This window comes from Anastrepha obliqua, chromosome 5 (genome assembly GCF_027943255.1).
Source record: "Anastrepha obliqua isolate idAnaObli1 chromosome 5, idAnaObli1_1.0, whole genome shotgun sequence".
NCBI classification, from domain to species: domain Eukaryota; kingdom Metazoa; phylum Arthropoda; class Insecta; order Diptera; family Tephritidae; genus Anastrepha; species Anastrepha obliqua.
Genome location: NC_072896.1, coordinates 5,039,629 through 5,110,807, shown reverse-complemented (window position 1 = coordinate 5,110,807; position 71,179 = coordinate 5,039,629). Strand labels below are relative to the sequence as shown.

General features: G+C 36.8%; 7 protein-coding genes across 8 annotated transcripts; 3 read left to right on the top strand and 4 right to left on the bottom strand.

The window, feature by feature from the left end:
• Window positions 1-1,645: 1,645 nt before the first annotated feature.
• Window positions 1,646-3,696, bottom strand: LOC129249124 (uncharacterized). The gene has a single exon (XM_054888776.1). It carries the CDS (start codon window positions 3,540-3,542, stop codon window positions 1,902-1,904), a length of 1,641 nt encoding a protein of 546 aa, XP_054744751.1. The 5' UTR covers window positions 3,543-3,696; the 3' UTR covers window positions 1,646-1,901.
• Window positions 3,697-16,296: 12,600 nt separating this feature from the next.
• LOC129247703 (ethanolaminephosphotransferase 1) lies at window positions 16,297-24,755 on the bottom strand. Its single transcript, XM_054886955.1, has 6 exons — window positions 24,710-24,755; window positions 23,800-24,460; window positions 23,659-23,727; window positions 22,406-23,016; window positions 22,159-22,339; window positions 16,297-16,633 (listed from the first exon to the last, which is right to left on the bottom strand). Exons 2-6 carry the CDS (start codon window positions 23,869-23,871, stop codon window positions 16,328-16,330), a joined length of 1,239 nt encoding a protein of 412 aa, XP_054742930.1. The 5' UTR covers window positions 23,872-24,460; window positions 24,710-24,755; the 3' UTR covers window positions 16,297-16,327.
• A 3,647-nt stretch (window positions 24,756-28,402) lies between these two features.
• On the bottom strand, window positions 28,403-63,932 carry LOC129247962 (centrosomal protein of 104 kDa). 2 transcript variants are annotated; one of them, XM_054887346.1, is made up of 8 exons: window positions 63,763-63,932; window positions 38,522-38,689; window positions 37,276-38,452; window positions 34,345-34,483; window positions 32,986-34,253; window positions 29,376-29,521; window positions 29,187-29,288; window positions 28,403-29,112 (listed from the first exon to the last, which is right to left on the bottom strand). In XM_054887346.1, exons 1-8 carry the CDS (start codon window positions 63,800-63,802, stop codon window positions 28,973-28,975), a joined length of 3,180 nt encoding a protein of 1,059 aa, XP_054743321.1. In that variant the 5' UTR covers window positions 63,803-63,932; the 3' UTR covers window positions 28,403-28,972. The 2 variants fall into 2 exon arrangements, with proteins under 2 accessions (XP_054743321.1, XP_054743322.1); XM_054887347.1 differs by having other exon boundaries at window positions 34,345-34,459.
• On the top strand, window positions 42,543-50,168 carry LOC129247963 (uncharacterized). The gene is made up of 3 exons (XM_054887348.1): window positions 42,543-42,909; window positions 49,493-49,685; window positions 49,787-50,168. The coding sequence occupies exons 1-3, from the start codon at window positions 42,700-42,702 to the stop codon at window positions 50,101-50,103; spliced, it is 720 nt and encodes a 239-aa protein (XP_054743323.1). The 5' UTR covers window positions 42,543-42,699; the 3' UTR covers window positions 50,104-50,168.
• A 1,056-nt stretch (window positions 63,933-64,988) lies between the features above and the next one.
• LOC129247460 (dolichol-phosphate mannosyltransferase subunit 1) lies at window positions 64,989-66,013 on the top strand. Its single transcript, XM_054886592.1, has 3 exons — window positions 64,989-65,172; window positions 65,248-65,458; window positions 65,519-66,013. Exons 1-3 carry the CDS (start codon window positions 65,069-65,071, stop codon window positions 65,927-65,929), a joined length of 726 nt encoding a protein of 241 aa, XP_054742567.1. The 5' UTR covers window positions 64,989-65,068; the 3' UTR covers window positions 65,930-66,013.
• A 1,262-nt stretch (window positions 66,014-67,275) lies between these two features.
• LOC129249053 (DET1- and DDB1-associated protein 1) lies at window positions 67,276-68,629 on the top strand. The gene has a single exon (XM_054888677.1). It carries the CDS (start codon window positions 67,836-67,838, stop codon window positions 68,148-68,150), a length of 315 nt encoding a protein of 104 aa, XP_054744652.1. The 5' UTR covers window positions 67,276-67,835; the 3' UTR covers window positions 68,151-68,629.
• Window positions 68,630-68,925: 296 nt separating this feature from the next.
• Window positions 68,926-69,791, bottom strand: LOC129247647 (NADH dehydrogenase [ubiquinone] 1 beta subcomplex subunit 9). Its single transcript, XM_054886862.1, has 3 exons — window positions 69,569-69,791; window positions 69,326-69,468; window positions 68,926-69,257 (listed from the first exon to the last, which is right to left on the bottom strand). The coding sequence occupies exons 1-3, from the start codon at window positions 69,661-69,663 to the stop codon at window positions 69,061-69,063; spliced, it is 435 nt and encodes a 144-aa protein (XP_054742837.1). The 5' UTR covers window positions 69,664-69,791; the 3' UTR covers window positions 68,926-69,060.
• Between the last annotated feature and the right edge of the window lie 1,388 nt (window positions 69,792-71,179).

Sequence of the window (71,179 nt, the reverse complement as noted above, 5' to 3'; positions counted from 1 at the left end):
TTCTTATTTCACGCCTTTAATTGAGGGAAATCTCTTACCGCCAAATCATTTTCTTATGTCTAAAAGCAGGTAATATGCACAAGATGTCAAACATAAAGTATACTAAAGCTGAAGGAACAATTCATTCGCGTTTTCGCTACACTGCTGACACCCAGTCTGCGGAAAGATTCTTCATACCCATATACACATTTTTCATGATCTCTGTTTTTGAGATCTTTACATATCAGTTCCTTCGTGCGCCTTCATTCTATGATCCTTTATTGTGCGAGCAGTTTCTTCAGCAGTTTGTCAGTGAGAGAGTACGACCTCAACGGGGCTCGACACGATCCAAATTCCTGCTGGGCTAATCAAATACCTTTCACAAATCATAGCTCAATGGGGGAAGGACTCCCAGAGATCTGTGGTGGTCCAACTTCTGTTGTATGTAATCAGTGTTTACACAGAAGAGATTTGCCTGAAGGTATCTGTGAAACAAATTCTCTCTGCGTCTTTTGTTCGATTCCATCGGGTGATTTTCTTTTACACCTTGAGAACTTAAAATGATAATATAATACAAAACAGGAATATTGTTGGGATGAATTTTTTATCTTAATCTGGCAGATAATTTCAATGAATTTATTTTTTCCGTCATATGTTCGTCGCGGCTACATAGTCGAGTCCATAAGCCCACTTTTTTACAACTTTTTCCAATAAATCTAAGCCCAATCACAAACTTTTATCGAAATTGCAAACATCTGCATGCACTTTTATAACCTATTGAATTTTGGTAAAATAAAGTACAAGTTTGAAGAGGCTCGCAAACCGCGTTGACTTTTGACAATTTTTTTTGCTGACATGGCTAGCATGGCTGGGTCATGTCGTTCGAATGGATACAAACGCTCCGGCTCTGAAAGTATTTGATGCGGTACCAGCTGGTGGTAGCAGAGGAAGAGGAAGGCCTCCACTGCGTTGGAAAGATCAGGTGGAGAAAGACTTGGCTTCACTTGGTGTGTCCAATTGGCGCCGGTTAGCACGATAAAGAAACGACGCGCTTTGTTAAACTCGGCCAACTATATTAAAATCCAGAATATGTAGTTAAATTTTCAAGTTATTAGTTGGCAACGCAATGTTGGTAGTAGACCGATGGAGCCATGAAGCAATAATCGAGTTCCAAAAAACGTAAAATTAGGTAATTAAGCTTTACGCAATAAAGCAAAGTGGTTACTTGCTATGCTTAAAAGCCTTAGCCAGTCAGTCATTAGAGCCACATCCAAGCCATCCGACAAGACAGCCTTTAGATGAAAGCACGAGTTTACTCGAGTGAGAGTGGAAGACTTGGAAATTAACGAAAAATGTTGGATCAATTCGAGTAGTTTTCTTTTTCTGAGAAATTCAAGTCCTTCTGAATCAACACCATGTCTAACCGAGTCTACGAAATTTTTTTCTGAGAGCTTCAAGGAAACTACTATGAATGTGTTACTTATAAAAGGGACCTACGTTTTTTGAGTGAATGACACTCTGTCTAGCTTTAGTTGACCCAATCATATACTGAAATCTACCGCATAAATCTTATTCCCTCTCCGCTTCCGATGTCTTCTACTATAACTAAATTGGAGTCCAGCCATCCAACCTCCATCGTCTGATTGCTTAATTGCTCGTTTGGAAATGTGTTTAATCATTCATCCATTTTATTTAACACTTTTCACTAATGACATACAAAAATAAAAAAATTGTTTAAATCATTTGTATTTTATATTCGAAATGCAGTATCTTTTAGGCCTAAGTTAATGTTTGGAAAATTGTCTTCCAACTTCGATTCTTAAAAACTAAATATTTTATAATTCGATTTCGCTCAAATTCACTAATTGTATTACTTTATTAAAGTGTTAATAGTATGCATTGCATCAGTACAGTCTTGCCACTTAGTAGCCCTCAACTTGGCGACATCTACCGTAGCTATCACGTCGTTGGCCGGGCATGCACAGTGAATCGTTTGCTTCCTTGACGATAGTATCAAAGAAGTGCTCCCATTCAATGTCATCCTTCAGTTCGCGTGGCGGCACATACAACTCACCGATCCGTGCATTATCATCGCCATCGTCCACCAACTGCGAACGTTCTATAGCATCATGGGGTGCTTCGAAACCTTTAGCATTCGACTCGGGATTGAAATAGATGCGTGGCGTATCAATCGGCGGATATAGGTACGTAGCACCTAATGAGTGCTCGGCACGGTAAACAGGCTGTAAATCGGCGTTGGTGTGATGTATGCTATTCGGCGAACTGACGCGATTCGAGTCAAGATAATTATCACCACGTATGGCTCGCGAAAGGCGATAATAGCCGGCCCCACTGTCAGTGGGTATAGCCGTTGCAGTGGTTGTAGTGGTAGAAATCGTAGCCACATCGCCTGTTGGTGCATTAGCACCGGCCGAAAGACCTGGTGCCAACAATTGATTGTAGCTATCGAGGTAGTTACCGGAAATGTGCGCCGGTGCGGCGTTCAGCTCCGGCGGTGGCAGCGCTTGTATGACAGTGGGCTCAGCTTCTAAATGATATGGTTTGATGAGATGCTGATAGGCGAGCGGATATGGCGGTGGCAGCACATCCACCGGACGATCGGGATCGTCGTTTGCGCCAATGTCAAAACGTGATGCTGTGCGGCCCTCAATGAAGTCCGTTAGGCGATTTGAAGATGCGCCCAATGTGGCAATAGACGCCGGTGAGGAATGCGAGCCAATGAAAGCGTCAAAGGGCGTTTGCGCATAGGAAGGTGCTGTCAGATAACCACGCGATGCATCCAAACTGTTTGCTGCAGGCCGACGCGCCACATAATGCAAGCTTCCTGGCAACGAGTCTGATGACTTTAATGGATGGCGATATTTGTTTGGGACAGCGGGGTTTGTGAAATGTTTACGTTTCGATTTGGAACGCAACGAATTGCGTCTCATTGCCGACTTCGCAAGCAAATCGAGAAAGTTGAGACCCTCTGATGGCGAGGGTGGTATGAAGACAATCATGAAATTCTCCAAATCGGCGCGTATATTATACTGACCCTCCTGTCGCTGATCGTAGGTAACGACACGACGCTGTGTTGTGTCCACATCACTATCTGGTGGCAAAAGCGCAGTTGGTGGTGATGATATGGGTAACTCAGTGAGCATTTCGCTTGCAGTTTCTTCCTCCTTTAAAGGTTTGGCATGCGGTGTTGTAGCACTAGAAACAGCTACAGCTGCAGCAGCGGGCACAGGGTTCGTTGGTAGCGCGGATTGTGTAGTGGTGCCGCCATTACTTTCGCCTGCAGCTGCACCTTCAGTTACTCCAGCCAATTCAATTGCCGTTGTTGAAGCTGTGGTTGTCGTAGTTTTTGTTGCTGGAGTTTCTTTTATGGAAACAAAGTTATCGCCAGCAGCCGATGACTCTTCACTACCCAAGCGCGATGCAGCAATAGCACTTGTTACGCTAGCAGGCAACGCATAGCCTGCCGATGTTGGCAAATTGCCAAACCTGTGGCCCGCTGCCGCACTAACAACGGCCACGAAAACCAAAAGCGCGAAACGCATCTCTTATATTTTTGTTTTTGTGCACGCAATACTTTTGAGCTTAAGACGCGTTAGTTAGTTCTTCGATTTATTATTAAAATTCAAAGCGTATACGAGCAGAAGCACCAATTTTGAACGTACCTAACTCTCACGCGTTCCAAACGCAACTGTTCTGTGTTGCGTGCGAGCGGTCAGTTAACACTTCGCGGCCGTACGTCTCAATGCTTCGGGCAGTGGGAAATGCGCTCCAACAGTTGTTCAGAGAATTTTTGTGTAGTTCATTCTATTTTTTATTAGTTTGTTTTTATTTGTATTTAACTGCGCAAACGCAACTTGTCTTGGCTCAGCAATGGACGGCCCGTCTCAGCTCATCTTCTTTCTGTTGTTAATTTAGCTTTCTTCTCTGTTGTCACCGGCAAGGTGGTATGGCAACTTTTCTTCTTGCAATCACTTTTTGCTTACAGTATCAATGTTTTTATTTACTTATTCAATTACGTATATTTGTATGTATGTGTGTATGTATGTATGTTGCCGTGGTCATTCTACACACAACGTGACTTGATTTTTCGTTTGGTTGGAATTTGTTCCATTTAATCAAAACTCTACGTATTTAAAAAGCTTTGTATTCTCCGGTTACATTTTTTAAATTTGGGTCATTTCTTTTCAAGTGGGAGCTTTCAATTCCAACCACCAGTAGACTATTAATATATGCATTCGTAAAAGGTCTAGGCAAAAGGTAAAGGTGAGGAAGAGATTAACAAAGCATTAACTACTGCTCAATAATTTTTCTTTATTAGAGGCATTAAACCTTCCGATTAATTTTGGATGTAACCTCGGCCACCGTAGCCGAATAGATTGATGCGTGACTAACATTCGAAAGTGCTTAATTTCGAAACCCCGTATACGAAATACCAATTGGATAAAAAATTTTCTTTCTAATAGCGATCACTCCTCGGCAGACAATAGCAAATAACCGAGTATATTCCTGCCATGAAAGAGCTCCTCATAGAAAACCATCGACCGTTCGGAGGCGGCCTCTATTTGCGGAAAACGTTAAGACGGGCAGCACCACGCTGGCGCTGTGCTACCCCTTACTGTAAACCTGTCAACTTATTTTTTAAGTGAAACTGAATATTTTCTGAAAGTCTACCAGTCTTCGGTCTACCAACTTCGGGAAGGTCAACTGGCATAACCAAAAGAACTGATTACGCAATTACCGGAAGACCGATTATTGCACGCCTTCTTGGGCGCATCACGAGTATTTGCTGTAACCGTTATTTTTTTCTTCAGTCTGCTTATGTGATTCGCCCGTGGTAGATGTGCTACACTGTGGTCTTGGAAAATATCTGTAAAAAAGTGGCGGGCTTGGATTTTTAGGCTGTTTATTTTTCTGACTGTCACACAGTTTATTCTAGAACTACATTTTTGATATCTGCTTGTGATCCTCTACGAAGGAGTTAGTTGAGTACCTCATGTTAACTAATTCTGTTATGAGATGACGAACTTATATGGTGCGACCCTGTAATTTTGTGAAGCAACAAGGAAATGAGATATGACGTCTCTTTGAAGCCGTCTTAACCACTTCTACGAATATTGGTGCAGAACAGCTAGGTTGGCCGCAGTGGAGAGTAAGATTTGTAATGCATGTTACTGGTCAGTAGCCATATTACTATACGCTTGTGGAAGTTACAAAAAACGGGAATCCGTTGACTGGAAAACAGTGAGGCATGCAGACCTAGAGGATATCCCGACCTCAAAAAAATGTTTACCCTACCTTTTTAAATTGCTTACAGTGTTTCCCTGCTGAGTCTATTCAATTACATTGTTTCCAGAATACTACATCGGATAGCTAAGAAGACATAAGAGGGTCTGCATGCAAAAATAAAAACTTATACCTAAATTGTTCTAGTTTCTTGCTCTCTTCCGAATAATAGGATTTGTTCACATCTGAAAAATAGCGATTCGTTTCTGCAATTACCTCATCGTTTGAATAAAATCTTTTTCCCGCCAGCCATTTTTTTAAATTTTTGAACAAATAGTACTCTCAGGGGTGATGTGAAATGAGTTGGAACCCTATTTCCATTAATTTTGTGACAACAACTGCTGAGGCGTGATCTGGTGCGTTGTCGTACTGGCAAAGAAAAATCACTCGACTTCCTCGAATCAAACGAATGCCAAACACAAAGAAATAGACTGATCTGGCTGAAACTTGGGATGTGTTCTTCCAAGAGTGTATGTTCTTCCAGTAGTGCCATCTCGCGGACTTTGCACGAACTTTTCAAATGTTCGTCGTACTAGTTTTTAAAATAGTTTGGAGAATAGTTTCGATACAATTTGAATTTTTGTTTGTTTAATAATCTGACGTAGGAAACACTTGGTGAAAAATTGGAAATTTAAAACTTTATAAATACCGATTTCTGCAGCCAAAGTAATCAAATATGCCAAAAAATTGGGTCATGAACCCGTCATTAACCAGTTCAGTTGGGTTGGTTGGTTGCTTGAAGCGGTGGTTCATTCAGAATCCAACTAGCGCTTCCGCACCAATTTGTTGCCAAATCCTCGCTACCAACTTCTTTGGCGGTTATTTAGAGTATGACTATATCCAATCTTTGCGGTTTAAGAACCTTATTAGGTTGCTGACGTCTAATCCAGACAGTTGTTCGAGACTCTCGAAAATGGTTTGCCCAGGGTTGACGTTCTCTCCTTCCATGAGGCAGGGCAGGGACAGAGAAAATGGAAAATCATTCCCTGTTTCTCTGGTTGTTTACAACTGTGACAGTGTGTATGCTGAGGAATGCCATTTTGGCTGCTTGTTTCACGATAGACCAAAAGCCAGTTACAACTGCTGTGAGTCTCCAGGCGTCCCGTTGTTTCATGCTTATCAATGCTGACGTTTGTTTGAGGTTGTAGGTGGGCCATAACGTTTTGGTGATCTCGCATGTCGTTTGGTCTCTCCATCTACAATCCGCAATTTGAGGAAATTGCATTCTTGATAGCACCCAGTGGGTTAAGTACCGATTCTGCAGAAATGTTATTCATGGCAGATCCCCCTCTTGTTAGTTCATCTATTTTTTCGTTACCTTCATTATTCCGTTGTCCCGGGACCCAGATGTCTATGATAATATATATCAGCTCCAACACGGGAACCCACTTTGAACAATCTGTGTAGATCGTAGTGTCGAAATCGTTTAGTAAAAGCCCCTTACTCCATACCTCCTGCGATGGAAAGAAAGGGGCAAGTTCCTATTGAACGTCACCGTGATGTGATCAGTCCTGTCCAAGATGAATTGAGTTTGTCGCAATAATATGATAGACTGGCATGACCATACGTTATTTCCCTCCAGCGACCCACTTCATTTAACCCAAATGCACTCATGGTTGCCATCTTCTTGATATGCAGATCTATCGGAAAATATGTGTCAGTGCATAAAGATCCTGCCTAGGACATGGTTTGATTGCACCGACCGTTATTGCACAGGCTGATCTTTGTATTCTGCCAAATAATTTTATGTTGGAATCTCTCTTTAGAGCTTTCCGCCAAACTACCAATCCATACCATAAAATTAGTCGTATAACCGCCTTTTACAGCCATAAAGTATACTTAGGTTGAAGACTCCATCTTTTTCTAGGCATATAAAGCAATGTCTAATTTCCTTACTCGTTCTTCAATGTCTAATTTTTAGCTAGGTTTGGAGTCCTGGATTATCCCTAAGTACTTTGCACTGAGTGAAAATGAAAGAGTTTGACCATAAATATTTAGTAGGGTAAAGTTTGGTACCCGTTATCTGGTGGTAAAAAGCATAAGTTCTGCTTTACACAGGTTTTAACTGAGGCCACAGTTTGTAGCGCAAGAGTTGATCCCACCTAGCGCTGTTCGAATGATCGCACTGATCGTATTAGGACACAGTCATGATGCCATTAACACCATATCATTAGCGTATGCCAACACTTTTACCACATCTCTATTGAATTTTATTAAGATTTTGCGAATCACACATAACCAAAGAAGTGAGGATAATACTCCTCTCTGTTGGGTAGGGTCGTGTGCCGAAATTTATTTTCATTATAAAATTTAGCATCACATCATCTCTAGAAGAAGGTTAAAGTGATTCTACCAAATTTTAATGTGATTAATATTATTACGAAAAAAATCAAAACCAAAAAAAAAAAAAAAACAAATTCGCGTTGATGTGTTAACGCACACCCAAAAAAATCTTTTTCACTTCCATTCATTTATTGCGGCGTTGACCCATTTTAATGACTTTGTCGTTGAGTTGATTTGATTTGTTTGAAGTTGAAGGTTGCTGTGTTTGTTCATTGCATATTTTCGTTTGTTTAAAATATACAGGTAGTATAGGGTGGGCCATGTAAATTTTGCTTTTTGAATCAGCTATAAAAAAAAAACTAATCAATATTTTTTCAAACTTTTTTTTTATTTTAAAGATTGAACATTGTCATTTATGAATGAAAAATAATATCGTTCAAATGACTGCCACGACTGGCTTTACAGGAGGCCATTCGATTAACCCAATTTTTAAGCACATTTCCGATTGTTTGGGCTCCAATTTCATGAATGGCAACTTCGATTTCGTGTTTCAAAGCATCAATCGTCTCTGGATGGTTCGCATATCATTTGTCGTTAATGGCTCCCCACAAAAAATAGTCCAACGGGCTTAAATCACAGCTCCGAGGCGCCCAATTGATGTCGGAATTCAAAAACGGTAGCCAAAAGTTCGAGTGTACCTTTGGCAGTGTGACAAGTTCTACCGTCCTGTTGAAACCAAATGTCGTCCATGTCATCCTCTTCAATTTTTGGAAACAACTCGTTGAGCATGTCACGGTAACGCCCGCCATTTACTGTAACCGCGGCTCTTCGCTCATTTTCGAAAAAAAAGGGCCCGATGATGCCGCCAGACCAAAAACCGCACCAAACAGTGACTGGTTGTGGATTCATTTGCTTCCCTACAGTAACGTGTGGATTTTCTGAGCCCCAAATCCGACAATTTTGCTTATTAACGTAGCCACTGATGTGAAAATCAGAAAAGAAGAAGAAGACTCACGACTTTGGAAATAGGTTTTCAATATTTCCCAATTTTGTTCAAGCGTATAGCGTCCCATTTCGTAAATGTCAAATCTTTAAGTAAATTATGAACACATTTGACATGTCATTTGTGTTACCATTCTCAAAAAAATAGGTGGCTCAAAAAGCAAACGCTATATGGCCCACCCTGTACTACTACTGATACAAATCACGCTCATAAATTTCTTTATTTTTTTAATTAATTAATAAAGTTATATTCTATATACAACAACACATATATGCAGGTATCTGCAGTTCATTGCCCCAAGCTCGTCATAGCAATTGGAGAGTTTGATAAGTAAATATTGGCTTTATTGGAAAAAACCGAAACGCTGTAAGGAAAGTTAAATACTAGAGACCGTTATTCTTATTTGCATTATTTTATCACACGTGTAAATATTTAAGTATGTACTACGTCAACAAAAACAAATCCATAATTGCTGACGCTTTTTGTGCACGCTCATTAGCCTCATTTATTTATTTTATTTTGAAAATCGTTTTTGCAATGCTCTTGCACTTGACTCCACAAAATTCTACAACGCAGAATAATAGTACTGATATCGAGGGAAAATATTTCAAATCTGCGCGTCATTCTGTCTGTTAAACTCATTTGGGACGTGATGTGCATGAGAAACGTGATTTAGACGCTGCCGAGTTTGCTGTTTAAGTCTTTTGTTTTTTGTGCACACCTGCAAAACTTACTGCACAGTTACGAACATAAAAGTTCGGATAACAAAAAAAGTTACTCTTTTCTACGTTATTTTTTTAAATACGAAAGCTCGGGTAGTTTTTTTACTTAATCATTTAAAAATTTTATTAAAAAAAAGATTTTCTGAAAAAAATCTTCGACAAATTTTTAGCTGGGGATGAGTCCCCGACTGGTAAAACTCGCTGAAGATGACAACGTCAATTAAGAAATCGGCGAGAGTCTAAAAGTCTGCATGTAATCAGTGGTGTGCTTCGAAGCACTCCTACTCTAGCGCTGAATCTGGTATCCGTAGATGTCGTACGCAAAACTGACACTGCACGTACCGGAATCAGATTGACAAGCCCGGGCTATAAGATTGACTTATGCAACACGCTATGCAGTATCGTAATTAACATGGGTACTGTTCAAAGCACCACACCCTCGCTAGTTCTAAGCAAAGAGTTCTCCATTCATATCCCTCAAAGAAAGAGTGGTCGAAGTGCAACATTTGGAGACAGGCCCTGCTGGTCTTGCTCACGACTGACATGGAGCCATACGGCAGTTGGCAGATATGTATTTTGCGCGTAGCTGTCCATCAAGCTTCCAAGCGGAGGTAGCCGCAATCAGAAAAGCAGTAGATTGATTGCTCGCTTGCTCAACAACTTTCAGTAAAATAAACATTTACTTCAGCAGCCAAGCAGCAATTAAGGCCCTGAGCTTGTTAATGGTGCACAAGTAGGCGAAAAATGTCTTATTTCCCTTTCAACCCCACACGAGTACTTTGAAATTAAAGTCATATGGGTGCTTGGTCACAGTAACTTTGCACGGAACTGCTGGTTTTCTCTCGAAATTAAAGGAATGGGGCTTCCTTGACTACCTGCAATCTGCTCCAGGAACAATGTGTCTCGGATAAACTGAGCTCTCGAGATCCTTCTGGTAACGTGCGCATTGGAGACACTCGAGCGAACTTTTAAGGCTAGCAAAGCTGTGTGTGGGTGGGTGTTAGTGGGTGTGTGTTCCAGCCATACGGCAGTTGGCAGATATGTATTTTGCGCGTAGCTGTCCATCAAGCTTCCAAGCGGAGGTAGCCGCAATCAGAAAAGCAGTAGATTGATTGCTCGCTTGCTCAACAACTTTCAGTAAAATAAACATTTACTTCAGCAGCCAAGCAGCAATTAAGGCCCTGAGCTTGTTAATGGTGCACAAGTAGGCGAAAAATGTCTTATTTCCCTTTCAACCCCACACGAGTACTTTGAAATTAAAGTCATATGGGTGCTTGGTCACAGTAACTTTGCACGGAACTGCTGGTTTTCTCTCGAAATTAAAGGAATGGGGCTTCCTTGACTACCTGCAATCTGCTCCAGGAACAATGTGTCTCGGATAAACTGAGCTCTCGAGATCCTTCTGGTAACGTGCGCATTGGAGACACTCGAGCGAACTTTTAAGGCTAGCAAAGCTGTGTGTGGGTGGGTGTTAGTGGGTGTGTGTTCCAGACATTGTTCGTTGGACATGCATACGGTGAAGTTTTTCATTATTCATATTACTAGAAATCCCTTTTTCAGCAGCTGACTTGATCTCTTATAGCTAAGATTTACGCCTCTTGGCTCTCATGTTGTTGTTGTAGCACCATAACATTCCCCATATTTACATACGGGGAATGCTGCTGGAGTGACAGTCCTTGGCCGGATTTAAATCCGGGTCGTTTCGATAACGTAGAACGGACTGTCATGGAAACGGCTCACATGTTTAGCCTCGCTTGCAAATATAGCAAGTTTAGATATTATCCACCTGGTAAATTTTGTCCGTAGTACGATTAACACAACCGTTTGCTATTTTTTAAATTTAATTCCGAGCTCCTATCACTAGCGGTCATTTTCAAAAATTTGGCATAGTTTCACTTTCACTACGTTGAAGCAAACCCCATTCCACATATCATTTAGAAAAATCCGCAACGCGCAAGACCCTAGCTCTTAAGCAAGACAAGCTCTTAAGTGTAAGCTTACACTTGTCCGCATTTTTATGAACGCAACTGTATGCATAAATTTGTGGATGACGGAGAAGGAGCTTCTTTAAAAAATAGCTGCTGCATTGCTGTTGCAGCTGGTAGATCTGAACAAATTGGGGGAAAGGTAATTGAACTACGATATCGTACATCTCAAATTATAATTTTGTATAATAATTAGAGAATGGTAATGAAATTTCTTGTTTTCTTTCTACGTAATTTTTTTTCTCATATATATTAATTGAATTGCAATGTCCCATACATAGATATTTTTAATTACAATTACATGAACTTTCACTCAAAAAGTAGTTACTTTAATGTTTTCAAAAAGGCTATTAAATATGAGTTCGTTCGAACTTTATAGCTGCCTATTTGATGTCTAGTAGCACTTGGGCGGTTGCTGAAAAAACACATCTAGATCCGAGAAATTTACATTTACAAACGAAGAAAAGAGCTGGCCATCATCATCTTTTGGCACCACAGCTCTTTGTGCGCATTGGCCTGCTGCACGTGGACCTCCATACATCTCAATCGCTTGCAACTTTTTTCCAATTCCTTATCCCAAGTTTATGGATGTCCTCCTCTAGTTTGTCAGCCCATCTTGTTCTCGGTATTCCTCTTGGCCTAGTGTTGAACGCTCTAGCTTCTCCAATTTTCTGCTGCGCCCTTGTACCATCCATTCTTCTTATATGACCCAGCCATCTTAGTCGGTCGGAATCGGAAATGCGTATTTGTAGAAAAAAAATATTTTTTTTAGTTTATACAGGGTGGGCCAAATAAGACCTACTAATGACTAAAGACCTAGCAGTATGCGCAGCTCCTCATCTTGTTGAAACCACAAATTAGGATACTGCTCTGCCACTGGCCGCAAAGAGTTTTCAATCAATGTTCTGTAAAAAGCTCCTGAAATCGATTCCGCCGCTTCATCCTCATTTTCGAAGAAATATGGACCGATAACTCTAGTGGCCATAACACCGCACCAAACAGTAAATTTAGATGGGTGCAACTGATGTTGGTGTGTTGCCCTTGGATTTTCAGAGCTCCACAATCTACAGTTTTGCTGGTTGACATAACCATTTAAATGGAAATGCGCTTCATCCGACATCAAAACATTATTTAAAAAATAAATTTGTGTGGCTAATTGTGTCAGAATAGAAAAACTCGATAATTTTAACGCGTTGTGTTGTACTGCAGGGTTCCATAATAAATTTCCAACAATTCAATTATAACCTACAAAAAGAGAAAAATAAATATGTCAAAAATTAGAAAAGTTATTTGTGCCTAACATTAGTAGGTCTTATTTGGCCCACCCAATATTTCGATTTTTGTTCCCTACGAAATGCGGCAATGTGGGCAAACCTAAATTGTGAGGGACTTTAGATCTGAAACCATAAGATTTTGCACACTTAATCAACTTGGATTAGGAAAAAACGATTTTTATTTTTACTTAACAATAGTTTCAGATCTGAAAAACAATATTCATTTCGTCCTATAGTGTAGCCTGGGGCAGTGCTCCAACCTTAAGCCCATTAACCTTTTCCATTGCATTAACGGCATTGGTTGGCGGTAGATACCTGCTCGTTGGATGTCCCAAAATGGTATCAAAACGGCGCTTTAGTGCTACTTCGGGAGTGCCAGGCAGGTATTTCAACTATTTTACCAACCTATGGCACATGGCAGTCTCAAGGTGCAAGGTGTGTACTGGAGGGTTAATCGAGCAAGAACGTTTACCACAATAGTATTCCACACAGAATTGTGTGAATTTTTTAGGACACCTTTAAGGGGTTATACGCAGTTATGAAGCAAATAAAAGACGGGTTGTCAAGGATTTATCCTGAAGAAACTTCAGAATATTTTAATTTGAAAATGTTTGGCGGTTATAAAAGCATCCTTCAAGAACGTAACAAAATTTTTTATTTATGAAAATGTTGATTATAGAGCGCGCTGCAGGCGATTTCTGGAACCTCCTTTAAAAAAAGACGATTTACGGTGTACATTGTAACTCAGGATTGGATTATCTGAAATCAAAAAACCAAACAAATTTTGTTATATTAATATATTAGATTATCTAGTAATTAATCGTTCGGCTAATCAAAATAGTGAATTTTCACAAAATGGCAGCTTTTAAAAGAAATGATTTCGATTTTTACGTTCAAATTTGGCCGTAAATTGATTATAAAATGGAAAATAAGTATCAGATTTACAAAAGGAACGATTAATTACTAGAAAATGTATCTTTAAAGATTGAGTTAAAACGGTTGACCGATCAAACAAGCCGTTTTCGAGATATCGTGTACACCGACTTGAAAAATGCCGTTTTGAAAAAAACACGTTTAAAGTTTCAATACCTACCTTAAAACGTGCCGAGGCATCTCTACATATTTAGGTATAACTCCGAAAGTATTGCTTAGATCTACTTCAAATTTCGTGCGTATACTTTTGAATATATGTACATTACAAAAATGCAATAAAAAATCGATTTTTTTGAAAGTCATAACTGCGTATAACCCCTTAAGTATTGTTTACAAAAATTAACCAACTACTCGAATTTGTTTTCATGAAGTATATTTTTTAATCTCTTGAATTTGTGTAAATGTACATATTTATGTAATCCTGTGTCTATTATCATGTACATATGTATATGTGTATATTGTATAGTACTCAATAACATTTTTTCTATTTTACGCCTTTAAACTAAATGTCATTTAATTGCGGCTTTTGTTTTTGTTTTATGTTGTTTGCCGTTTCTGCTGCTTTAGTTCACTATTGCACGTTTTTGTATATTAAATGAGTTTGCACTGTATTTTACAACGTTTGAATCATAAACAAATGTGTTTTTACACAATTATTTGTTAGATCCCTCAATAAAAATTCTTTTTTTGGAAGGCGGACTTTTTTCAAACAAAATCGTGGCTGTAATTATTTTTTGATTTTGAGGTTATAAAATATGAATTTTTTCATGCGATTGCATTTTACAACACTTCATAAAAGGGAGTGACTACTATTTTTATGAAAGTATGAAAATTAATGAAGAGCTTATTTGTGACTATTTTTTTTTTATTAAATTAGTCAACTAAAACTGAATTTTTTTAAATTATTTATTCAACTAAAACTAAATTTTTTAAAATTATTTATTAAATTAGTCAACTAAAACCGAGATTTTTTTCAATTATTTATTAAATTAGCTCAACTAAAACCGAATACGCACTAAATAAGTTTTAATTAATTTTAATCTGCGCCTTTGTGCTTTCCTCAGCTTACGGCATACCACTCGTATTCTTATTAGCGATCAAAAATCATCTTAGACGCCTTGTGTAGGCTTTGAGTTGTGTACTCGTGTATATACATTTGTTATAAGCCGTATTCTACTAACAAAGCTCTTTATTTATGTAAAATCCATTTCTTAAAAACTTCAAATGATATGATTAACTAATACTCAATATAATTTTAGCTAATGGCTTAATTCACTTTAAGTTTTTCAACTTGTTTCAGTCTAAAACACTTGATATTTTGCTTTTATTCGTTTATTTTATTTTATTTTATTTTTGTTTCCTTTAAGAAGACGTGTGTGTGTATGTATGCTAATACACAATATTCGGAAGCTAATTAATTTTAACTAAATTAAAGCGTACTTTATAGAGCGTGAATTCAACATTTGCACGATCACAAAATTACAAATACACGTTTCATTTATACATTTAATTTATACTTTCAGCTAATTACTTTAAATTCACACCATATACAAATAAACACAAAATTAAGAGGTTCAAGCGGTTTTAGGTAAATCGTTACATAACTTCATTTAAATAAATTAATTGGAAATAAAAGTAATACATACAATAAATACTATGAACTTAATGATAACTTAAATGTGATGTATGTAAAATAATGCGTGAGTTTATGGCAAGTGAAGTGTAGTGATGAGCGCGTAGAGAAAATGAAGTGAATTGTTCGAAGCAATGGTAAAATGTTTCAGTAAGAGTAAAATTAAAATGCATGAAATTATTTTGCACATTAGTGTACACTATACTTCTAGTTAAAAAAGAAGTGAGCCTTTCTTAGATATACCCACACGTATCTATATATATGTATACGTGCATGTATCGAAATGTTGCTGAACACTTGATCAACACAAAATTGTCTTTAAAATGTTTCTAAATTATTATCTTTTTTTTACAAAATTGCACGCACATCAGTGACGGTTAGCATTTTTATAATTAATCTATGAATTTGGAAATAATTAGACTGCATTTAGATTGAAAAATATATACCATTTCAGCACCTAGTTTGCTTTGATTTGAAATACAAGCATTTGAAAAAAAAGAATACACTAAAGCACATAAAAATTAGATAACTGTTGACAAGCTTATTATTTAATTTGTTTATTACTTGAAAAATAATTTTTAATTTAAATTATTGTAATTAAAAAACAAACATAGAATTTAAAAAATAATAATTTACCAAATTGAGCTGCCAAGAGTTTTAGTACTTAGACAACATTTTGTTTTTTTTTCAAACCGGGTTACAGCCAATTCACCCGCATAAGGAATTTGTTTTAATTTAAAAGTAATGATTTAAATGCCTACTTTTACTAAATATGAGTTTTAGTAATTTGAATTGATTTCAGTTGATTTTCTTTAGAGAGCGTGAATTCATTAGAGTATTTCAGAAATATACACTTAAATGGCAATGCAGCGGTTTGTAAATGCACAAAAATTAAGAGAGACATTGGAATAAAGAGAGAGAGCTCAAATCACATACCAGCTACTAAGCACTAAATTGTCTATCCAATTACATGTTAATGTCATTCACAAGGAGCTCGTTACATGTCATTTCATCGAAATACCGACAAATACAATTAAACCAACGCATAATTACGGTAAACTTGACTTCAAAATAAAAATCAGAAAACGATGGCCAGCCTCCTTTGTTTTGTTTGTTGGCGCCTAATTGTAAAAACATATAGAAAATCACCATGCATTTCATTTGAATAAGCACATTTGTCTTTTTGTTTTTTTTTTGGTTGTGTTCTTTTCTTAGTCGGTCTTCTCCATATCACGCAAACGCACATCTTCACTATCTGTCGCATTGGCATTGCGTACCGCTCGTTCGCGCATATTCACACTAAAGCAGATACGATTGAAGTGCTCGCACATTTCATTTACCACGTTTGTGCCGTAATGCCAATGTGTTAGTGTTGTAACGATGAACAGCATATAGAGCATTGGGCGTTCGAGCAGCGGTATCCATAAGCCGATTCCAACGAAGATCAGAAAAATGGGAGTCATATAATGAAAGCATTCACAGCGTGTATTGGACATTTGCGCCACGATCAGACGACACTGTTGGGGAGAAAGAAAGAAAGGTTTTGTTCTTCAGTTAATAGCTTACAGATGGGTCTAATTTTAAATATGTGCGCTGTTAAAGGTATAATTTGAAGTTACCTAATTAAAGTAATTCTTATCATCTCAGCTTTAAAAGACCCACACAAACCCACAATCTAATCGCAGTCACACCCGCACTAAGGTGCGTTGTCTGCCTTCGTTATCTCTACTCAATGCGCAGTACAATGCCGACAACCTCGTTAATCGTATGACTAACCCAATAAATGAATAGTACTGTTCGAGTCTATGAATGTGATAGTCGTGGTTTTTTACATAATAGAGCGTTCCGCTTCTTTTAATGGCATATTAGGTCAGGTAAAAAGTTTTCAACGCATCTTCACTTTATTTTGTAACGATGCGATAAAGTAATCCAATACCTCCAATTGTCGTCAATACTTCTAAAAATTGATTTATTTAAAGGCTTAGGCATACGAGTAATAGAAGTAAACTAAAAAAATTTAACAATTTTGGGATTTATTCAATGCTGAAAATTTTGATACATATTAATTGAAATATCTTCGGACGCTTTAAAATTTTTGATTTAATTTTTTAGGATAAAATATTACATATTTAAAAAAATGTTTAGGACAAAATATATTTAAAAAAAAATTTAGGATAAAATTATTAAAAAAAATGTTTTGGATAAAATATATTAAAAAAATGCTTAGCTTAAAAATAAATTTTTAGCACAAAATATATTTAAAAAAATGTTTAGGATAAAATTTATTTAAAAAAAATTTTTAAGATAAAATAAATTAAAAAATCAAATTTTACAATAAAATATATTAAAAAGAGATTGTCAAGATAAAATATATTGTATTTAAAAAAATGTGTAGGACAACATATATTCAAAAAATGTTTAAGATAAAATATATTAAAAAACATGCTTAGTTTAAAAATAAATTTTTAGGACAAAATATATTTAAAAAAAATGTTTAGGATAAAATTTATTTAAAAAACATTTTTAAGATAAATAAATTTAAAAAACGAATTTTACAATAAAATATATTAAAAAGAGATTGTCAAGATAAAATATATTGTATTTAAAAAAATGTGTAGGACAACATATATTCAAAAAAATGTTTAAGATAAAATATATTAAAAAACATGCTTAGTTTAAAAATAAATTTTTAGGACAAAATATATTTAAAAAAAATGTTTAGGATAAAATTTATTTAAAAAACATTTTTAAGATAAATAAATTTAAAAAACGAATTTTACAATAAAATATATTAAAAAGAGATTGTCAAGATAAAATATATTGTATTTAAAAAAATGTGTAGGACAACATATATTCAAAAAAATGTTTAAGATAAAATATATTAAAAAACATGCTTAGTTTAAAAATAAATTTTTAGGACAAAATATATTTAAAAAAATGTTTAGGATAAAATTTATTTAAAAAACATTTTTAAGATAAATAAATTTAAAAAACGAATTTTACAATAAAATATATTAAAAAGAGATTGTCAAGATAAAATATATTGTATTTAAAAAAATGTGTAGGACAACATATTATATATTCAAAAAAATGTTTAAGATAAAATATATGTATTTAAAAAAATGTTTAGGATAAAATATGTTTAGGATAAAATACATTAAAAAAAGCCTAGTTTAAAAATAAATTTTTAGGATACAATATATTTAAAAAAAAACAAATGTTTAGGATAAAATACATTAAAACAAGCCTAGTATAAAAATAAATTTTTCGGATACAATATATTAAAAAAAACAAATGTTTAGGATAAATAAATATTTATGATACAATATTCTTTAAAAAAAATCAATGTAGGAAAAAATATATTTAAAAAAAATATTTAGGACAAAATATATTTTAAAAAAATGTTTAGGATAAAATACATTAAAACAAAGCCTAGTTTAAAAATAAATTTTTAGGACACAATATATTTAAAAAAAACAAATGTTTAGGATAAAATACATTAAAAAAAAGCCTAGTTTAAAAATAAATTTTTCAGATACAATATATTAAAAAAAAACAAATGTTTAGGATAAAATATATTATATAAAAAAAAGCTTAGTTTAAAAATAAATATTTAGGATACAATATTCTTTAAAAAAAAACAATGTAGGAAAAAATATATTTAAAAAAAATATTTAGGACAAAATATATTTTAAAAAAATGTTTAGGATAAAACACATTAAAACAAAGCCTAGTTTAAAAATAAATTTTTAGGATACACTATATTTAAAAAACAAATGTTTAGGATAAAAAAATGCTTAGTTTAAAAATAAATATTTACGATACAATATGCTTAAAAAAAAAATTGGATAAAATAAATTTAAAAAAATAATTAGGACAAAATTTAAAAAAAAAATGTTTAGGATAAAATATACAATATTAAAAAAAATATAAATTAAAAAAATATACTTTTTTTCAAATTTTTTGGGAAAACAATTTTTTGTTGTTATTTTTGAAAAACACTCTCCCTCAGATTTTTTTTATTTTTTATTAATATAATAGCTTAGACTATGCTCAGTCATTCCTGCAAGTGTCATATTTGGTTTCAGATTTAGTATCTATAATTAGCATGAACACATTTAAATGGGAATTTCAGAGATATATTAGCACTAAAGACATAGTTTTAATTCATAATTCATAATAAAAACCTTTGTATCATGAAAATTGTAACCTATTGTGACTAGCACTAATAAATATAAGATTAGGATGAATCACTAAATAAATAAAATTAAATAAATAACAGTTCGAGTTACATGCAAATACGAAGAGCTAACCAGGGAAAAATCTGTGCTAAATACTGCTCTAGCGAAGCGCTGGCATACTTGCTCCTGTATTACGTCCGTTTGCAAATCAATGGAAGCGTGGCTACGTGCATTAGTAAGCAGGTACATTGTATTGCTCACTAGTTCGCTGTCGTATTTGCATATAGCTCGAAAATGTGTATGAGAATTTTACTATAAAATTTTCAGAGATTATTAAGCATATTCTCAGCTAATAATGAAAAAAAAATTTGAAAAAAAAAATTTTGTTTTTCAAAATAAAAAAGTTATATTATAAAAATGTAAAAAAAGTCCAAAGATATTTATCCATAAAAAAAACTACTAAAAATTTCCAACTTTGAATAAATCATAATTTTTGTATATGTGCTAACTACTTCACTTTTTACTTCTTATTATACTCAAGCCTACAAATAATCCAATTTTTAGAAGAATTGACAACAATGCCAAAAATTCTTGGATCCCTGGAATCGTTGTTGGAATTGGCCAATGTAGATAAACAACTTTTTCTAATCTTCACTTCCTGGACGATGCATTCGGCGGCAGACCTAGAAGGTGCCTCATCTTCCACGTCCATATTACAAAAACAAAATTGTTGAGACCACCGCTTTGCTGCTGCATGGGTTACTGTATTGGGTACATTATCGCCCGATTCAATACGCAACAAGTCGTTAGATATCACTAAAATATCACTCACTAAAAATATCTAGCAAAAGAGCCACAAAACTTTTTACTAATATGTATGTATATATGTACAATGAAAATAGTAACTAATCTTCACAGGCATTCGCAGACGCTCTAATGTAAATACAAGTGGTAAAGTCAATCATTATTGATGGGGCTCAGACCCGTGATAGTGATAACATATCAGCCACTTAGTCTATGAAATTAGAACTAAATTTTGTAGGCAAAGTAAATTGTATTTATACACATGTGTGCATATGTATGTAGGTATAATGACTACCTACATTGTGTCATAAGGTATTTTTGCCACAAAACTATTTCGGAGTTTATCGGATATTCTATATATACTCACACCAGAGTAATCGAAATAAAGGCCGAATATTTGGTCCTACTGTTCCGCACACCTGCTCATTTTGTTGGCCAAAGCGTGGTTAATCCATGTGATTTGGCCACGTACACATATAAAATGTGGATGAAAGCGAAACAAAAATAAAAATAAAAAATAGCCCTTGAATGAATGTGAATGAAGTCGAGTGTAGAATTGTGATTGTTATCGTTGGTCTGATAAAATAATGGCACAATATAATGCACATAACATCCGATAGTGGCAAAATGTTATACAGTGCACTCACGATAACACGTACTCTGCATTATGTGAATACTTTAATTTCACTTTGTCTGCTGCATAACGAAAACAGTAAGCTTCGAAAGCTCTGTAACGTGAAAATCTATAAATACTTGGAAAATTAATTTTTAAAATTTGTATAGTTCATCATTAGCATACAAATTATTATAAATAGATACATTCATTTACGTATGTGTGCACGCCAAAAAAAAAAAAATCAACAGCTTTCAATTTAAGTTCCTCTAATTGCAAAAGTTACAAATCAATTTAGAAGGCTTCCGCCATTTATTTTTGATGTAGCCATTGATGAAATCTGTTTACGGTGGCCGCCATAGCCGAACGTGACTACCATTCGGGAGTGCGTGGGTTCGAAACTCCGTGCATGCAACACCAAGTGACTGAAAAAGTCTTTTCTAATAGCGTTCGCTCCTCGGCAGGTAGTGGCAAACCTCCGAGTGTATTTCTGTTATGAAAGAGCTCCTCATAAAAAACATTTGCCATTCGGAGTCGGCAACATAAAGCCGCACGCCACAAATAGAAGGAGGAGCCCGGCCAAACACCTAACAGAAGTGTACGCGCCAATTATTTATTTTTATTTTTTAAGTCTGTTCATTATTTTATTGATATATTATGCGGGAAAATAATGCACAGTTTACTGTCCGAATTGTTAAAAAAAAATTTCAATGCAACGTCCATTCGGTTGCATACGTCAAATTAATGTTAAGTCACTTTAAACAGCTGCGAATTTTTTCCAGCCAAAAACGCCAAATAACCGGTATACTAATCAAAGTCGAAGATTTCGTCCTTGCCAGAGGTTGTTGTGCAGCCTTCTAGGCATTGCATGGCGCTTTGAACCATCTGTGATTGACCTGACACAATCTTTTTGGCGTTTTAAACATTTTTGTTTTAAGATGAACTGAATTTGTACAACGTGACTATTATTTGCGCGCATGTGTGGCCTTTCCCTTTAAAATCAGATCCTAATCATTGAAGGGAGTATTCTAACACAAAAAAATATTTGAGAAATTTATATAAAGATTTTGTTTTACGATTTATAATAAATAAGCGTTTGTTCATGCGGATATTTTTCTACCAATCGTAATCCTGTGCCGTTACCATATCAAAATTTATAAAAGCCTGAAATGAAGAACATACTTTTCCCCATTATATTTCAACAATCGTAAGCTAAAGCGTACCGGCTTTGTTTTAATTAGTTCTTGTTATCGCGAGAATGCTGTGTATAAAAATTACTAAGGCCTACCATCAAAATATTCATTTCATGACGCAAAGACAATCAGTGGATTTGCCAGTGAGTAATTATCACACACGCACAGTAAAGTGGTGAACTAAGACTACCACCTGAGAGCAGCCACTTGTTGATATTTCCGCTACAAGCACATCGATTCGCAATACTTACACTAACGTTCGAAAAAATTGTGCCACTCAGCATGAACATTATGCGTGGGTCCTTTTCCATTATGTCGTTTGGCGAGATAATTGGCCACAACAGCATTATGATAATGAACGACAAGAGAGGCCATATTGGTCGGATCGCTTCCTTGAAACCACGCATTTTGCCAGTGCGCTGCACATATGAGCTGTAAATGGTTAAATTGCTTGAATTATAGTTTCACTATCAGAGTATAGCAAAATTAAAAACTCACTTGTATACATTTATGGCCACCATCGGTGTATTGGCCATCGCGCTAAAATGCAAAACGAATTCCATCATATGTCCCAAAGTGATGCCCAATGGTAGCGCGCGTTGCCAAAAATCAAAACCGAACCACCACGTCAACAGATACATAGCAGTGGATCCCCACATGCTCAAATCATAGCCCCATGGTAGATACAGTACGCCCGTATTATACTTTTCCCAGTGAGAAATGTAGAAATTCAAAAACACCATCCAACATACATAGTACATGCGTATGGGTGCCACTGAGTAAACAGGACTGCGTCCGAAAATGCTATACAGACATGTAGGTATCAGCACAGCTGTATAAGAGTCCAGCCCGTGATCGAAGAGTTCACCCAGCGGGCCGGACAAGCCAATACGACGCGCCTGTTTCCCATCAATACCATCCAATGTGTAGGCTAAGAATATATTTATTGCACAGCATAGCCACACCCATGAGGGTATGGGTTTGGTGTTTGGTAGACCAGAGCTTGCGAAGAAATTCCAATCATAATAGGATAGGAGCAGGAAATTCAACACCGTACAAAGGAAGCCAAGAAAAGTCATAACATTTGGGGCAAGCCAGCGTGGAAAGAACTGTGGTTGATTGAGTGCAGACACGAAATAGAAAGAATACGATAAATTATACAAATGTGTTACATACTAACATAATAATGTACTAATTATAATAACAATAGAGAAGTCAATGTCAATAATCAACATGTGGAGCATAATGTTGTTAAATATTGAATGTGCATATGTAAGTATGTGTGTGCCTACACCCCGACATGCATGTGTAAAATAAGTATATATGGATGTGTAAAAAACAAGATAACAGTGCAAAAAATCCAAAAAGAAACTCTATTGTTTCTTTCAACACAGCCGTACTCGCTAAGCATAAACCATCCTCAGAAAATTAAAAAAAATCTATTCAAATTAAAATATTTTCCCTCCACTTGTAACAGCGCAGCAGTGCACAATATGTGTATGTATTATTTTAATATTTGCCAGTCACATGACACTGCCATGTCTACACGGCTATTGTCCACCAACAGGCTTGTTTACAATTATTGATTTTCCTAATAGAAGCATATCAACCTAAGCCTTTTATATATTATATTTTTGCCACACTTATAATTTTGTAATTGCGAATTTTTGTGCAGAGGTGGTCAAGTGCACCCAATGAGTCAGAAAAGTCGTGAATAAAGTTAGTTTCCTTACATGGAGTATTTTATTTACCTTGACAATCCAATTCCAGAATGGGTGCATAACATAAACGCTGAGGGGAGAGGTATCTCGTGCGCTGTACTGTAAACATTTAATTAATATATAGGTTTACAAAAACAAAACTTATTCATTTGTATGCAGAACATTGCTCACCTTGTAATTATCAAAGCCATTGAGCTGCTCCTTCGTTAGGTATTTATAATGCAACAATTGTTGGAACGTCATTTTTCGTTGGGCCTATAGGTGATTGATGTATGTATGAATGTGTGTATGTATGTTAATAGCGTTGAGGTTGGAGTTTATCTGACTAAGTGATGTTTAAAATGTGTAAGCGGGTATAAAAACGAATTGTTGATTATAATTTTAATATGGAAGCGTTTAGAAATTTCTCACAGGTTTGCTTATGTCCCGCCCAAGTCCCAAAACTAAGCAAATTCAATTAAATGAAATTTAAATCGCGATAGCAACACATATCCCTTGTCCGGTTCTGGTTACAATCTCTTAATGCCCACACGCAATTAATTGGCGGTTTAGTGCAATCAACCAGCTCATAAAGATGCGTTAGATACTAGTGATGTACAATTTTATGGAACGACAATGCTCAGCAGGTATGAGGGGTTAGCTGAAAATGGGCACACACACACACACGCATGCACTAAAGCTGGGTAAGGAATCTGTATTTTTTTACACTTAAGTTACAATTTTTTCACTTATTTTCAAACGATTTCATTTATTTTCACATTTCGCAATCGTTGGCTGTTAAATGTTGTTTTCGAGTTGCAGGAAAACCGGATTTGTTGACAATTTAATTCATCTAATTAATAAGATAAAATGCGTACGTAACACACCCCGCCACAATTCGAGCACTTTTCACCAAAATATCATCGCCCGCTAAGTTCTCAACAAATGAGTACAAATCAATTGTTGTTTGCCGTTTGCTGTTTGCCTTGCAAAGCAACTCACAACGCGGCGATTTTTGACATTTCGCGTGAATTTGTGCGGGGAGATTGAAGAGAGAGGCGCCAATGAGAGCTGTCAAAATAAAGAAGAGTGTGAAAACAACAGTGCACTTAAAACTGCTTATTGAAAGTTGATTCATGAATCATAGGCTGATAAATTATTGTTTTGTGCTTTGTGTAAAAAAAAAAACTATGAAATGACGATAAAAATTATGAAAAAAAATGAAATTATGCTCCAATCTTTAAGTGGAAAAGTGTAATCTAATAAAATTTCTGAATTAATCATTTAATGTATTAATATAAAAACCTATTGATGCGATATATATAAACCGGTTTATTTTGTCAACCTGCGAAAATAATAATAGTTCGTAATAGACTGATAGCCCCAGTAGCTAGTTGCTTTATTCCTGTAATGTAATTATTTATAATTCGGACCTTTGAGCGTTGACAACGACGAATGTCGCAGGCGATGGAACAATGAGCTGTATGAGCTTTACGACGACATAGACATAGCGCAGCGAATAAGATCCAGCGGGTCATGTCCTCCGAATAGAGACAAACGCTCCGGCTCTGAAAGTATTCGAAGCGATACCAGCTGGTGGTAGTAGAGGAAGAAGAATTATTAATCATTATATTTCATATAAATAAAATAAATAATAATTCGTGATAAGTAGCGCTCCAATGACAAAAGTTAATCTGCTTTCGAGTCAAATTAGGATCAAACGCTTAATAAATACTACAAAAGTCAAATTGAAAATTTTGCATAATTGAACTTGCACTGAAAAATTAACCCTCAAGTTGCCGGGAAGGAAACGCGCTTGCGAAGCTGAAAAACTGTGGCAAATAATTTTCAAAAAAGTGTTTTTAATTTTTTTTTATCTTTTAATCAACTAATCGGTGTGACTTTCTTTTTGGAAATTGATTGCAGAAAAGTTGAAAAAAAAAACTTTTTAACTTTAACCTTTCTGGGTGTTTACCTGGGAGAGTAAACATTTTTAGAAGCACTTTCTATGATATATCTGATTACATCTTTAAAATCTTATATATAAATGTAAAAGACGAAAATTGCAATGAGGCACTGTAGGCGAGATATTTTGAATGGCTCGATTTTAGGTCATATTTGTAATATATATAATATTAATTATATGAAAATAATTTATGTAACAAACATTCCGAGTTTGTTTAACGCCACTAGACGGCACTGAAGTCGAGGTATTTATAGAAATCATATTAGTAGTCCGATTTATCATAACTCCGGGTTTTTGTACGATGTAATTATAAACTGCATATCGTTGAGAACTCCCAGTTGAACACTAAAGAAAGTGCGGGAATATTGACGACGGATAAAAAATAGAAATCCAAATGCGCAGTCACAGATGGGCATTTCCAATTTCTTATACTATTTGTAGCTTTACCCTAAAATCAATGGAAATAAACGAATTTAAAGAAAACGTTTTTTCATCAAGAAAACAGGTTTACATAGACTCTGAGAATTGAATTTATATTGTTTTTGAATACAAACATATTTTAGTCCGACAAAAAATTTTTTTTACTCCAGAAATTTCTAAAAAACACTGGTTTACATAGGTACAGAGAAAAAGGATTGAATTCATGTTATATTGGGGTGAAAGGAAAATTTTAATAGATGTTTTTTTAAACCTGAGACCTTAAAATGAAATACAAAAAAAGAATATTGTTATAATGATTGCTTTGTTAAAATCTGGTAGATAATTTCATGACATTTATTTTTTTATTATGTTGTCCGGCGTATCTTCTCCGCGACTACCAGTTACATGGTCCATTCGATCAGTCCAATTTTTGACTACTTTGTCCAGTAAATCGATTGTTAAGCGCGCTTTGTGGCAAATTGCGCAGTCTTGTTGGAACCAAAGGTCGTCGATGTTCAGCTGATTAATTTGTGGAAACAATTATGGCTCGATAGCACTGGCCATTCACTGTAACGGCAGCTTCTTCTTCATACCGAAAGAAATCAGGACCGATGATGCCGCCGGTGCTCTATGAACCACGTGAATAGATTTTGTTTGTCAAAGCAAGTTTCCAACCTAAATCTCATTAATCTTCTCCATTATATCAACAGCTGGGACTGGCTGTAGATATCGGCTTTTTGGAGATCTCATAACGGTATCAAAACGACGATTTAGTGCTACTTGAGAAGTGCCAGGCTGGCACTTCAACCATTTCACCTACCTACCTACCATAATTTAGGAGCGTTGTTCTGGCGTTAAACGATTCCTGCTGGCTTGTCAAACCTTACAGAAATGTCAACACTGTTTGCCATTCTCAGCTGTCAAACCATAGTTATCATATCGATAGTTCTCATACAGCTAAAAAAAACTTCCGATAGTTAGAAAAAAATGGTAACCACTGAGGCGGGATACATATTTAGAGGAGTACTTGATATTTGCTATAAATATAGGGTTTTCCAAACAAAGGTGTTATTTTGATATTCAATTAATATAAATGATCGGATGTTTATTTCATTATAAAGAGGAAGGTATGCCGTTAATAGCGGAAAATAACATCAGGCAAATGACCACCACGACCACGCTTATAGGACAATATCTTTTCCATGAAATTTTCCATAACCGAATTGCAAAGTGGCTGCCCTATGTCCTCGATAGCCTCACGAATTCCATCTTTGAGGTCTTGAATCGACCCTGGGCTGTTGGCGTAGATCTTCTCTTTCACGTGGCCCCAAAGAAAAAAGTCACAAGGTGTTAAATCACAAGATCTCGTTGGCCAATTGTGATCACGTCTTCAAGAGATAACACGTTCCGGAAACTTTTTCCGTAAAAGATCAATGGTTTCGTTGCTTGTGTGGCACGTAGCGCCGTCTTGTTGAAAATAAACGTTGTCCAAATCAATACCATCCAATTCCGGCCATAAAAAATCGTTAATCATCTCTCGATAGCGCAAGCCATTCACCTGTAACACCTGTTATTGGAAAACCCTTTAAAAAAAAATAAATAAATAAATAATTGGCGCGTACACTTGTGTTAGGTGCTGGGCCGAGCTCCCCCTCCTATTTGTGGTGTGCGTCTTGATGTTGTTCCACAAATGGAGGGACCTACAGTTTCAAGCCGACTCCGAACGGCAAATATTTTTATGAGGAGCTTTTTCATGGCAGAAATACACTCGGAGGTTTGCCATCGCCTGCCGAAGGGCGACCGCTATTAGAAAAATGTTTTTATTAATTTTGCTTTCACCGAGATTCGAACCAACGATCTCTCTGTGAATTCCGAATGGTAATCACGCACCAACCCATTAGGCTACGGCGGCCGCAATAACCCTTTACTTATATATATTTCTGTTGCATATTTTTGGCAACAGATTTTTCATAAAATGTTGGTTTCTGTGTTGATAAAAAACGCCAGTTTTCTTTTTTAATTAATGTACTTTTCGTATTTCGTATTTATTCAATGAATACTTAATTGATTTTCTCATCACTTTTGTGTAGTTAAATTGAATTTTTATAATGCTTTGCTTTATTTAAGTTTCTTGTAGTGTAGTTTTGGATGGGTTTTTTAATCATTTGGACGTTTACTATGTAATACAAACACTTATTATTGTAAATATATTACGGCTCATTAAAAAAAGGCAAAGTATAAAAAGTTTGATATAAAATTTAACAAATTAGGAATACAAATACCATTTCAACTAAGTATAATAAATAATATATTATTTTCATTACTTAACAATAGTTTCAACTAAGCGATTTTCCAATAATCATATATACAAACATAATTTTTTGTTAGAAAACAATTATTTCGCTTATAGAAATTTTGTTTTTTATATTGATTTCAAAAATCACAAATCACTACTAAATTCTCAATTTTTCATTTAATTATTGAAACTCGCAACTTATCAAAAATATTCTAGCAAGAAGTGCGTTGGTAAAAAAGGTAATTTATTCTTATAAAAGCAGCATTAATGCATTTCTTTCAAAAATGTTTCTTGTGCATTTGCACAAATCCCTAGATTATGTGTGTACGTATATATAGAAGTGTGTAGTATACGTTCGTTTTTGTATAGTATATGTATGTATGTATGTAAATACTTATTTAGAGTAGGTATAACACAATTCATTTAACGAGTATTAAATCCGATGAATGAAGGCATTCAGCGCATTCCACAATTGAATGCGAAATTTCTCTGTGATCTACGTTATCTCTGCTGCTATTATTAGGTATACGAATGTATGTACGTTCTACGTAAGTATCTGTAGTCATACCGGTAAAACTTCCATCAAAGCAGAGATAATTTTTATCTGTCTTTCTACAACTATAACCTACAGAAATGTGTATGTATATACTCGTACTACCACTAAATTTCGCTAGATATTAAAATTAGTTTGATTTCTTTGCGCGGCGTCTAGTGTTGCCAGGACAACCTGTCGAGCTTAGTAAATGTAATTTCCAACCACCATCCAAAGGCAGATGCACGTCATCGTGGCATAGAGGGCAACGAGCAGCGCCTGTTTTCAATTCTTTAAAAACAAATGAAGCGTATTTACATATATATCTGAATGCGTATGAGGTTTCTTTGGAAATGCTTAGTTACCTCGGCAGTAGTCCTCCATCTGATGTAAATCATACAGCTGCTTGTGCACCGATTCTGTACAGCGCTCACACATCACATAGCTATCCTTTGCTTCGCACTCCTCTGGGTGATAAAAATATGCACACATTAATAGGTAAATCTCGTATATATAATATAAATCAACTGATTTTTTTTTTGTTAAATACTCACTTGTGAGATGATAATTCAAAGCGGCCACCTCCAGCACTTGACTGCATTGAGGACACTTTGTTAAAAAAGGACAGGACTTCCAGTAATGCCGGTCTAGCTGTGATTGATCGCTGCTGCTACAGCACCAATCGCAAAATGGACAGTGTCTGAAATAAAGTAAAATAAGAACAATCGCGTAATCGTATGAAAAGAACGAACAAATTTAAGGTTTCTAATTTCAGGATTACAAATTATACTCGTGTAATGGGGTAAAAATACCCTTTATCCCATAATGACTATCAAGCGTGCAAAATAGCTATCAGTCTCTACGCAAAACGTGAGGAGGCTGTTTGACAAAACCTATTTATTATTGGATATTTATTTGGTTATTACGAGGGTGGCCTTTTATATGTCGGGATTAAAGAACAAAAACAAATTTTAATCATCGAAAATCACTTTATTGTTTTTCAAAATATTCTCCATAAAGATTTATACACTTTTGCATGCGTTTGAACCAATTGTCGAAGCACTTTTGCCACGGTGAATGAGGTACCTCCAAAACATGCATTCTGAATGCCGCAACCGCTTTTTCAGGTGCCGAAAAACCTTGACCTCTCAGTTTGTTTTTTACGTACGGGAATAAAAAGAAGTCATTCGGTGCCAAGTCAGGACTATACGGCGGATGACCCATTAATTCGATGTTTTGCGTGCTCAAAAATGCAGTTGTTTGAGCCGATGTGTGAGACTTCGCATTGTCCTGGTGAAGAGTATCCGGCTTTGGCGATTGGTTTTGCTAATTTCTTGGAAGACAACTGGCAAACAAATGGTTGTGTACCACTCAGAATTTACTGTTCTGCGTTGTTCTAGTGGTACGGTTGCGACATGTCCAGTTTTTCCGAAAAAACAGGCGACCATTTGCGTGGAAGTGCTTCGTGCGCGAACAACTTTGTTGGATTTGGTTCATCTTGAAACACCCATACAGTCGACTGCTGTTTACTTTCGGGCTCATACGCGTAAATCCATGATTCATCACCTGTCACGATGTCATAGACGTGTTTCGAAGCCCCGCGATAGTATTTTTTGAGCATTTCCTTCGACCAATCGGCACGAGCCTTTTTTTGAGCGATTGACAAATTGTGTGGGATCCAACGCGAACAAATTTTTTTGACAGTCAAATGTTTATGCAATATTGAATGTATGCTGGTCCCACTAATGCCTAAGATTGTCTCAATCTCACGATAGGTCACATGACGATCTTGCAATATCAGTTCGCGCACAGCATCAATGGTTTTCGGAACAACAACTGGTTTTGGACGACCTTCACGAAATTCGTCTTGGAGTGAACTACGACCACGATTGAATTCACCATACCATCGATAAACACTGGTCCTTGATGGAGCTCAAATTGGAATTAAGTTCATCCATGCAATGTTGCTGAGTTAATCCACGTCGAAAGTTGTAAAAAATAATCGCACGAAAATGTTCACGATTTAATTCCATTTTTGGACCGAGATGAATCTTTTAAGTTACTGTAAACAACACAAATAGCGCTGGTATTTCAAAACGTTCTGAGTTCGTAAAAGCCAAAAAATGTCAAACTTTGCGATAAAGCTGTCAGTTGCCAGATTGCAACACCAGGGTTGCCAAATCCCGACATATAAAAGGCACCCCTCGTATTTATTATTCGACATTTATTTGGTTATTACACACAAAGATTTGAGATTAACGGCACTGAACTTGAAGAAGTCAACTCCTTTTGTTATCTTGGCAGCATAATATCCCCACATAAAAAAGGTCAAACAAGCTTTTGGCTTCCTTAAAAACATCTGGCAATCTTCTATAACCACACGAAACACCAAGGTAAACATTTTCAGTTCGAACATCAAGTCAGTTCCACTGTATGGCTGCGAAACTTAGAACTTTGCAGTTACAGACATACAACGCCTACAAGTATTTGTAAATCGCTGCCTACGGACAATGCTTCGCATTTTCTGGCCCAACACCATACAAAACAGCAGCTTGGGGAGTAGCACCAACCAAACTCCAATACAAACGGAAAGGAATGGGGCTGGCTTGGACACGTTATTCGAAGAGAATCAAGTGACATCACACGCACTGCAATTGATTGCAATCCACAAGGAAGCCGACGAAGAGGAAGACCCTCCCTAACCTGGAGGAGGAGTTTAGAAACGGGTGATTTTTTATCTATTATCTTTTTAAACAGTTGGTTTAAACAGCTGACGCACGTTTCGTGTTTGGTTTCACTGTCAAACATCTTCAGTTTGGTCTATAATTTAACCATGAATCGTCTTACAAACGAACAACTCTTGCAAATCATTGAATTTTATTATAAAAATGCGTGTTCTGTTAAGAAAGTTTAAGATCCACTTTTCTATCGAAAAATTGTGTTCAGCGACGAAGCTCATTTTTGGATCAATGGGTACGTAAATAAGCAGAATTGTCGATTTTGGAGTGAAGACCAGCCAGAAGAATTGCAAGAGCTACCAATGTATCCAGAAAAGGTCACAGTTTGGTGCGGTTTATGGGCTTGAGGTGTCAGCAAGACGGTGCCACATGCCACACACAACGCGTAACAATGGACTTGTTGAGAGGCGAGTTCGGTAAACATTTTATTTCACGTACGGGACCTGTCAAGTGGCCACCCAGATCGTGCGATATAACGCCTTTCGATTATTTTTTGTGGGGCTATGTTAAAGCTCATGTCTATTCAGACAAGCCTGCTTCAATTAACGCATTGGAACACAACATTAAAGCATTTATATGTGAGATACCGGCCGAAACATTGGAAAGAGTATGCCAAAATTGGACTAAGCGGATGGACCATTTGAAGCTCAGTGACGGTCAACATTTGCATGAAATAATCTTCGGACATTAAATTATATGGACTGTACTATCGATTTAAATAAAAATTTCATGCATTTTTCCGAATTTTACGTGTGTTTTTTTGAAAAGCTTTCCTATAGCTCTTAAAAAAACAAAAAACTTTATTAGGGGGACACCCTTTAAAATATGTGCACATATAAGAAGATACCAAATGAAAAATTCAAATTAAAATTAAAACAGGGAATAACTTTAATTTTTTAGGTTGTGTCATAAATTACTACATTGATCCCTTTATAAAATGATTCCCGACATTCTCGAAATTAGCGGGCTAAATCTACAGATTATCCTACAAATATAATAGAATATTCGTAACCTAATTTACTTCACACGTGCTTCCAAATTTTTTTCCTTTTAGTTAGTCCTATTTTGAGTATTTGGTGGAGGGTGGCAACTTTTTCAATGCAAGTGAAACTCTACTTTCCTCTTAAACTAATTTTTCAGGGTTAAACTCAGCTGGCGAATCCCATGTGACGTGGCAGCTAATGTTCCCCTCAGAATTTTCTTTTTCACCATAGTTACTGACCAAATCTTGTAAATCTATTATACTTGGATCAAAACGACTTACATGCCAAAAGTCTTCAGAACGGTTTAGTTACTATTGCATTCAATTATTCGAAAGATTTTAGTCTAACAATCGAATTACGTATGACCTCAATTCGGTCCAATGGTATCATAAGCCAATCACATACAATACATTGCTTCACATTATTATTATTTTCCTACTTACATCAAATCTGGCGGTTCTTCCAGCGATTCCGAGTTCGAGTTAGAATTTGAGCCTTTTCTAGAGTTACTTGCAGATATCATTGAACGCTTCAGTTGCTCATTGTATTGCTGCTTGCCATTGCAACTAGCAAATGTGCCTACCAGACCGCTACCAACACCTGCACCACTAGCACCATTTCCATTGCCTCCACCACTGGCACTGCCACCACTTGCATAACCATTTGTGCCGCCAAGCGCATGACCACTTTTACTCTTTAGTATACGCGTCTCAGAACGGCGCATGGGGCTTGATTGCGGATCTGGGGATTTTGTGCTGTACATATAACTGTAAGGACTGCTGCGGCTATCGCTGCCACTGCCAGTCCCACCACCGCTACCAGTAGCCTGCTGTAAGTGCTCCAAATCATTACGGCCACGATGTGAAGGCGGCGATGTAGGCTCATTGTTGTTGTGTCCTGAATATTTATTTGCTTCCAACATTTCTTTTTTACGCTCCAAATCCAGCTTATCGAATTCGGTGAACAATTGGCGGTAAAGCAGATTACGCCTTGTTATATCATCATCGGGTGGCAACTGCTTCCGCACCAAACGCGGATTCACTTTATACACCAACAATAAGATACGTTCGGCCACCTTGCGCACCGGCTCAGCCGGATGATGTATGCCCGAGCAGCCACACTCGGAAAGTGCACGACACGTAAGGCCACTATGCTTGTCCGTGCTGATGCCTTGGCTGAGTACCAATTGCTCCAGCATTTGCATGCGACTGAGCGCCAGCCGTGGATGAGTGCCGGAACTGACACTGCGCGAGAGTGCTGGCGCTACCAGATGCTGTTCAATCACTTCGGGGCAAGCCGCTATACTAAGTATAGTGTGCTGGGCGAGTGTATGGATGCGCGCCGATGGATCGCCAGATTTAGCCAGAAGTTCGGGTAGTAAACGATCTACACAACGCGCCACTTCACTCTGCGATACACGTCCAGGCACATATTCGAGAAAGAGAACGCGAACAGTTTCGGTGGCTTGGCTAAAGACCGAGTAGACAGCATCGCGCACAGCACGATGGAGCAGCAACGCAGCGCTACGCGCCACCTTATTGGGTCCCGCCGTACTCTCACTGCCCGAATTGCAGTTGGAGTGGGAATTAGCATTGGTGTTCGGGTTCGTGTTCGTTTTTGATTGGTCAGGATTCATGCCTTTTAGAAAATTGCGTAAGCTAATCAAACCATCTTCGCGATCTTGGAATTGCCGTGAATAGAATTGCTCAACCTGTAAAGGGAGAAATAAAACAGGTGGGAACAAAAAATAGTATCATATTATAGAGTTTATTAATTCTTTTTTTTTATTGTAGTTGCCTTACCATATCATTGCCGAATACGAGGATCGGTAGTGCAGCCTGACGACGTTCGCGATCGTTTAAACGCGAACGCCCACGGTTAGGATCGGCCTCCAGTAGAGCTGTACCTTGACATTCCCTTAAAAATTCATTAGTATTTGAACTGCAGTACGAGAATGTAATGCAAATACATATGGTGGGTACATTCATATGTATGTAAGTGCGAGCACGTTGGCAACAACAACGATATAGGATTTATTTTCACATAGAAAATATATTTGATATAAAAGAAAGAAAGAAGAAAGAACAGAAATCAACTAAAAGTACACCGAAATGTTTATGAGGCCGCTAGAGCAAAATGCATAGCTTACACTTTTAATATAGATATTTATATATAATAGGTGGCGCAAAATTAATCACCCTATCGGAAGATTAATAATTTTTGCAAATGGCGTCTTACATCGATCATATTTGATCAGCTACAGTACACAAACAGGCAAGCGATTGGGCGCTTAAAGTCAGAATAAAAATTTCAATCACTCAAAATCATTTTTTTTTTGTATTTAATAAAAAAAAGTCATTCAAAAACAAAATTGGTTGATTAATTTTGCGCCACCTTGTACTAGTATACACACACTCAATTCTATGATTTTAAGACCCTGCAGTAGAAGAGTCTTTCTGGGGACTAGAGCATTGCACAAGCCCACTTTCGTATGACCTCAGTACGCGTCTAATTTACAACAGATACTTTCAATGGCTTATTTTAAGTGAAGGCTTAGTAGAACTACTACGGGAGTAGTCACTTTTCGCGTAGTATGAAAACAGTTGTTGTCCCAATCTTCACTGCAGGGTGTGTACATACAAACATACTTCAATTTCTCTAAAATGGTAAAATGATGAGTCTAATGAGTTTTAATCAACCAAGCAACATGCACAAAATATTCTACATGCTACAAATTATGTGATGATATTTAAACATTTCCTGTCACAAAATATTTACAATTATACGCCGGCACCTAAGGTCTTCATGGAAAATTAATTTTTCGCACCATGGCGATATATATTAACAAAAAAATTATCATTAGATGAAAATGCCATTTCACCTTACTTAGGCGTACATATTTAGTAAAACCATTATTCGCGGTTTTTGATTTTTTGAGTTATGGCGGTCTTCCAGCAAACGAGCGATATATGAAAAGTCTTGAAAAAAATGCCAAAGCGTTTCCTAAAACAGCACAAGGGTCCAGATTTTTGGAGCTCAGTTCAAATGAAAAATTTCTCAGAAGAAAAATCAAGGCAAGAAAAGGAAAGAGGTAAAGGATGCTAAAGAATTTTGTGAAAAGTGGTTTTCGAAAAGCTCGAAAAGTATCAAATAATTATTACCATAAAAACGTTGATGGCAAGGGCATCAGAAAAGATAAAAAAAAAATTAATAAAATTTAAAATAGTAGATATTTATATAGATTCGGCCGCCTTAGTCGAATGGATTGATGTGTGACTACCATTCAGAATTCAGAAAGAACTTAGGTTCAAATCTCGATGAAACGCCAACATGAAGAAAAGTTTTTTTCAAATAGCGGTCGCCCCTCGGCAGGCAATAGCAAACCTCCGAGTGTATTTCTGCCCTCATAAAAAATATCTGCCGTTCGGAGTCGGCTTGAAACTGTAGGTCCCTCCATTTGAGCAACAACATCAAGACGCACGCCACAAATAGGGGGAGGGGCTCAGCCAAACTCCCAAAAACGGTGTACGCGCCATTATATGTACATTAGGGCGGGTCGATTTAAAAATCGCTCATTACTCTGTGAAAATCGTACTCTAGGGGTCAAAATAAGAAACTTTGCCGAATGAACCATACCTCTAAAACGAATTCTGATGTCCCCCAATTTGGGTCGAACGAAAAATCCCACTTTAAACCATTTAGAGTGCTCCAATCGAGTCCAAATGTATGACCGACCCCCACTAACTTTGGACGGCCGATCCATCCATGCCAGTGGCACACCACCTGGAACTCCCCTGGGGGGTTCCCCATACAATCATTTCAAAAAATCACCATTTCGACCCAAATGGGGGGACATCAGAATTCGTTTTAGAGGTATGGTTCCTTCGTCAAAGTTTCTTATTTTGATCCCTAGAATATGATTTTCACAGAGCAATGGGCGATTTTTTTGCCTCCCCACAAATCGACCTGACCTAATGTACATATATGTATACAGATATATAATGAAATTTTTGAAAGAAACTTCGTTTCATTTTTGTAATCGAAGTGCCAGATTTTTTGATATTTGTGGTCGATATTTTTTCAAACGCAGTCCTTATGCAGGAAAAATTTATCTAAGGGGTGTTTTTAATTTACATTAATTCTTGTGACAGCCGAGTTGGCAGATGCTAGTTTTTTGAGGTTAGTTTGGCTTGGCAATTCATCATGAATGGACTAGCGCTCGAACAATGTTACGTCGATAAGCCCCCAGTCATAGAGATCACATGCGCGATATCACGAAACTAAGTCAGTTTCATGGATTTTGAAAATATTTTTTTGAGTTTAGGCTCATCCGCCTTAGAAAGCACCCTTTATGTTATTATGTGCAACTCTTAGTAAAGTCCTTACTCACATCAGTTATGAAACAGTGAAGTGTTTAAGGCGGTGGTAAAGCGTAAGGCTAATTTTAAGGTTACAACAACAGACAATGAAGGTAAGTCCGTTTTCTACTTTCATTTCCTTTCAAACAAAAATCTGATGTAAGTTTCAGCAGTTCAAAACCATTAAAAATACAACCATACGTTTAGCTAATGATCTTTTAACCTTTGCGGTGAAGGGAAGCTTTCTAGCATTTTCTTCTATGCACATTTTACAAAACTCCTATATTAATTTTATAGAACATGGAATTTTATCATACTATATTAAAATTAAACTATGACACGAGTGTACAATTACGACAACACCGTTAAACTTACTGCCTCAACGTCGGTATAGCGCGCTCTTCATAGTCTTCATAGGAATTACGTGGCGCACTCTTGTTCCTACGACGCAGGGAACCTTGCCGACTGGACATAGGCGAACTGTGCCGACTGGGGCTTCGACCTTTGCCCAACTTGGGCGAAACCGGTATGTCGTCATGTGATTTGCGCAGGGTCGTATTTGATTGTAGTGGCATGTTATCGTTTGTATTGCTTTGTGCTGTCCCAGATATTGTTGAAATGGCCGCTCCACCACCCGAACTGCAACCATCGGTTGAGGAACGATCGTCTTGTGTACTCTTCGGACTCATTGTGCTCGTTTGGTAGTGCGCTTCTGCCAGCGCTTGTGCGACATCCTGTAGACTTGGCGCTGGTGGTAATATCGGTTTGCTGGCATACACTTCGCACGCCATATCATTAGAGGCGTTCAAACCATTCGCTTCCAGCAACTCCTTCACCAACAAATGCTTCAACACTAGCGCCTTGTACATTTCAATTTGTTCTTTGCGCAACTTTGCAGTGGTGAAATCCTCTTGTTGCACTGCTTGACGCTTAGCTAGCGCGTAACGGCCCAAACGTTCGCCGGCGGCGCGTAACGCTGTCATACACAACTTTAGCTTGCGCGCATATTCAAAGCGTTCAGCGCCAACCGCTTGCAATTTCTTTTCCTCCATTTCGCGTATGATCTCCGCTATGGATTCCTCGACATACATAGAAAAGAGTAGATCATCGCAAATAGATACTAAGGCTGGTTCAGCGATGCCGACAGCAGCGCCAGCTGAACCAGCTATCTCAGCGTTGCTCAACTCATTGTTCGTTGCTGCTGAGCCATTGCCGGTAGCGGGCAACTGCGCCTGTAGTAGATCCGCTTGTGGGACACCATCCAACGTTACAGTAACAACATTTTTATCTAACTCCTCACCCAAGACATTGACCGCAATCAAAGCAATTTGCCCATCAGGATTGTAGTCGTTGCAGTGTGCGGTGCTGAGGCGCAGCTTTAGATGTGTGCCGCGTCGCGGGTTCACTGAAACGCTCTGCAGTTCACGCGATTTGTAGTTGGTGGCCGCGTTGTCGGAGAGCGCAACAAAACCTAGGAAGTCGAAGCATTGCGAGGATGGAGTGCTCGGTATACCTTTTGGTGAGTAGTGCAACCATAGTTCGACTTTCTCGGCTATAGCAAAAAAGTCAGAAAGAAAATTGAGTATTTTTTCTCACAAATTTTAAGTGAACATTTACTTACGTATGAGGAACTGATGTGCTAATATTTGTATTCGACATATTTTAGCTGGTTTATGAAATCTCAGTACGATATCGTGAGGTGTGATAGAGCTGTGGGGAGCGCTACGCCACCCGTGCACTGTCGGACCGTGGGTGTTGAGTTCGCTGGCAGGAAAGGCCGGATCTTCATCTGCAGGGAACAAAGAAGAAATTGCAGTGTAAAATCTATATTCTCCTTGCCCTATCCGATAATTGACTAATCCAAATCCATTAAGAAAGTATAATAGAGAAGAAAGTATAATAGAACTCATACAATTTTAATCAGCTGTTTTAGTAATAAAAATTCTTATTACATACTTTCATACATACATACGTAAAATATTGTATTCAAAATAATTTCAAGCTTATTTCAGTACCATCGTAAAGAGAAAATCATACTCTTAAAAAGTCTTTATTTCAATAAAATATTTGCGTGCTACGCTACCTGTTTTTGACTTCTAAGTGCTGTCAAATTAATTATGTACCGTCAATTTCGGTTGTTGGGCTCATTTCCATAATTGAATACACAAAACCACACACCAACACATAAACATAAACATTGTAATTTGAAGAGCGCAAAAACAGTTCTCTCATTGTATGAGAAGAGAGTCCACGTTTAGTTGTTACTTCTTGCCGGCATTTGAGTGGCTCCAACGTTGGGGATCACACAAACTAAACTCACACAAAACAACTAAAACAAATGTGTTGAGCTGGCAGCATAACAAGAACAAACAAAAACTAACATTAATGGGCGTGTGTTTGTGCACTTTTATGTATAATTTTTTACGAGTCAATTAAGTACAAATAGGGATGCCACCAACGATTAATTGTATCTGTCCAAAATAAATAGCGAACTGGCACTTAAACGTTGCAACACTGAATTCTAATAAGTTTATATATTTTGTGTTTACAAGCAAGCAATAGCTCATATCTAATTGCATGGTGTATAAACCGAGTATCACCTCAAATATTTTGTTTGACCATGAGCCTGACTTTTTCCGCAAATTTGATAATACAATAAATAAATATATGTTAAGCTGAACTTGTTGATTGTAGTCACGATTGTGCCATTCCCTCGACTGCGGTTTTCTACGATACAATTATCACAAAAAATATCTAATAGGACAAGCTTTAGCGCGAGATAGAGAGGCGTAAAGGTTGTGATGCTACTCTTAAAAGTTTTTATATCAACTCGTACTTTAATTTTTTTTTCTTTTTAACTTTTTATAGTTCAGCTTAGTTTATTTTTTATCTCAGATTAAATTTCCCAAATTTATCTTCCGCTCAACAGAAGAATTTTTTTTACAAAAACAAAGTAAAGTCAAGTACAACACTCAGACGTAATTAAGTCCATTGTACTGCACTCGAGTTTCCTTTAAATCTACCCAACCTCCGAAGAAATCTGAGTAGACCTTGTGATGCCAAGGAGCCAAGATGGTCACATACAGGGTTTGATTGAATAGTAATGAGCCTTATTTTTTTTAAGCAGTTTTATTAAACCTTATGCTTATTCAACTAATATTCTTCCAAAAAGGACCCTTGAGCGTCAATACACCGCTGGTAGCAGTCCTTCCACTGCAGGAAACATTTTTTAAATGCATCCGCCGGAATCGCGTTCAATTCGGCTGTCAGAGTTTTTTGGATCGCCTCGATGGAGTCGAAACGCCTCCCCTTCAGCTTTTTTTTCAGGCGCAGGAACAAGAAGAAATCCGGAGGGGACAGGTCTGGGCTGTAGGGAGGGTGGGGAAGCACCGGAACCCCCATCTTGGCCAATGCAGAAGTGCAGAGGAAGGCGATTTGTGCCGGCGCATTGTCGTGATGAAAGGTCCAATTGTTGACGAGGTCGGGCCAAACTCGGGCGATGCGGTTTTTCAGCCGAAGGAGCACTTCTTTGTAAAATGCCGTGTTTACAGTGCTTCCTGGAGCTACAAACTCCTTGTGGACGATTGTGGACTTTTTGCGATCGCAGTCCGTCTTCGACGTCCTCCCGGCCTTCCTTGAACGACTTGTGCCACCGTTTTACTTGGGCACTGGACAGAGATTGGTCCCCGTAAGCCTCCTTGAATAGCCCAATGGTTTTGACACTCGTTTTGTTTAGCTTTACGCAAAATTTGATCAAGTAACGTTGCTCCAACGATCGCTGCATTTTCGCCACTGCAAAATCTTAACACACTTTTAAAACAGCTTTTACGCGCGGAGCGATGTTGACTGCACCGCTGTTGCCAGCGAACTGGGACCGATTTCTAGTGGAAGGGGAAGGTCCGACGATAATTTTCCCTCACCAGCCGATTCGGTTGATCGCTTGGCAGACGCTCCTCGCGGGAAGGCTCATAACTTTTCAATCAAACCCTGTATCAGTGACAAAGACCTCAAGTCTGTTTCGAGCGAAGGCCGGGCAGACGCATAGAAAGTAGTTCGCCGTCTTATCCTGCTCTCCATATGCTGAGCAGAGTGTAGTGTCTAAGATGCCTACCTTTTCAATGTGCTTCGCCCATAGAAAGTGGCCTGTCATCATTCCAACCAGCTGCCAACGAACCCTTCTGCTTAATGACAGGAGAATCTGCGATAGTCAGTCGGACATGACAGCAAATTACTCTAATTTGATTCGCTGGGTCCACACCAAACTTAAGTGTATCTTATTATGTATGCACTAGCTTGTGTTAGATCTTCTAATAAACTTATCGCAGAGCTGCATACTTGGAGATAACACAAAACTGCATAGCGGTCAAAAATAATAATAGTAAGCCAGCAATAATAATTATAATATGTAAACCCTCCCCCCACCTTACCGACATGAAGAGTGCGGTCAGCTATGGGTAATTTTTGTTTTGGCAATGGACCAAAAAAGGCACGATGAAATTAAAGTGTCAAACATTTAGGCGAACCTCAATAGATTTCGATATACATATACCTATATGTAGCTCATTGAATTAAAACTAGTCTATTTTCATATTATGGCCGCCGTAGCCGAATGGGCTGGTGCGTGGCTAGCGGTCGCCCCTCGGCAGGCAATGGCAAACCTCCGAGAGTATTTCAGCCATGAAAAAGCCCCTCATAAAAATATCTGCAATGGCAAACCTCCGAGAGTATTTCTGCCATGAAAACCCTCCTCATAAAAAATATCTACTATTCGGAGTCGGCTTGAAACCGTAGGCCCCTCCATTTGTGGAACAACATCAAGACGCACCCAATAAATAGGAGGGGGAGCTCGGTCAAACACTCAAAAAGGGTACACGCGCCAAGTATATATATATTTTTTCATAACATTTTATATATGTATACACCAGCAGACAAAAAAGTCGTTGAAAAAGCTATTCAAAATTAAAAAAAAATTACAAGAATTTGACATTTTTAAAATTTGTCTTATGTTTTACCTTTTTTGGTCCGGAATGCCTTAAAATATATTAATATTTTATATATCATTGTAAGACTAAATTGCTCTTCTTTGAATAACAAATACAACTTTTTCAACAAGTAAATGTGTGGATAAAAATTACGAGTGAGTAAATATATGCTTCAACCTATGAAAAATTGTTTTTTCAGCCCTAAATCCAGTTTTTAAGGGTCAATTCGAAATTTCGAATATAAGGTTTTTTTCTACTGGACTAAGCCTACAACACGTACAAACCTGGAAGGAATTTTTTTTTGTTTTATTTTTTTTCAATTTGTCACACATTACATTATTATTATTAAAATATAATTATCACATATATTATTTTTTAAAGTAATTTGAAGTATAAAAAGCACTGTTCAGATTTGGCAAACAAATCACTAGTTGGGGATCAAACTAGCCTAAAATTTTCCAACAGGGTGCTTACTCACATATGTTTGCGCGTATAGTTTTTCACAGTCCCCAATGCTCTTGCTCTCTTGCTAATGCCACAAACCCCTCTCTTTATACACCAAAACAGCTGGGAAGCAAACAAATACATATATAATATTTAGAACTGGATATACTTATTAATGCCTCACAGCAAACTCTTTAGTTACGCTCTAAGCGTGCATCGATTTTAGACGTATGGAACGTTAATCAGTAGATACGTGTAATAATAAATTCATTGGAACCAAAACGCAAGCACTTTAATAAAATTCGTAATTTTAGTAGAAAGTGTGCAAAGAAAATCTTAATTTGTTGTATTAACAAATAGTTGCAAGTCGAAAATGACAATTCCTAGTGATAAAGTGACAAGTGCGGGTGCGGGTGCGCCGACGTCTGGAAGAGCGCCCTTCTCCATCTGGCTACAGATACAAAGTCTTCTGAATAGTATCAACCACATATTGATTGGACTCATTGCCCTCTATTTCACAGCATTGGGACGTAGTCTGAATTTCCAGAATACAGCTATGCATGCCTTCCTAACGATAATTGGGGTACGTTCGAGTCAATTGGAACTCGTATTGTTTGCCGCATTGCACAAATGCAAATACAAGAGTCATAAATACATGCATACAAACATATATACACACCATCATGGAAGACATACATATGTATTACAAAATATTTTAAAGCATAAGAGCTTACGCTAACCTTTGACCTCAAATCATTTGATAACAATGCGAGTCTTAACGTCTTTCTTTCAAGTACAGATATTTATTCATGTTTATTAGCCTGACGTGTAGCATTCATACGCATTTGGGTTGGCGCGCTGGCATGAGTACAGACATACATACATACATACATACAGGTGTATATATGTTATCTTATAAAAAATGAAATGACTAATAAATTTGCAAAGTTTACAAAATGCGACGACAGGTATCTATATACAAATACCCCTGACAGGTACTATACTGTCGTACATGCAGTCATATGTGTATATTGTCGAAATTGCTCGTCGCCGAGTTATACTTATCAATGCCGTCTGCGTCTTATTTTGCTTCATTTCCGGGGTGTAAAGTAGATCTTGGTCTGTGATTTTTGTACTGCAGTAGTTGCTTTTGCAGACCTTGCGAGATATGAGTATAATGGTGCTCACACTCACCAACATAAACATACGCCCTTAGCAGCTGACATGATGAAACTAATGAGAGCCCCATGTAAAGCAATTCTCACCACCGTTCCGTTTCGTAGTATCGTAGATCGTTGTTTCATCGTGTCAGCTGATACGAGCATGATCTATATAGAGGTTTTTTTATCAAATGTTATTTTGGCAGAGAATTAAATCGCTTGACGTTTGAGCAACGTTGCAAAATATTGTATTAAAAAGAATAATTTTTTCTGACGAATCATATTTTCATCTCGGCGACTATGTTCGCGAGCAAAAGTGGCACATCTGGGGATCGGGAAACCCGTACGGGATTGGCGAGAAGCCAATGCATCCTCAAGGAGTGACAATTTGTAGCAGATTTTGAAGCTGCGGCCTCATTGACCTATTTTCTTTGAAAATGCTGCTGGAAACGCCATTTTGCTGAAAGGTGAGCGATACAGAGGCATGATAAGTAATTTTTTGTGGCCGAAAATTGAAACCAGAAACCATCGCAAAGGTCTTCGAAAACTTGCGCTACTGCAAAACCAGTCGAGGCTGTCACATTAGGGAAATAGTATTCCATAAATAATGGGAAGAGTTGCTCTTTCGAATAAGCCAATAATTTAACGAAAGAAGTTAATTTTTGTCATTTTTTTCTTTTATTTTTTTCTTTTATCATTTTTAAAAAGTAACCAATATATGGATCAACCTGTAAACATAAATTAATTCCAGAAAATTTGTTTCTACACATGAAAAGTATATTTTTTAATTTCGCAACTTTTTCGCACAAATTAGGCATTGAAATTATGCCAACAGAGATGGAAAATATATGTATGTATGTATGTAAATATGTATGTACATATATTAAAAAAATTTGTAATTTAATTAAACTTGAATGAAATGTTGATTTTCAAAATGAAATCAATCAAAGCGCGAAATAGAACATTGGACTGGGTCATAAATCTTACAGGTATAAAGTCTCTCAAATGCTGTAATGGTACTCTTAATACAGCTGATGTAAAATGGGTTCAAGAATGATAGAAACAAGATTGCGCCCATCAGAGAGTGCGTGACGTCACGTGTCCCAAGTTGTGCAGTGTTGCCAACCATTTGCTCTTCACAATAAATTTAGTGCATTTTGGGTATAATGCGAAAATTCGTAAATTCGGTGTTTGTTTCTTTTTGTTTTTAATTTAAAGCTACCGAAACTGTAAGTTAAAAAAAAACTGTATTATTAAACAAAAGAATATGAAAAAAGGGCACTCTGCGAAAATTTTGGTGCTCATGCAAATCTGTTGATTCGTATAAAATTTGAAAGTGCAAATTTAATCAACTCTTCTTAACATTGAAACCCCTTTTACACATTTTAAACAGCGTTTAAATTTACTGAATGCGAATTAAAACCATAGAGGTGTAGTCGTTTCGTCCGGCCCTCAATCCTTAGTGGGACATAGCGCATTAAGAGGTGTATTCACAGTAAAAATAAGCAACAAAATACTAGAAAATACTGAAAAAACCATAACGACAATTTTACAAAATGAGCACCTTATTTTGCAAATAAGTCGTTCCCTTAATAAAAGAGTTTCTTTTAACAAAAAAGCTCATAAATTAAATTGTACATATCCATAACATATTTATTAAAAAAAAACGCACATTTTAAACACAATTTGTCGCGCATACAAAGTTCTTTAAGTAGTTCAATAGAAATTTGGTATTTTATTTTCTTCAAATGGGAATTTGAGTGCGTTTTTATATCCAAAGCTAGGCAACACTGCAGTAGCGAGAGAGAGACTCGACTGCTGAAAGCAGAAGAACGCCAACAACAACTGCAATCGCGGGCAGTGCGATCAGATGTTAAGAAAAGGAAAGCTAAATAAAACTGAGTAATTTATTGAACTAATTTGAAAAAAAAAATTTATATTTTACAAAATTAAATACATTACTTTTAATTAAAACAGGCAAGAAAAATGTCATGAAGAAAGAACTAAAACTCCGAGACTAAATAACAAAAAAAAATGCTAAATCAAGTTACGAAAATGGTAATCTGACCATACTGGTGCTAAAACGACGAAACTCATTGTCAAATTCGCTGAGAGCAAAGTAACGGTACCACGATAGGCGCCATCTCATTATTCTTTCCATCATGAAATGGGTTAACAACTGGTGCCTACACTCTTCTTATTCTTTTTATCAAAACTGGCAATATTACTAGTGATTAAGCTGGCACCCAGATGCCCAATGTCACTAAGTGGCCCGGTATCCAAGCCAGGAACAACTTTCGTTTGTTATCGGAAGCACCAACTTACACCACCTTTCTCTTTCCTTCTCTCCGTCTAAAATATCAATATTATTTACGCAAATTACGTACTATAATCCAGATCCCAGGCGAATTGAGTATCTAAGGTGGCGCCAATTAAAAATAGTTTCTTTATTTTTCACGATTTTGACAAGTCTGACGTCAGCTCTCTTCGCAATACAAAACAAACAAAATTAGGGGAAATTACATGTTTGTGAAAATTTAGTGAATGGCTTGGTAGTATTGTGATTTGTGAGATTTAAACTAAACAAACTAATGAAAATGAAGTGCCGTGTGTTAAATTGTAAAAGCACAAATTCATATAAAGCCTCCAAATGCAGTTTTTTGTGTTTTTATGCGGAAGACTCTGCGGCTAGAAAGTATTTGTGTGTGGGTATAATTTCATATGTTTGATTGTTTCCATTGCTTTCCCCTACTCTTCTTCTTCGCAAACAAGTAATTCCCCTTCCTTTTGTTTGTTTATTGATGGACTCTTACGACACGGCGAATTCGGAAGGCGCAATCTGTTTCTCTATCATTCTTGATCCAGATCCATAAGCAACTCATATCTCATTTGGCATTACTCGGGTGGAAACCTTTGTTTTATTTCCAATGAGCAAATAAGAACCATTCAATGCCATTTTGTGCTACCAAACAGGCAAGAAGTTAGTTGTACCAGCCGACTTATGTTTCGTTCAATGGTGAACTTGCAAACCAAAAACCTAATTTATCGAAGATGCATCCATACCATATTACTTGATACAAACTCAAGGATTTCTTGCTAATCAGACAGCAAATACATTCATAGTTATTATACAGATTTGCATATGTATATACGAGGGTTGCCTTTTATATAGTATTTTGCGTCCAATAATGAAAACACTGTGAAATATGAAGTAATGAAAATGTCTTTTTTTGCTTTTCAAAATGTATTCTCCTTGGAAGGCAAAGCACTTATGCATTCGCTTGAACATTGGTTCACAGCACTTTTGCCACTCAGAAGTGGATGCCTCCAAAAGGAGCTGTTTAAAGGCTTCAACAACTTCTTCAGGCGTTGATTTTTATTTTTAATGTTCGGTCACAAAAAGAAATCATTAGGTGCAAAGTCAGAGCTGTAAGGCGAATGACCCATTAATTCGATCTTTTAAGTGCTCAAAAACTCTCTTTTGTGAGCCGACACGTTAGAGCTCGCATTGTATTCGTCTTCAGCTGTTGGTTTTTTTCAGTTCTACGAAAACTTCTGGCAAACAAATGGTTGTATACCACCCATAATACAGTATTGTAAGTGTCTGCAGTACTTCAGTTGCAACATGAGCAGATTTTCCGAAAAAAGAAGCGACCATTTGCTTTGAGGTGCTTCTTCCGCGAACAACTTTTGTTGGATTAAGCTTGTCTTGGAATGCCCATACTACCGATGAGTTTCCGGCCCATATGCATAGATCCATAATGCGTCACCTGTTACGGCGTCATAGACGTGCTTTGAACCACCGCAACTGAATTTCTTCAAAATTTCTGAACACCAACCGACACGAGTCTTCAATTGCCAAATTATGCGGTACCCAACGAGAACAAATCTTCTTGATGGTTCATGCAATATTGAATGTATTTTAGTCCCACTAATCCCCAAAGATGCCTCTATCTCGCGATATGTCACACGACGAGCTTGCGTTATCAATTGGCGTACAGCATCGATTTTTCTGGCATAACAACCGTTTTTGTACGGCCTTCACGAAATCCGTTCAATGATCAACGTCGACGTTGGAACTGATTGTACCAGCGTTTCACAACGGTTATTCGTGGTGCTTCGAATTAAGTTGAACAATGCACTCCACATTGAAAATCGTAATAAATCATCACACGAAAAATTTTCAGGAGTTAATTTATGCTAAAAAATACCAAACTTCTCGATAAAAGTATCGAATTATAGCTCATCTCACGCAGTGTTGCAAAGCGTAAAATATAAAAGGTAACCCTCGCACCATATACAGGGTACGAGGAGTCACGGGAAGCATTTCTTGCACATCATTATTGTTGTCAATCTGCGTAGTCTTAATGGTATGAGAGGTACCACCCAAAGGTATCTCTCTACGTTTTATGATTCAGAAATGTGAACGATTTTCAGTAAAGATAAAAAATCCTTAGAAGCATTCGAGAAAACTAGATTGCGCAAGATTTTTGCTCTGCCCGAGTGGACGACGGGTTACGAAGAAACGTAATGATAGGCTTTTTCAGCTTTATTTTTGGATTTTACAGTCTGAGTCAGAAAAAAAAACCGCGATTATTCATGAAGTACTCAATAAGCCGTGTAGTCTTCATCGTTGTCGAGTATAGCCTGGCTTCTTCATCATGCTTTGAACCAGCTTTTCTGCGCAGCTTTTCGACAAACAGGACTAGATTTGGCGAATTTCACGCACGAGTTGCTTTAAATCATGGACTGGCCCTCCGGAAAAATGCGTTTGCAAGTTCCCCACACATTTTCAATGGGGTTGGCGTCTAGGGACTGGAAAGGCCAGTCCAATACTGTGACGCCATTTCCTTGTTTTGTTGTTTCTCAATGTATTTTCATGAGAGCAGTGGTTTTGATGATGTGGGACCGTAGGATATGTTCGCCTGCTTCAGTCAACGTTCGATGGTGTTGATACTCACAACTATTCCCTTTTTAGCAAGAACTGATCGTGCTTAGCGTAGTCGCAAAGAAGAGTCACGATTAAAAAGTTGGACGATCACTTTATCCTGCTTTTTTGTCGTCTCTCGCTTCAAGCCGCTCTCGGAAAAGTCAACAACATTTTTGTACACCTTATACCGCTGATTCCGCACCACAACAAACTCTTTTGATTTTTTAATTACTGTTGCAGCCGCGGCTAAGATAATTGCGGCCCTTTCCAATGCGTGCATAAAAATACCGCCTCAAAACGCTTCGCGTACTTCTAACTCATTTTTGTTTGGTTGCGTTTACGGGAAAGTTTCGAACGACACTAACCTGAGTTAGCACTGGCGTCGTAGCCCTTGAGTGGACTATTATGCAGCAAAAAGCAGAACGAAATATATCTTGAAGTTACAAGAAAAAACCGGTTCTTTTCTTCTGACACAGACTGTATTAGAGACAAAATAATTTTGCTTTTAAATATAAATACACACTTAAAACTTTTGTGATATGCCAATACCGAAGAGCCATGCAAGGTTTAAGAATTTTTCATGGTGAAGTTCATAGCATTTTTATCGATATGCGACAAAAATATCCTTTGATTTGGGAGTTATAGGAGGAAGCAAGTATGAAGTTCCAAACGACCTGTCTCTGCACAAGGTATAAATGGCGGAACTGCCAGTAAAGGGAAGCAGCTGGTGAAAAATTTTGATTTAACCCGAAAGCAATGAACAGTTGTAGAGCCGCACATTTGTCACATTAGCTCCTCAACTCTCATCTCTATGACTACCACTGGTGAATTTCACTTTTAGCTCTTCAATTAAATCACAAAAAAGTGTAGTACTGTAGAACACTGTTGAATAAGGAAGTGACTGACTTTTCTCATTTATAAAGCTTTGCATTAAACAAAAAAAAAAATAAACTCAAAGGCTAAAATGTATTATTTGTTTTATAACAAAAACATAGCATTGCGAATAACCACAAATTCAATAAACTCTTACACAAATAATTATTACTGTTATATATTTCCTACAAATAAATAATTAGTTCCACGTATTAATGGCGGAAGGGCTCATGTCACATTATCCAGTCAACTTCGTAACGAATCGCTTCTCGCATCGCAACAAATCAAAAATTCATGGCGTCCTTCAATTGGTGGGCGGCTCACTTGCACTACTCGGCACTCTCGGTAAAATCTCGCAAAAGGAAGTGCATTTCACCACACTGCACGGCAAAATTGGTAAGTCAAGGTTGCAATAAGTAACTCATCGGCTGTGTGTGTGTGTGTGCACACAAATGCACGTAATTCAAACAATTTTACAATTTCATTGCAATTTCCAGGTCTTGCCGCCGCATTTATGTGCTTTGCCAGTATAACCGGTGGCATAGTGAACTATTTTCAACCGAAATTCGTTCACAAATTTTATACCCCCGCTGAGGTTAAGTTTCGACATAATCTCTTTGGTATGGTCACATTTACGTTGGGTATGTTTGCGATTTTCCTCGGTTATCGCACGAAATTCACTTATAAACACATGGATCCTGAATTTATTGCTGCCCTAAGTTTAGCGACAGTTTTGGTTTATATCTTCACGATGATAGCACCGTTACGCTCAATTTTGGATAAATTCAAGTACAGAAAACAGAGTCGCAAATAAATTTCTGAGTGCAAACAGTGTAAGGTAGTTAATACAAATACATTTAAATGAATAAAAAAATATTTATAAAATGTTAGCTTCTTTTTGTTTAAAAATATTTTTTTTTAAATACATATGTATATATTTGTTTTAAATATATATTTTCTTATAAAAACTTTGGTTGTTTGGGATGTCTTGGGATTGAGAGCCGCTGAATGGAAAATCTGATTTTATTTATTCATTCACTAGCTAATACGTGGCATGCCTAGACATGTCTTAATAAATAAAGTAGAAAGAATTAATCAGAAAATTATTAAACTAAATTATTTTTATTAACACAGCGGATAAACAACATTTTCGGCCTTTCTTCCCTTCCTATTTGGGGCATAGATAAACAATTTATAGGGAGTGCCAAGTCTAGAGAATGCTATTAAGAGTTGGATATAGAAAAAAATTTTTTTTTTTAAGTTCATCTAACCTTATTTAACGATCGTTCTTGTGCTTTATTTTTTATCGTTAAGTATAATTGGAATCAACACATTTTCTCATTCCCGAAGAGTTTAAGACAAAATTAAGTTTATGCAAAATATTTTGGAGACTCGGCGGATCGAAGTGCGCCTAGTGCCAATAGTGTTGAATTATTTTGCGAAAATAGCATCACATTTCTACTTATAAGGAACCTATTTCTCTTGGGTCACTTAACATGCCATCAAGGACATAATTACCGGTACCGAGGCATGGGGCTTTCAATATGACATCGAAACGAATCAACAACCACCAACTGGATGTCGCTTCACAGGTGAGCTAATTTCTTCATTTTTTTTTCTTTATTCGGAATTCTTTCTGCCATGGCAAATAGTAGATAAGTGGCTAGTAAATGAGGCTGCATCGCAAAAGGCTGCAAAATGTTCCGTTGCATATGACGTTTGAAATTTCGGTATTCGCACTACAGTCCACGCAGCTTAATACGTTTTTAATAAAGCAGAATACGAAAATGTCTACACAAAATTAAAGAAAACGACTCATTGCAAGAACATTATTTATATACTATTTTGCCAAAAACTTCGCTAGCTGGTAGGGAAAAAATTGGCCAAATGCCAAGTAAGGCTGTCAAATAACACTCAAACGCCTTAAAGATAAGGCAAATTGCTGAATTTTTTGTGTAAATCCAACTTTTTTATATAAAACTCATATACATTACCATTACCATTCCCATTACACATACACCTTCACATAAACTATTCAAGCACACATGCATATGCATAGCTATGTGTGCAGTTGTACCTCTTGCTAAGCAGGCAGGAAGCGCCTGAATGTAGGCGTAGACAATGAACTCTTGTACAGCAGGGCTACACTTCCGCCTCGCGAGCCTTTGTGCGCATATTGAATTTAAATAAATGTATGTGGCATAAGTACTGCATTCATATGCAAGTATCAGATATATAATGCTCAACGGTGTGCAACTATATAAACAAAAAAAGGGAGAAATATGGCATGAAAATGGCAACGACATCTAACTTTGTGCGCCACAATTTGCCATAATGCTGTCTGTTGCATGATTTCAGCCGTAAACAAGCAGCATTAAAGTTAAAACACACACGCACTCAAGCATATAAATAGATTTCATAATGAAGCGCATCTCCAAATGCAGTATTAAAGCGCAGTTTTATTGCATATTTTGCGGCACTTTACGAATGAAATGCGCGTGTGTGTGCACACGAGTGGATGTTGTTGATATGAAAACTTGGCATTGATTGCCGCTGAAGGGAGTGAAGTGTTGGCAAAAGAGGGGAAACTATGAGATGAGATTGCAAAAAAGTGGATTTAAGTGCCAAACAAACTTTTTTATAATGCCGTTTCGTTTTTGTCAAGTACACATACGAGTATATGAGATAACTGTAAATTTATTTCGCTTTCAACTCACACCACAATTGAGGATATAAAAAAAGTGACCCGAAAAAGAAGATAGCCAAAGTTGTTTCTAAAAATTTAAGGAAATTATTTATTATATATGAATATGTCAATATGTCAATATAACAATATATGTATGTTTGAATGTATTTATATATAGAAGCAGGTGAATTAAAAAATCAAAATAAGGTAAATCTCAAGCTTCATAATACAAAGTATAAAAATCAATAGCTATAAATACAATTTATAAAATAAATGGTATAAAGCTTCTAAAGGGTTTTCCAATAGCAGGTGTTATTGGTGAATGGATTGCGCTATCGAAAGATAATAAACGATTTTGTATGGCCGAAATTGGATGGTATTGATCTGGACAACGTTTATATTCAACAAGATGGCGCTACGTTCCACACAAGCAACGAAACCATTGATCTTTTACGGGAAAAGTTTCCGGAACGTGTTATCTCTCGAAGAGGTGATCACAATTGGCCACCGAGATCTTGTGATTTAACACCTTGTGACTTTTTTCTTTGGGGCCACGTGAAAGAGAAGATCTACGCCAACTGCCCAGGGTCGATTCAAGAACTCAAAGATGGAATTTATTTATTTATTTATTTAAGTCTATGAATTACAATCCTTACAGACTATGATACAAAAGTTGCTTAGATTAAGCTACAAATATATTATATGTATTTAAAAACTATACTAGCTACTAACTAACTATAATATAGAATTCAAAAGATTTAAAAGTGCTGTTCTTGAAAGCGAGAAATCAAGAAGAACATCATTATGAACGGCATTTAATTCCCGTAAAGCACGAGTAATGGGAGCATTGCTGGCATACGTAGTTTTACAGTTACCCCCATAATAAGGGTAGAAGTTCCTAAGAGATCGCTGGGGAACATTAAATCGAATTCTTTCCAATAAGTAGGGACAATCAATTACTCCAGTAATAATATTATGAGTAAAAGACAGACACAGTATAGTCCTACGAATCTCTAAGGACTTGAGACTTATAAGCATGAGACGAGCAGAATATGATGGCATGGGATCAATAAAATTCAGGGACCGAAGGGCATATTTGAGAAATATTTTTTGCACACGTTCGATTCTATTAATAGCTTGCTGACTACAAGGTCTCCAAATAAAAGCAGCATATTCTAAGTGAGATCTAACAAAAGATGTATACAGTAACTTAATGGTATAGGGATCAGAGAACTTAGTGGCGTTCCGTCTGACGAAGCCCAGCATCGAAAAAGATTTAGAAGTAATATAATTTATATGGTTACTAAAAGAGAATTTGTTATCGAAGATGACGCCAAGGTCCTTAAACTCACTAACACACTGCAGGACACATGCCGAGATCCTGTACTTAGTGCACAAAATATTAGATGTTTTAGAGTAAGATATTTGGAAGCACTTAGATAAGTTCAGCGAAAGTCGTGAGTTCTGGCACCAGAAATAAAGCCTATTCATATCGGCTTGAAGTTTAATGGCATCCTCTTGCGTCTTGATCGCTGAGAAGATCTTAAGGTCATCAGCATAAAGTAAAAATTTAGCAAATGTGAAACAACTTTTGATGTCATTAATAAATAACACAAATAAAAGCGGTCCCAAGATACTTCCTTGCGGAACACCTGAGATGGCAGCAAAGGAAGTAGATGAAATACCATCGATTGTTACAACACAGCGTCTATTGCTCAAATAAGAGTTTATCCATTGCAGAAATGTAGAATGAAAGCCAAGACTAGCTAATTTTTTAACTAAGATTCTATGAGAAACTTTGTCGAAGGCTTTCGAAAAGTCGGTGTAAATACAGTCGACCTGGAAGCCAGCGGAGAAAGAATCAATGCAGTATTCACTAAAAACGGCCAGATTAGATACTGTAGATCTGTTAGCAATAAACCCATGCTGATTAGGGCAAATTAAAGATTTAACGGCAAAACTCAGCTTTGCATAGACCGCATGCTCAAAAATTTTGGAGATAGTCGACAGCTTAGAGATAGGTCTATAATTTCTAACGTCATTTTTATTGCCACTCTTAAAGAAGGGCGTAATGAAAGAGAGTTTCCATGCGTCAATGAAACACCCCGACGATAAAGATTTGTTGAAAATAATTTTCAGGGGATAGACGAAGGCCGGACAGTTTTTTATCAAAACTGCTGAAAGTCCATCAGCATCAGTTTGAGAGGATGATTTCAATTTAGTTAAAGCATTACTAATATCCTCAGAAGAGAGGCAAAGACCTCCAAAGTTCAGGGCATAATCTAAGTCAGAAGAAAAGTCGGATGGGCAATCAAGTTCGTCGTCAGCAAAATTAGATTTAAAAAATTCAGCAAACAAGTTTGCCGTTTCAGTTGGGGTTCGCGCTTGGCTATTATCGAAAAACATACCAGTGGGAACACTGGCACTACTCCTTCTAGATTTTATGTATTTCCAGAAGATTTTGGGATTCGCTTTAATGTTTAACTCTATATTGGTAATATAGCTGTTATAGAGAGATTTATTTAAATCGTTGAAATCCTTTAACGCTTGCTTATATTTAACGAAGTACAAATGATTCTTCGTAGATTTAAACTTCTTGAAGTAATTATTTTTAAGATTTTTAAGCTTTTTCAGAGACCTAGAATACCAGGGCAATTTATAGGGCTTTTTCTTTCTGAGCGGAATGTTATCTAAACAGAGTTTAGACAAAATGGACTTAAACGCAGAAAAACTACTAGATGTGTCGAGTTCAGCAAATAAATTATCCCAATTAATGTCAAGTAATAAGTCATTGAAATTGACAAAATCGCATAAAGAATAATTGAATGATTGCCTGACATCAGATGCAGTTGTAGCAAAAGTATAAAAGTCGATTTTGAGCACTAAGGGTAAATGATGCTTACCTTTTGGAGTTATGGAATTCAAACATTCATTGATCTCGTAGTTTATGTTATCACTTACAAATATGAGGTCTAAGATTCTGTTCAGAGAATTAACAAAATTATTAATTTGAAATAAATTAAGACTAAGAATATTATCAATAAGATATAATTCATGGTTTGCAGTTACATTGTTTGGTATGAGAATAGAGTTAGAGGCACTAGGACACCAATTTATTTTACTCAAGTTGAAATCACCTAACACACATAAATTATTGTCATTTAAATTATTTAGGACAAGATATACTATGTTGTCAACATGCGCTTTGTACAGCTCGTATGAACTTTCAGGCGGCAAATACGAGGCAATCAGATATAAAGAGCCTTGTGAGTTTCGACTACTTATGCAGACGCAGATCTGATCCAGTAGAGAGTCACCGTTCATGAGGGGGCACAAAAATGCGTTTAAGTGACACCTGATAGCAATAAGAATACCACCCCCGCGCAAGCACCCTGTTTTTGCAGCGTCTCTGTCTTTTCGAAAAACGTTAAATAGGTTCGGGTCAAAGAATTCATTGTTATAAAAACTTGCATTTAGCCAGGTCTCAACAAGAACGAATATGTCATAATCTAATTGCGAACTAAGGGAGTGTACATGCTCTGCCTTAGTACGCATGCCGGACGCATTTTCATAATAAATCTTAATTCGACTATTATTTCGATTATTAGGCCTAGCACAGACAACTAATTCTGCGGCGGTTGATTTATTTGTTTGCTTAAAAAATTAAAAGGACGAATGGATACATTAGCAGGCCAAATCTCAGGCTTAAGTAGTTCATCATAGTTATGTTCACTAACACCTAACTTAAAGTTTATATGCCTAAGAGAGTCCGCATTTGTCTCTTTTTTAATAAGCTTATAACATAAGATATGCTTCGTATCTAAGCCGGCATGTTTATTAACATACTGAATAATGTTATCAGTTGACACCGTAGGTGAGAAAGATGACAAATGTAGCCACTTATAGCGTACAGCCACCTCAAGTTCGTTGTTCACACCAGAACCAACAACACGTAATTGATTTTTCTTACGTCTACTCTTTTTAGTCTCAACAGAGACCCAGGCAGAATCAGTGGGAGCCCGCGAAGAGTTTGGAAGTTGAGAAGCAATTATCCGCGAAGGTAAATTATTATTTACGCTCTTAACATTACCGGAGGGAGCATCAACTGCACTAGCAACAATTGGGCGAGGCAACAGCTGAGAGCGATTGCGAACGAAAGGCACAACAGACGGCGACAAAGTCTCAGAGGCAGAGGCAGCAGCAGCGTATGAGATAGAGGCGGAGGCGTCAGCAGCAGCATTCGAAGTAAAATTGTTGGCAGCAGAAATAGTTGGCACAGTTGTTGACATTGGATTCGTTGTGTTAGCAGTGCGCGAGATACAGCTAGTCTTATCATCAGCACAAATAGGCGCATTAACAGCCTCAGGATTTACTGCAGTAAAGCAGTTATTCAGTAAACTCTTCATAGAGAGAATTTCTGATTGAAGGTTATCAACCTTTCCCAAAAGCAATTGCTTATCATCGTGTAGAGATTGGAGCAGAGAAAGCACACGAATATTCTCTGCTCTAAGCCCAGCTAGTTCTTGCACAACAGCAATGAGCGCAGATTCCGTTTCTTCATCTTTCTGCCGAGTATTATTTACCTTTTGAAATACAGATGGTCCTTGTTGTTTTTCTGGCACAATCACAATTTCCCGATCATCCACAGGCGGCAATGCATCAAGTGTGTTGCGGGGTGGAGGCGGGGACCGAATTGAGTTTCGCCGCACTTTAGAGCAAACTGCACAAAGAAAGTCACGTTCACAGTTGATAAAAAAGTCAGCATCAGCTTCCGATAAGTTAACGCATTTCAAGTGGAAAAGTTCCTTGCATTTGGAACATTGTATTTTCCGTTCACCACGGTCGACTTTTTGCTTGCATGTGCAAGGCATGTTTTTAAATAGGCACTAATTGACGGATTCGCTAGAAAATAAACACAATTGTGGAGCGAACCAAAACACGTCTGTACACCGCAACTATCACTTTATATCATGGAAAATTTCATGAAAAGCGTGAGCGTGGTCGTGGTGGTCATTTGCCTGATGTTATTTTCCACTATTAACGGCATACTTTCCTCTTTATAATGAAATAAACATCCGATCATTTACATGTATTAAAAAATAGCATTTTTCTTTGAATATCAAAATAACACCTCTGTTTGGAAAACCCTATATATACCCAGCCACCCTATATATACGAGCCAATTTCCATTACGATATGCAATGTATTAAGGAGCCTATTCACTAGTTCTAGTAGCCTGTGTACAACGATCAAAACTCGAATAAAATGCCGTTTCATAGAGCACACGCACCTACCTGGGGAAATCTTCGGTTTAGATGAAATGTCAGCAGAGAAAATGTGCAATTAACGAGACTGAGCGATTGAAGAGTAAATACTAACTAACAACTCATGAGTGCATACTCGCAGATAAAAGTTGTATTGTAATTACTTGTTGCCATTGCTACGTAGGGCAGTTTACAATATGTTAGTGTGGGTGCAGGTAAGTATTAGTGCAGTGGCTGCGTTGGTTGCGCCGACTGCGCTGCTTGCACTACAGCTACATAACTAACAGCTTCATTGCTGTAATAATCGCGAAATTACACGAAATTATTCATCAATGCAAACAATAAGGCACATTTTTTTTATTTACTTGATTTGCACATTAATTTAATTAACTTTTGTGAATCCGCGCTAAAGAAAGAATGAAAAAAAAGCATTTTTTATGGCATAAGTTGCCAACATTTCTGTAGGCAGGAAGGAAAAAAATGCATGCATTTACATAAAAGCAGACCTTGAGCGCAGCTGAATGGCCCTGCGCTGCTGTTCGCTTAACACGTTGAGCCCGGCATCGATATTACTGTACTTTCCATTTGGCCGGCAACGAGCGAGCAATCGGGAATATTCAGACTGGAGACTGGAGCGATTAGTTAGAAACGAATTGCAGCAGACAAAAGTACACTTTGAAAATATATTCTGTTTAGAGTGTTTCAATAAACTTCATTAAAATTACTATACATTTATTTTTTAACTATCGGTCTTAGTTCATTGTCGGTCCCTAGGGACCGACGCCGGCCAAACGGAAAGTTCACTGTCGGTCCCTAGGGACCGACGCCGGCCAAACGGAAAGTTCACTGTCGGTCCCTAGGGACCGACGCCGGGCTCAACGAGTTAATGGCAGTGCACCAACGCCAGAAGATATGCTTGTGAATCATCATCAAATGCGATGTTAATAAAGGCTAACAGCCGCATTATGTAAGCAATTAGGTTTTTATCTGGTTTTTTCACCACATGTACTGTTTACTGCCAAACAAAATGTAAAAGTTGTTAAAAAAAAATTAAGCATAGGCACAAAGCAATGAGGATACCATTTAAAAGATTTGTGCATTAAAACAAATTAGTTTCAATCCAATTCTGCCTTCATAAGGGCTCTTAAAGGATTATTAGGTTGATATTAGGCAACTGACCATGCAATTTACTTACTATTTATTTACTTCATTAAAAATTTAAGGGGACCCGGTAGTCTAGAAATTTCGATATTTCGAAAGTATAGTATCTTAAGAACATACTGTAAAATCTTCATCCGGAGATTCCCAAAATTATAGCTTCTACAGCTCCTTAACTAGGTAGAGAGCAGTCCGCGCGCTCCTGTACCTCAGACTTTAAACTTATTTATCTCGAAACGACTTATTTGGGCCTGGTGTTGTCAAAAAAAAACTATTCAACCGAATCGTCTGAAATTTTAATATGTTGCTAATAAAATTAATGGCTATCGCCCGTACGAGAATCATATTATTATTTCAATTATTTCGTATTTTTTTTATTAAAACAACTAAAAAAAAAAACGATTTTTAAAGTGTCAAATTCAAAACCACGCCATTTTGTCAATTTTTTTTTTATTCTAGTAGTGGGACATAGCTACAGTCATACTCGTACTGATAAATAATTTTTTTGGTTTTGTGCAGATAATTAGAAAAGTCAAAATGGGCAACGCCGTCCTGGTCCAATTTTTCGCGAGGGTCAACTTCAGCGCCATTTTTAAAATTATTAAAATTAAAAATTTTTTTTTAAAAGAAGTTAAATAAATAGCCTAAAAAATATAAAAACCGTTTTTCATTTTTTTTTTTTTTTGTAAAAAAAAATTAATGAAAATACCCTAAATTTTCGAGCTCTAAACCACCGGGACCCCTTAATACTTTGTAAAAACAAAAGGAGGTGCTTAATTTGAAGAATAATAAAGTATGCAGGTGTTCGTGGAATGTTAAATTGAAAGCTGCTCACTGCCAATTTGTTCACCCATATACAAATAAATTATCCGTAAGAAACAACAAATGCATGCATACATACATACATACATACTATAGGTACTCATATTCCCCTCTTACGCAGTTAAAAACAACCGTAATCGTGTTATTTTGTTTTAGTCGCTCACTCAATCGAACACAAATGGGCAAGCAGGGCAGACATCGCACAGCAGGCGAGCATTGCAACAGCCAATAGCTCTGCTCCCCATTTGGTTTATTAAGTGTGCCAATTCATGCACCGATAAGTAGCGCACACACACACAAGGGGTTGACAATAGGCAATAACAGAGTATGCGACCTACACTAGCATTGCGCCTGCATTAATTGTCGTAATATCTGACTGTTAGGTTTGTTATTTTGGTTGCCCGCGAGTACACAAAATAACTAGAAATGCACTTCTTTTGTCGATTTTGGAGTATTGAGAGTGACACTTTAATTCGTGTTAAAGTTTATCTTAGCTTTAAAAATATTTTCGTTTTCTGAACTGTCTGTTATGTATACCATTGCCACTGGCCAATGGTTAACATTTGTCGATTCAACAATGCCATCGGTTTTGTTCGTATGCATAAAGCAGCTGATTCGCAGGTTTAAAGTATTTCGTTGATGGTTTGCTGTTATATTAAATTGCGTTCGAAAATAGTCACGCTTTTTATATCCATGCGTTTGAGGAAATGTTTTAAAAAACCTTATAGCGCCATGTAGTGAAGAGATATTTTCGGAACCCACTGGACTATTTTGAAGACTACGCAGACGAGGAGTTTGTTAAGAGATTTCGTTTAACGAAATCCACTATCTTACATATTCTGAGCAGAATTGGCGGTAGAATTCTAATCAGTACCAAAAAACTAATTAATCATAAATATCGCAAAACCAAAGTCCGTGCAGCCGTCTTTTTATTCTCAAGAGGTAACGCTTTGTATTCCTCTCTCAAATCTAGAAGGACCACCTCTTCTTTTGCTGTGAGTTTTTGCCGCTTTTTTCTTTTGTTGTGTATTTAATTATATTGTTAATGATGTACGTAAAACCTTTTTCCCACAAACCACAATATTTACCATTTGTTTCCCTGAACACTTTTTGACACTTTCTTTTCCTTTTTAGTGCTGCCAGCAATTCTCTAGTGTTAAATAAGTATTTAACCAGTTTTTTTTTGTCGGGACAACTAGCAAGTGCAGCAATCAGACACAATTAAGTCCATTGTACTGCACTCGGATTCCCTTTTCATTTTCTTTAAATCTACCCGATCTCCGAAGAAATCTGAGTAGATCTTGTGGTGGCAAGGAGCCAAGGTGGTCGCTTCTTAACACATCTGTGCCCAAGACCTCAAACCTGATTCGACCGAAGGCCGGGCAGACGCACAGGAAGTGGTTGCCGTCTCATCCATCCTGCTGGGCAGAGTACACTGTCTGAGATGCCTACCCTTTCCATGTGCTTCGCTCACAGAAAGTGGCCCGTCATCAGTCCAACCAGCTGCTTACAGTCCCTTCTGCTTTGTGACAGGAGGATCTACGACAGTCGGTCGGACATGACAGATAATTTTGTCCATCTGCAGCCCCGTTCAGCCTGCCAAGCTCGCTTGTGGGTTGAAGTAACCCATTTACTAACCGTGGCTTTGATGGCTGCAGAAGAGAATGACAGAACGGGCTCCGGGCCAAAAAAGTTGGGAATGTTTAATTTAAACGAACTGCGCAGGTGGGAACCGGTCCATATTTTTTCCTTATGTTGGTAGGACTGCAAGACACACTTCTGCCATTTTTAGCGCCATCGGGTCATTAGTGTTTGCCTGGCTGGCCGGAAATATGGGCAAACAATTCTTGGATTTTGCATGATGATAACGCGCCATCGCACCGAGCCCAAATTGTGCTGGATTATTTGACCAAACACCAAGCAAATACCTTCGTGCAAGCACCGTATTGACCTGATATGGCCCCGTGTGACTTCTTTTTGCTTCCCAAGTTGAAGTTACCACTTCGTGGAAGGAGATTTCAGTCGATAGAGGAGATCAAATAGAATGCGACGAAGGAGCTGAAGGTCATCCCTTCGTCGGCCCACCAGGGGTGCATAGAGGACTGGGTTAAACGTGGGCACATGTGTGTTGCTTCAGACGGGTCATATTTTGAAGGAGATAAAATAAATTTTCCTGAAATTTAACTCTGTTTTGTTTTATTTAAACATTCCCGGTACTTTCTGATCATAGGGTAATTCAGCCTGGATTTACAGGGCTCGACTACCCCTGTTGTGGTTGGCTGTCGCTGCAGATACATGTAGTCCTGCCTGTGGTGCTGCCAGAGACTCAGTTCTGGTCAAACTCTGAAAATGAGCCCGGCAAACCGGGCAAGGACCGAGCACGGCTCCGGCTCTGGGGTCTACGTGGAATCCAGCAAGACAAAACTGCACTTTGCTCTTGGAATGCATGCATTTGTGTTTCAAGCGGAGGAAAACAGATGTGGAAAACAGATGTAGAGGCAGATTCAACCAGTTACTGGGATTAAATTTATTACACTAACTCCATTAAAAAAAATAATTATAATGTCATATCTATAACGGACTTAACTTGTAACATAGCTTATGGCAAGACTGAAGAAGTAGATTTTTTATGGTAGTTTTCAAAATTGTCTTCCTATTTTTTATAAATGCCTTATTTTTTGGTGATTTACTCTTACAAACATATGTATGTAAATGTGTTCATGACTTATGCATTAAATTAATACATAAATAAAATCTGCCTCATTTGTCTGAAATGTATAACTTTTTTGTCGATTCAACCACATAAAATGAAATAAGTTCAAGTTCGGGTTCGACCACACGACATCAATCCAATAGAATTCACGCATAACCTAGCGGTTCCCATCAAAACTATGTAAATTAAATATCATACATACATACACACTTACATACATACACACTTACGTATATATCTCAAACAAAAGTAACTGGACATCTGATATCGTTCTAAGCTAGATGATGAAATTTCAATCTTTACTGACAGTTCAAAAATGGCCAGTGCAACACCATCTGGCGTCTTCGCCAAACACCCGAATCACCGAATATGTTATATTAATAGCAGGCCTTCTAACCTAACCTAGGTGTTGTTGTTGTTGTTGTTGTAGCAGCATAAACATTCCCCATGCTTACATACGGGGAATGCTGCTGGAGTGACAGTCCTTGGCCGTATCGCTGAAATCGGTTAGAGTATCAATATTTGTGTAGGTAATACACAAACAAGTCTGCAGCTGTATACGCTTATAGATTGCATCTTTTAGGCGCACTTAGTTTATTAATAAGCAACAAGAACATTTGGATAATTAAATTGTGAAACACCCATGGGTGTCACAAATCGATCAAATGTATTACTGAAATTGTGCCAGAAAATTTAATTTACATAAAATCTACATGGATCATTCTAATTAAGGTTCGAATTCACGAGAAAATAATAACATTGATTGACTTGACGCACTATAATGCTCGTTTACTGGTAGAATGGCATAACTCAAAAAATTAAAAATTCGAGGAACACGGCTTTTTGGTTTCCAATTTACTATGCCTTGGAAAAATAAACAAATCTGAGATAGAGTTAATGGTAATTTTTTAAATAAAATATTTCGAACTAAAGCAGAAAAGCAATTTTAATAAACGAGTTTAAATATATTTATGATTATTATAAAAATTTCGTCTAGTTGCTTGTGCATTTACTTAAATTCATTGACAGTTAATAGAGTAAGTTCAAAGAAATTAGTAATTTACTTATATATTTCGAATAAGTATTTACAAATGCATATGCGACATAGCTACTTTCGAAAGGTATGCATGAATGTACGCACAAACAACATATAAAAATCCAGTCTCGCGCATACAAACGTTTGCTTTTTGTTATTGTTCTTTGTGTTTCAGCCCATAAATTATTTACAAGGAAGGGGTCGTAGCACAGAAATTGGTAGAGCATATCATGCCCAGGTGCATACTTGTTTATTGTACGTGTACGAGTATATCACCCGAAAATATGTAAACGGCTCTGACAGCGCACATTTCCAGCAACACAACACACCCGTTTACCCGTTTATAAAAACTTGCATATGGGGAAGTGTTAATGTGTGGCATACAAATTCGTAATAAATCAAGAATGAAGTTTGGACGAACTTGAAGTAATAGGATGCAATATTTCACATTTGCTACTTTTGCGTTTTTTCTACAAACGTGCATATTTACTTCACACTTTGAAAATAATTGCTTAGAGTCAGTTTTCAATGCACCGATTGAATATAAAGTAAAATCTCTCCGTAGTAAATAAGTGCATTGGCTGGTGTTGGCCTGAATAACAGTCGTTGGGGCAGGATGGCGATTTATCGATTTCTCCAGTTAAGCGACATACTGCTATTCTCATAGATAGATGATTACGCATCACGGAGTTGATCTAGTGGAATTTTCCCTAAAATATTGCACCCATCGTCCACTGGCTAATGCGAATGTTGACTTATTGTAAAACTAATTTCGGTTAATTTTCGAAACTTACCGGATGCGAAAACGACATTAAATGGTATCTTTTTAGCCATTATCTGATCTGTTTTTGCAGCAGCAAATTTGACAATCAACTCTGTTTTATTCAAGGATTATATTAAACTACAAATAACAATACGTATTTGTTATTTTATTTTCTTAGTTGCACTAAAAGGCTTAGCTTTCTTTTTCTCACTTTTTTAAATACACATTTTCATTTTCTTTTTTTTTTTTTGTTATTATTTTGATTTATTTGTATTTGCTTGATCATAGACTCGTGTGCAAAGCGAAATATTACTTTTCTTTGTAATCAATTTTCAACGCCTTGTGCTGGAATTTCACCGTGTACCCACTCAAGTAAGCTTTTCTTTATTGACTTTAATTGTCCCGAATATATAAGTACGCGCAGGTATCCGCTCACTAAGCAACTGCCATATTCCACCCCAATTTGTATTATAAATTCTAAAAGTTATATCAAAGCATGCATGACATTTGTGTAACAACAAAACTGGCACATGCGCCTTTAGTTAATGTCAAAAACAGCTGTACTTTGTTTTCATTTAGCGGTGTTTTTATGTGCTGCATATGCACGTGCATTATTATTTTTGTTTGGAGCCGCTCATTGGGCTATGCGCGGTGGGGGTAGAATCGAACTCTCAAAATCAGATTTTTTTAGTTTTCAAAATTAGCAATAAATTAAATGTTTAAATTTTAATTTTATCGAAAACTGCGCGATATGCAAAAACAAAAAAAACACTTTTTATAATGTCCAGGTATTAAAACAACAAGAATTAGTTATGTAATTCCACAGTGGTGGTATGCAAAGTAACGCACGTTTTTAATTTTGGAAAACTTATTTTAGATTTATGTCGTAGAGCTCTATTAAAATTATTCAATTAATGAAGTCACTAGGAGTCCCATCTATAAAATAGTAGAAAAGTTGTTATTATAATTCACGAGGAAAGCAACACTTTTTGAGCTACAACAGTGGCATCAAAACTTTGAGCAGCTATAATATTAATATACTGCCACTGTTATCGTAAAACTATTTATTTTAAATTGTTTATAAGTTGTGTCGTAAAAGGCACTCAAGGCAGTGATTTTCCAATGTAATCATGTGAAAAATATTGTAAGCAGATCTGCATATCATAATTTTTGTTTGTTATTTACAATTCATTGAAATAAATAAATAGGGGGGACATTTAGAAGTATGGCAACGTACCAAATTGTGTTCAGATCACACGTCAGCCGGTTGTGTAGGTTTGTGTACTTTTATAACAGCTTACAATTAAATTAAGGACAAAATATTAAATAGCGGCGATATGCTCGCCAGTGAACGTAAATACAGCATATTGCTGCCTACATATAACGAGAGGGAGAATTTGCCTATTATAATTTGGCTTATTGTCAAATATCTCACTGAAAGGTAAGTGCTGGCCATTTCAGCCTTCAGGCCAACAGCTAATAAGTATTAATAGCAAATGCTCTTCCTATACTTTAGTGGTTTCAAATATGAAGTTATTATAATTGACGACGGTAGTCCCGATGGCACTTTGGATGTTGCTAAAGATCTCCAGAAAATCTATGGCGAAGAGACAATAATACTACGGCCGCGTGCGTCAAAATTAGGTCTTGGTACTGCTTATATACATGGCATCAAGCATGCGACGGGAGATTTTATTATTATAATGGACGCCGATTTAAGTCACCATGTAAGAGTTTTAAAATTTAGCATAGCCAATTGTTAAAATATGCAACTTCTTTATTTGCAGCCCAAATTCATTCCCAAGTTCATTGAGCTGCAAGCGAAGGAAGATTACGATATAGTTTCTGGTACACGGTATGGCGGTGATGGTGGAGTTTATGGTTGGGATTTTAAGCGCAAGCTTATTTCTCGTGGTGCCAACTTTCTTTCTCAAATTTTGCTCCGCCCAAATGCCTCTGACCTGACGGGCTCGTTTCGTCTATACAAAAAGAATGTTCTTGAGAAATGTATTTCCAGTTGTGTGTCAAAGGGATACGTCTTCCAGATGGAAATGTTAGTGCGTGCACGTCAGCATGGCTTCAGCATTGGTGAGGTGCCCATAACTTTTGTAGACCGCGTTTATGGTACTTCAAAGCTTGGCGGTACGGAGATAATACAATTTGCCAAAAATTTGTTATACTTATTTGCCACAACGTAAAAGTTCTGTATATAGCGATATTTCTCTACAACCGGAATACACTATAAGTCGAAAAATAGATTTAAAGAACTGGAATATGTATTACGTATTGGGTTTTATTTATTTTCTGCTGCAAATTGCATTACACTTTAAGCTAACGATTTTTTGTGACCTTGGCAGCTAAAATAACATCGTGATTTGTCGAAAATTTTGTTGATGGTAGAGTGACGTTCAGAATAAATGTTACACCAACCATCCAGTGACGGTTTAAGCGCTGAAATATGGAATGGAAGTCGTCATTGCCGGTATAAGTACCAAATACCGAAAATGGATTGACAGGATAACTAATGTAAAGCCAGTCGTTGAAGAAATTTAAATGAAATTGTGTATCATGTTTATGGCAACTTTTACTCTTTCCAAAAATAAAAATTGCTATTTTATTTACAACCAATCCGATACAAATTGTCTTGCATTATTCCATAGCAAATTATTACATAAATATTATAAAATATACGAATTTTCATATGACATGCCATAACAAATCTGCAAGACCAAAAATCCATTGCATACTGATGCTATAATTAGCAACTCTGGTTGATATTTGAATAGACGGATGAGTTTCGTACAAAGAAAAAAAAAACAATAACAGCCTTGAATTTACAAACAAAACAAAAATAAACAATAAGACAAAAAAGACAAAAGAGAAAAACCGCACATAGAAAGGGCAGCCGAAAAAAATAAATTTCGTTTGCTGGATACTTCGGAGATTGAGGTAAGCAAAATGTTTGTAGAAGTCGTACTTTCTATATGGTACGCAATTTCAAAATGTATTGCCCATAGCTAAATCAATATGATGAAATATCCTCCACGTCTTTGGAAAACATTATTACAACATTACAGTATATATTGTTAGATTTTTCTCAAATAAAACGACTTTCTATAATTCTGGATTCTTAAATAATGGCAGCACAACTAGCAACTGTTAAATTTAAATTTTGCAGAAAGTTTTGTTAAGTGGCTTTTCAAACTCTGTGATACCAATAGCAACATTTTTACAGATGTGCATGCAAAGTATAAATATTATCCGAAAATTGTAAGTGTAATACGATTCTTTTTTTAAGACATACTAATTTCTATAAATGATTGTGCAAACTTCTAAGAAGCTATGCGAACTTGTGCGAAGAATGCATAACAGATGTTAATACTGAATAGCTGTACACATGCACCTCTGCATATATCCCTGTAAATAAATAATTTCTAGATGTGGCATTCCGTATTTTCTGGCAACTTCTTTCTTGTCGTCTATCATTCATGTTTTTTTTTTTAGTTCCTCATTCGCAATTTAAATCAATAAAAGCTGCGCAAAATTCGTAGAATATACTTTTCTTTGCAATGGCATAATTTTGTCAAACATTGCGAATACCCCTATTATATGTCATAATATTGTTAAAAGGAGATACTAAAAATTGCAGCACTGTTAATATTTTCCAACATCTCTGCAAATAAGCAAGTTGTGTCAAAAGACGGAATCGCAAAAAAACAACAATAAAGCTTAATCCACAAGCAGTCACATAAAAGTTAAAAAATTTCCGAGTTATACGAGTAGAACGAGAGAAGGAAAATCTCTTAAAATATCGTGAAAGCACACAATATTTTCGATTGCATCTTAATTCAAAGAATTTCGATCTTCTGATTTTCTAAATTTGTTAATATATTGAATAAGCAGTACGAGGTCAGTGGAGGCGTAAATTGCTGCTACGGTAGCGATAACAATTATTGCGTGGTTCAACATAAATATACCACAACCGTAAAAGGAGCACGGACTTATTGCAAATACATTGCAAACCAGACTCCTTACCTTCAAAAATACCCGCCCAGTTGCATTTGCAATAAAATTACGTGACGCTTCCTATTGTGAGCAAGCAAAATGTCGATAGCAAACTTCCTGAAAGACCTTCCCAGTCACAATGCACAGAACTTTTCGCAATTTAATATGGAACAAGGACTTCGGACATCGCAAAAACGACCTTCCGTATATCTACCCACAGAAGAAGTGCCGTCGGAGCAGTATATTGTAATGGATAAGCGATGTGTACTGCTGAGGTATCTCAAGCAGCAATGGGATAAGAAGACACTCCCACGGAAGCGTGAACACAATAACATCGATGGAAATGTAGGTAATGGTACAGCGAACAATAGTTGTAAAAAACGTCCACGATTGGAACATATCGAAATGAATTAAAATAGCTTTTCAAAGAAAAGAAGTGGATTGTAAGAATTGAAATACGTGGGGCGTTCAGCGCAGCACAAATGCGCTAAGACTTGTGGATATATAATCTGACTTCATTTATTGAACCGTAATTTTTTATTTTGTTTTGCACTAAATTCCAGGAAAAAATTGTTTTCAATTAAAATTTTTAGTAAGATTTCATCGCAACTTTCAGCTTCACCATCGAAAAAGAATAATAATAACTAACATAAAAAAATATTTTTCCGATAAATCTTGATACATGAAAACGATTTAATGCAACACACCTAACAGTCTGCAAGCTTCTCAAATATGGTGCGGTCATTGCGCCTAGCCATTACATCTTAGTTATTAAGATATCCTTTTTTAAATGTATGAATGTAAGAAGTTTTGTAAGAGTCGCAAGTCACACATAAGAAATATTTGGAAATAACTTGTAACAAAAAATAAATTCGCACATGCACGCATCAGAACTATTCTGTTTTATTTCAACAAATCATACTGCTCTTACTTGAGGTGTGCCTCTTGATATTTTTCCACAGAATGGAGCGACTTACAGCTTTATGACACCTTCGAACAGCAGACGGTACCGCTTCAAAACTATACATACATACGACAATTCTAGGAGAAATAGTATACTCAGAACTATAGTTATTCCGAGTCTTATTGGAACCATACTTATGCTCCGCTCTAATTTAAAATTTAAATCGTTACTCAAATATTTGCATATGCACAAATTTATACACTTAGTTAAGAAAGGAAAAATACATTTTTAAGTTTTGAATAAGTTTTACTTTATTCTGTATTGTTGCATGATGTTTATATATACGTTTTTCTGTTGTTTTCATCTAACTGCACAATATTTCGTTTTTCGTTTTTAACCTCACTTTTATTTGGCTTAGACTCAATGGTGTCCTAAGTCCTTGGGATCTGGTTTGCCGTACTGTTTTTCCCACCATGCAACAAACTCCTTCTTGCGTTGCTCCCGTTTTGCAAAGTATTCCGGATATTGTGCCTTCTCTAACGGATGCCAGTAGTCGAGAACCCAATCAGGCGGAATTACCTCTCGTTCAAATGCGCAACCACCAGCACTGTTGGCAACTGACAAAAACAAAGTTCGAAACAATACTCCTTTACTTTTCCTTTCACACCAATCTTTTCTCACTTACAGAACTTTGGTTGAAAATGTTTCGTTTCAAATAGCTCTTGCTCGCCAGCGGCTAGCAATCGCGCTGCTTCCGCCATGTCGGTCACACAACGATTTTTGTCAAAACGCTGACGCAGAAGCACCGCTCTGTAGCGAAAAATGTTTCTGGAAAAGTACGCATTGTATTAGAAAATTCCAAATGTCGGCAAATTACATAACAACTCTTTATTAAATGCCTTGATGAGTGTAATGGGACTTCACATACTTGCGATCGTACCAAGCTTCTAGATTTCGCAGTGCCCGCTTGTAAAGGCTGCATACTTGACGTGAGTGCGTCCGTACAACAAACGGTACCGACATTTTTTGTTTAACGTATCTTTATATTTGTTACGTTTCTAAAGCTTTCGTAAAAATTCTCGACTAAAATATTTTCTGCGGTTGTCTAATTTGACAAACAGTTCACGCAAAAACAGCTGACTACATGAATATGGAGCGAACGATAAATGTCAAATTGTGAAATTTACAGTTGGCACTACTAAAGAAGCAACAACTCTGTGAAATAAAATGATCGTAAAATGTGAGACCGTATCTTATGAATTCACCATATGTTTTGACTCTGTCGAAACGGAGGGGTCAGAAATCTGTTGCATATTTAATTGGAAATGATTTGTCTAACATTTTGTAAAAAAAGAGGTTGTCTGTAAAGTCGGTTTACTGACGATAGTTTAACGTGACAACGTCATAAGAAAATATTAATGGAATGGTTGCAATTTTCAAAACAAAATTTTAATTTTATTTGTTTGATAGATATTTTGTATGGATATAGAGGAGGAGGTAAATGGAATTGCAATGGAATAGGTAAAGTTACATTTACACAAACGTGAAAAATGACGAAACATTTATCAAATTCATGAAAGATATCTTCAATTTCGATTGTGCATCAGACGTTAATAAGTCAACAACACTAAGCGGCACCATCATCGATTTGCCTTTTTCAAGACAATTTACACTCGAAAAACTCCCTTTCATTTCCTACTTTTTCTATCATCGTCCTATTCTCAACAGAGAAATGGTTCATTACCATGCACACAGGAAGAAGGCATATGCAAATACAAGTATGTATGTGAATTTATATACAAATGCGCATATACATACATATACATACATATATATGCTCACTCAAGTAGGACAGAGCCAGATGTCGAACGTTGCCGAACGCGGAGGCCGATTGTGCTCTTTGTCGTTCGTTTCGCGCTCTCGCTTGCAGTTCAAGCACATTAGCTTACATTTGCTTGCGTACGGAATAGATTCGTATATTTGATATGTCCATATGATTTGTATGCATCTTTGATCTATAGATTTGTTCTTTTTGAAAATTGCCTGAAATCGTATATGTATATGTATTTTTATATACATATATTAGTATACAACATATCTTATAAGGTATATGGTAAATATTACCATACATTTTTTCCTTCATATATAATAAAAAAATTAATAATAATAACATTAAAACAACAGGTATTATTAACAAACTTGGTTTTATTTTAAATTCTTCAAGTAAATCAAATTAATAATAATCAATAAGAAGGCATATGCAAATACAAATACGTGAATTTATATATGACATATGCGCATATACATACATATATACGCTCACTTAAGTAGGAGAGAGCAAGATGTCGAACGTTGCCGTTCGTTTGCTTTGTTTGCTTTGTCGTTCGCTTGCAGTTCATTCAAGGTAACGACAATGAGCAAGGTAACACTAATGAGCAAGGTAACGACACATTTTTTCGTGCGTGCAGCCGGCTAAATCGAATTATAAGACGTTATCACGTCAAGATGTATTGAATAATAAATAACTTATGTAACGTTA

What these genes read in the sequence shown, in the direction of transcription:
- LOC129247460 (XM_054886592.1), top strand. Translation starts at nt 65,069, where the DNA reads ATGCTCGCCAGTGAACGTAAATACAGCATATTGCTGCCTACATATAAC. An exon ending in GTCAAATATCTCACTGAAAG is followed by an intron (nt 65,173 to 65,247) that starts GTAAGTGCTGGC and finishes CCTATACTTTAG; the next exon opens with TGGTTTCAAATATGAAGTTA. An exon ending in ACGCCGATTTAAGTCACCAT is followed by an intron (nt 65,459 to 65,518) that starts GTAAGAGTTTTA and finishes CTTTATTTGCAG; the next exon opens with CCCAAATTCATTCCCAAGTT.
- LOC129249053 (XM_054888677.1), top strand. Translation starts at nt 67,836, where the DNA reads ATGTCGATAGCAAACTTCCTGAAAGACCTTCCCAGTCACAATGCACAG.
- LOC129247703 (XM_054886955.1), bottom strand. Translation starts at nt 23,871, where the DNA reads ATGACGTTCCAACAATTGTTGCATTATAAATACCTAACGAAGGAGCAG. An exon ending in TCTGGAATTGGATTGTCAAG is followed by an intron (nt 23,017 to 23,658) that starts GTAAATAAAATA and finishes AATCAACCACAG; the next exon opens with TTCTTTCCACGCTGGCTTGC. An exon ending in GTGGCCATAAATGTATACAA is followed by an intron (nt 22,340 to 22,405) that starts GTGAGTTTTTAA and finishes AACCATTTACAG; the next exon opens with CTCATATGTGCAGCGCACTG.
- LOC129247647 (XM_054886862.1), bottom strand. Translation starts at nt 69,663, where the DNA reads ATGTCGGTACCGTTTGTTGTACGGACGCACTCACGTCAAGTATGCAGC. An exon ending in GAAGCTTGGTACGATCGCAA is followed by an intron (nt 69,469 to 69,568) that starts GTATGTGAAGTC and finishes GTACTTTTCCAG; the next exon opens with AAACATTTTTCGCTACAGAG. An exon ending in ACATTTTCAACCAAAGTTCT is followed by an intron (nt 69,258 to 69,325) that starts GTAAGTGAGAAA and finishes TGTTTTTGTCAG; the next exon opens with TTGCCAACAGTGCTGGTGGT.
- LOC129249124 (XM_054888776.1), bottom strand. Translation starts at nt 3,542, where the DNA reads ATGCGTTTCGCGCTTTTGGTTTTCGTGGCCGTTGTTAGTGCGGCAGCG.
- LOC129247962 (XM_054887346.1), bottom strand. Translation starts at nt 63,802, where the DNA reads ATGGCTAAAAAGATACCATTTAATGTCGTTTTCGCATCCG. An exon ending in GCTATACCGACGTTGAGGCA is followed by an intron (nt 34,484 to 37,275) that starts GTAAGTTTAACG and finishes CTCGTACTGCAG; the next exon opens with TTCAAATACTAATGAATTTT. An exon ending in GATGGAGGACTACTGCCGAG is followed by an intron (nt 29,113 to 29,186) that starts GTAACTAAGCAT and finishes TTGTTTTTAAAG; the next exon opens with AATTGAAAACAGGCGCTGCT.
- LOC129247963 (XM_054887348.1), top strand. Translation starts at nt 42,700, where the DNA reads ATGACAATTCCTAGTGATAAAGTGACAAGTGCGGGTGCGGGTGCGCCG. An exon ending in CCTTCCTAACGATAATTGGG is followed by an intron (nt 42,910 to 49,492) that starts GTACGTTCGAGT and finishes ATAAATAATTAG; the next exon opens with TTCCACGTATTAATGGCGGA. An exon ending in CACACTGCACGGCAAAATTG is followed by an intron (nt 49,686 to 49,786) that starts GTAAGTCAAGGT and finishes TGCAATTTCCAG; the next exon opens with GTCTTGCCGCCGCATTTATG.